Source organism: Diabrotica virgifera, chromosome 8 (genome assembly GCF_917563875.1).
Source record: "Diabrotica virgifera virgifera chromosome 8, PGI_DIABVI_V3a".
NCBI classification, from domain to species: Eukaryota; Metazoa; Arthropoda; class Insecta; order Coleoptera; family Chrysomelidae; genus Diabrotica; species Diabrotica virgifera.
In genome coordinates, this window is record NC_065450.1 from 116,417,949 (window position 1) to 116,490,037 (window position 72,089).

The 72,089-nt window shown below is 32.8% G+C and overlaps 2 protein-coding genes across 2 annotated transcripts; one reads left to right on the forward strand and one right to left on the reverse strand.

Moving 5' to 3' along the window:
- Window positions 1–12,053: 12,053 nt before the first annotated feature.
- On the forward strand, window positions 12,054–49,493 carry LOC126889707 (succinyl-CoA:3-ketoacid coenzyme A transferase 1, mitochondrial). The gene is made up of 8 exons (XM_050658240.1): window positions 12,054–12,333; window positions 12,389–12,494; window positions 12,808–13,034; window positions 22,716–22,972; window positions 30,620–30,909; window positions 41,652–41,868; window positions 44,331–44,406; window positions 47,204–49,493. Exons 1-8 carry the CDS (start codon window positions 12,253–12,255, stop codon window positions 47,519–47,521), a joined length of 1,572 nt encoding a protein of 523 aa, XP_050514197.1. The 5' UTR covers window positions 12,054–12,252; the 3' UTR covers window positions 47,522–49,493.
- Window positions 49,494–57,423: 7,930 nt separating this feature from the next.
- Window positions 57,424–68,851, reverse strand: LOC126889708 (mpv17-like protein 2). The gene is made up of 3 exons (XM_050658241.1): window positions 68,374–68,851; window positions 68,019–68,257; window positions 57,424–57,919 (listed from the first exon to the last, which is right to left on the reverse strand). Exons 1-3 carry the CDS (start codon window positions 68,639–68,641, stop codon window positions 57,698–57,700), a joined length of 729 nt encoding a protein of 242 aa, XP_050514198.1. The 5' UTR covers window positions 68,642–68,851; the 3' UTR covers window positions 57,424–57,697.
- Window positions 68,852–72,089: the final 3,238 nt, after the last annotated feature.

Sequence of the window (72,089 nt, forward strand, 5' to 3'; positions counted from 1 at the left end):
TATTTTAACAAAGATATGAAAATTTTATTACTAAGGCAATATAGTAATCGACATTGTGTATGTTTAGAACTTCTAACTAAAGCAGGGAAAATAATTATCGCGAACTTGTATTGTCAGTTCAGTGAAGACATAGACGATTACGTGGAACAGATGAGAGCTATATTCATAGCATACCGAAACGAACGAGTTGTGATTGTGGCGGATGCTAATACTAAATCAGTATTATGGAATTCAAATCAAACAAATCAGAAAGGTACATTAGTTGAAGAGGTGATAAATGAACTTCAACTAATAGTTCATAATAAACCAGGAAATCCACCAACTTTCCAGAATAGAGCAGGTGCATCTAGTAACATAGATATAACTCTATCGAATGTCACAGCAGCAAACCTAGTTCTAGACTGGAAAGTAGTTGAACATGCAACAACAAGTGATCACAATCTCATAACGTTCAATTTGAGTAACCTACAGCCACGTAATACGGAAATGTCTTCGTTGAGGTACAATATAAGAAAAGCGAATTTTGAACTACTTAGGTCTGAATTCCGTGCACCACGTCTGATACAAAGAGGGGATAATATAAATACTGCGACAAAAGAATTAACTAAAGCAATTAGAAAAGCAATGGATACAGCAATTTCAAAAATATCCAATAATAAAAAAGTAAAAAACTTTGCCTGGAAGGAAAACCTCACGAGAATGAGAAGCAGAGTAAGATATGCGCGAAAGCGATATCAACGAAGTAGTATCTTTCTCGAGAGGCAAATACTTCTAGGAGAGTATAGAAGATTAAAAAACGAATATAAAGAAGAAATAAATATAACGAAAGCGAGAAGTTGGGAAGCTTTTGTGTCAAGACATTTAGAATTAGATATGTGTAGTGTCCCATACAAAATTGTATCTAAAAAACTTAAATGTCCAACAATGCTTTCTACTTTACAAAAAGCAGATGGTTCATATACAAGAAGTTGGGAGGATTCAGCTGATACACTACTAGATGTATTACTACCTCCTGACGACTTAGAAAATGAAACAATAGAACAAAAAAATATTAGAACACTGATGATACAATAGTATGAGATACCAGAAGAAAGACAGTTCAGAAGAATTTACTGAAGAAGAAATATATGAATGTATGAAAAACATGAAAAGAAAAAAGGCTCCTGGGCCAGATAACATTCATGTAGAAATTCTTCAGGCACTTTCAGAGTACTTAATACCTATACTCACTTCTTTATATAATGAATGTCTAAGACAACAAAAGTTTCCCAACAACTTTAAACAAGCTGAAGTTATAATTATAAGTAAAGGAGAAGATAAAGATCCAACTTTACCTAAATCTTATAGACCAATATGCTTACTAAACACAATGGGGAAATTACATGAAAAATTACTTTGTAAAAGACTAAATCAAATAAGACACGAAACTGGACTTCATCCAAATCAATATGGCTTTAGGGAAGGAAAATCAACAGAAGATGCTATTAATAAAGTTTTTAATATAATTGGGGGGAGCACAAAGAAGTATGTTTTTATGATCTTTATAGATGTTTCTGGAGCTTTTGACAATTTATGGTGGCCGTCATTATTCGAAAGACTTCGACAGATGCATTGCCCCAGAAACTTGTACGGAAGTTTCAGAAACTATTGTCAAGACCGATATGCCAGCTTAAGTTGTCCAATGGATAAAAAGACGAGACATATAACTAAAGGTTGTCCACAAGGTTCAGTGTGTGGACCTATTTTTTGGGACATAATGTTAGAAGAACTGCTGGAACGGTTAGCTGTGGATCCTGAAGTTCTAGGGAGCATAGCGTATGCGGATGATTTGCTGCTTATCATAGATGCTAATTCAAGAAGAGAACTAGAAATAAAATCAAATGGAGTACTTGAAAATATAAATGAATGGATGAAAAAAGTTAAACTAACTATATCAGAAACAAAAACAACGTATAGCCTTATAAAGGAAAGACTTGAAAGAAATCCAAGTATACAAATAAGGGGGAAAGCAATAATAACAAGAAAAAAAAATAACTAGATATCTTGGTATCATAATCGATGAACCAAGACTCTTTACAAACCATATAAATAGCGTCTGTGAGAAGGCAGCGAAAGTCATGCATTGCATTGCAAGCCTAGCACAAAGGGAGTATAGAATTCCGTTCCAGCATATGCGCGTATACCTTAGTACGATATTTGAGCATGTACTAATCCGCATGAGTTAGGAACAATATTTTTTCTAAGGCCGTACGTTTGGAAAAAAGCCACAAAAAATACTCATATCAATTTTTATTTAGGAGTGAAAATACACAAATTAATTCTTTGACATGGTTGTCAAAACCAAACTTTCAATATAATGGGTTACCACGACGACGATATTGGTTTCCATAACGACGATTTAAAACCATTGTAATTGTATCCTGATTTGACTTTTAAATATTATGTAAAAATAATTTTATTTCATCGAATTATTGCGTTAATTTCATTAAAACATGAACACAATGATTAAGATACATTTGAAATCAATTAGTAAATAATATCTAAATATTAGTTTATTGCATGTTATAGTATATTATAATGCCATATTAAAGGTATTCTACTTTCCCGCACGCCGTGCGGGAAAATTTACTTTCACGCACGCCGTGCGGGAAAGTGCAACTTTCGGAAACGAAATGCGTGCTAGAAAGTAGCTGTTTAAGCACGGCCGTAGAAAAATAACTATTTTTAGATTCTTTATGACATTCTAAATAAAATAAGTTTCTTGTCATTTTTTTCAAAAGTTAATAGTTAAGTTATAAGCGATTTAAAATCCGAAAATGCGTATTTTTGCATTTTTTTAATTTTAAATCGCTTATAACTTTAAAACTATTAACTCTTGAGAAACATGACAAGAAACTTATTTTATTTAGAATGTCATAAAGAATCTAAAAAAAATATTTTTTGAAGGAAAATAGGAGATTGTTGAAATAGAGCGCGCCGCACCGGCAAAAAAAATCGGATGAACAGGGATAATTAACAATAGGGCTTTTCATCGATTGTCATTTGTTTCGAGCTTCTGTCATATGTTGTATAGTCTGTGTATAATAGTTATTAATATAAACGGATTATACGACATTTGACAGAAGCTCGAAACAAATGACTGAATGAAAAGCCCTATTAAATAACAACGGTGTAAATTGAAGTTAGACCCGATCACTCTTCAAAATCTTAAAAATGAATGTTCAAACTATAATTTAAGTACTTGGCAATCTCAAAAATGCTAATTTAAATATGAGTTTTTAAGCCTCTAAAATGCGTATTTCTGCATTTTTCAGATTTTAAATCGCCTATAACTCAAAAACTATCAATTTTTGAGAAAAATCACAAGATAACTTTCTTGTTTAGAATCACCCAAAAAACGAAAAAATATTTTTGGATCAAAAAAGGCGATCTTTCGTATTTATTTAAAAAAATAGTTTCATTAAAAAAAAACAATTTCTGCCCAAAAATTTCTGCCGGCACCCTTCAGATTTGTTTAAAGGGAACATTTTTGAATAGGAATCCGCAAAGAAACCGAATCAGAAATGTTTTCAGACGGGAGCGGCCTCATCACATGCACTATTATTCATTTTTGATTTACATGTTTACTCTGATTATAGTACGAAGGGAACCATTATTGTTGGAACTTTAGCGCGCTGAGCAGATGGGACGTGAATTATAAATTGTAAAATTCCCTCATCTTCCTTAATCTCAGCATTTGTTATGGCTTGCAAATTGTAGAAGCCTCGGAGGTGTTACCAGAGAAGGTTCCCATTGTTTTCAATCTGCTACAGGATGTAGAGTAACATTTTTGGATGTTGTTTTATGTGTTATTAGATCGAAAACTTAGTTTTTTTCTAACAATTGCCGCTGGGGCATCCCTGCCATTTCGTTCGTTGCAATCCGTGATTGCACGCCGGGGTTTGTCTAGTTGGGTCAGAGAGAGAGCAGCATATGTGCTTCCTGATGAGAGACTAATAAGTTTCTAAACCGGTAGAGGTGCTTGCTCCACGCTCTGATTGAACTGGAATAATGATGCGGCTATAGTTTCGGGTTGCAACGAAATTGGAAATGGTTATTCATTTTTGATTTAATGTTTACTCTGATTGGAGTACGAAGGGAACCATTCTCGTTGGAACTTTACCGCGCTGAGCAGATGGGACATGAATTATAAATTGTAAAATTCCCTCATATCTTCCTTAGTCTCAGCATCCGTTATGGCTTGCAAATTGTAGAAGCGTCGGAGGTGTTACCAGAGAAGGTTCCCATTGTTTTCAATCTGGTAGGATGTTAGAGTAACATTTTTGGATGTTGTTTTATATGCTATAGTTTATTTTTTAACCAGGAGGAGTAAACTAAAAAGACAGATTCACACTAAAAAAAGTCACTAGAATAATAACCAAATACATCTTCTTTTTTGGTTGATCTAGTCGACCCTCAACGGTAATCCATAAATATTATATTAAATTAATACGTCGCTGAAGAGTTCCAAAAACAACTGCCTTTTATAGAAAAGCAGACTAACAATCTACAAATTAAAGAAATAACACAGAAAACACAAAAATCGCCGATATAACTTAATTAACCTATGAAATGTCACTAGTCTCAAAATTTGATAAATGTCATTAGTGTCAAAATTTTATAACAGTGGAGTAAACTTGCCTGCGGTTGGACCAATTACAAACAAGCAATACAGCGCGGTAAATTTGAATCACTCCTCTTGGTTAAAAAACAAACAATAGTATTAGATTGACTATTTCACTCATCTTAAAATTTTCACATAATCTGACCAATCACAAATCAAAGACAGCTTGTGTTATCGCGAAAACACCAACTGTCTTTCAATTCTGATTGGTCTATCAGCTTCGTGTTTTCAACGACGTAACCATGGATACCGATCGCAAAGCAAAGCTTGACGTTTGCCTAAAAAAATTATTGTAGCTGTATACGTCAAAATGAGTCGTTTCGGTGGTACTTCAAACGAAAATTGTCAAATAAAATACGAAACGTCAGACCGCGTATTTTAAATTTAAGAAATATTTTCCAAAAATTTAATATTTCTAAACTAGACATTACGCTTTCGAGGTGTGAACAGTTTCTGTTTTGCAGCAGTTAAAGTTTGCCACTAGTTTAGGGTCTTAACCTAGCTAACAACCGCCGGTGTTGTTGCTTAAGTGTTTGCATATAGGTAAGTTGAGCATTTTTGCTTATATTTTTTTTTTTCAAGCGGCTTTCTTTTATGCTGTTTTGCTTGCTCTTTTTATTTCTTTTTGCTTTCTAGTTATTAATACTTCATTGACTGGTTTTTTCTTACAATGAGTGAGGAAAAGGGGGGCTCAGTCCCCCCTTATCCTGATACTTCTTCTCCGGCTAAAATTGCAATGACTAATAATTCCGAAAAAAATCAAAATCAGACTTCCGACAATAATTCTCAGGAAGAAAAAAAGGTTAATACATACTCCGAAAAAGATCATGGACCTTTTGTAGTATATCTTGAATCTACAAATATACCGAATATAAAAATTGGCACATTCAATACAATTAAAATAGCTCGAGATATATTCAACCTCAAACTTAATGACGTTAAAAAAATAGATAGTAAAGGGCTCAATAGAGTTTCAGTTGAATTTGCCAATTTTCACTCGGCTAACATGCTACTTAAGAACACTCAACTTCTAAATCAGGGATACAAGATATATATACCTTTTAACTTCGTAACCTGCAAAGGTATCGTCAGACAGATTGATACAGATATTGATGAAAAAGAACTTCTTCGGTGTTGCAATACAGTAAATGACATTGAAATTTTACATATAAAAAGATTAAATAGAAGAGTAATTAAAGATGGAGTAACTTCTTATGAACCCACAGGTACGACACTATTTACATTTCGAGGCGTTCTTATGCCCAAAACTGTGTTTTTTTATGGCATACCAAGACTAGTGGACACATATATTGCCCCAGTGACACAGTGCTATAACTGTCTTAGATTTGGCCACACAAAAACAAACTGTAAAGGGAAAGAAAGATGTTTTAATTGCGGGGAAAACAAACATGAAGACGTATGCATGACAAAATGTTTTTACTGCAAGGACTCTCACAAATCTATTAACAAGAGCTGCCCAGAATATACAAGACAAAAGAATATTAAAGAACTGATGGCGTATGAAAATTTGACATTTTTTGAGGCAAGTGAAGCTATTCCAAAATCATACATCTCAAATAATAAATTTATTTATAACCCGAGAGATTTTCCAAATTTTAAAAATAACAGCAGGCCATTAGAAAATACTCCAAGTACCAGTACAAATAATTCTAACACCATAGAACCATCGCAACGAAGAACAAACAATTTTAGATCATCTACAGTAAAACGTTCCTTTCAACAGGTGGTTCTGAATTCCGACAACAAACGGAGAGTCGTGCAAAAACGTCAAGATAAGCAACCAAATGAAAAAAGTATATATACACAGCAATTAAGACCAGAAAAGCCAACCTCTTCCCCCACTAGCTCATTTTCTCGTTCAGAACCTTTCAAATCAAGAACCTCAGCTAATTTATCACAAAACTCCAATCAAGCCTGGCAATCCAGTGCATCGCAAAACTTTCAAAATATTGATACCTTTTCTTCAAATGACTTTTTAAACTCATGCTTAAATTTTATTAGTAATACATCATCAGAAAACTTAAATTTACTTAAAAACCATTTATTTTCCCGATTAAACGTAGAGTCCTATATGGACCAAGAGGATAAATCTGATTCTGATTTTAATTAATTAAACATATATCAAATCACATAATCATGAATTCAAAAAAGAAATTAAAAATTATTCAGTGGAATATTAGAAGTATTAAATCAAACAGGGAAAACATAACGAACTTAATTTTCAAAGAAGACCCTGACATAATTGCTATTAATGAAACTTGGCTTAAACAAGATTTTAATTTTTCTTTGAAGTATTATAATGTTGTCAGACAGGACAGAGATGACGGATATGGTGGAGTAGCTACTTGTATCAAGAAATCTATTATTTTTTCTACAATTCAGAAATACAACTCAGACCAAATCCAATACATAACAACAAAAATTGGTAACTTATACATAATAAACATTTACTCCAATACAAATAATGCCATAACTCTTCCTTTCTTGAGCTCAACAATAGAAAACATACCTACAGAAAACTTAATTATACTAGGTGATCTAAACTCTCACCATCCCCTATGGGATAAATGTCCTACCAATAAGGGAGGAAAAAATATTTATGATTTTATTTTTGATAAAGAATTAATTATCCTAAATGATGGGTCAGCAACATTGTTTCAACCTCCTAATAATAATCTTAGCGCTGTAGATCTAGCCATAGCAAGTAATAATATGGCTCTATGTTCTACTTGGGGTGTCATACAAGATTGTGGAAATAGCAACCATTTCCCCACCTTTGTCATAATAAACAACTGTGAGTTTAACAAAAATGATAGCATCTATACACAAACATACAAAATGAGAAATATTAAAAGAGCAGACTGGTATACATTCCACACTGGGATGATAACAGGAATGCTTGATTTACCGGTAAACTCTAATTACAATGAGTTTTTGGAGGTAGTTAATCAAGTAGCAGATAACTCAATTCCCTATAAAAACTGTAGAACACAGGGTAAACCTTCAAATCCGTGGTGGGATGAAGAATGTTCACTTTGGATTAAAAGCCGCAAACAGGCAATTCAAAACTTTAAACAATCTGTTTCCTTAGAGAACTATATAAACGCTAAACGTATAATCGCCCAAACTAAACGAAACCTCAGAATTAAAAAAAGAAATAAATTCATAAACTTCTGTGAATCATTAAATAAGGAATCTAACACTACCTATGTCTGGAATAAAGTTAAAAAATTCTCAAATAACAAAAATTACGGCCAGACATTTCATAACCCAGCAGATAACATTAAAACAGAAATTCTACAGAACATGTCTGCAGTTTTTATTGATCCAAATTTTGAGCTTGACGATATAAACGAGCAAGTTTCCCCTTTTACAATCTGGGAACTTAACAATGCTGTAAATAATAAAAAAAATTCGGCACCAGGTATGGACGACATTCCTTACCTTATGATAAAACATCTACCACTACAAGCTAAACATTTTCTGTTGAATATCTACAATAATTGTCTAAATGGTGACAACCTTCCTGAAGATTGGAAAAACCATAATGTTATAAATATCTTAAAGCCACACAAAAATCCACTCTTGGCCAGTAGTTTCAGACCAATAGTTTTATCCTCATGTGTGCTTAAAACATTAGAAATATTAATCAAGAATCGCCTAGATTGGTCCTTAGAACATAACTGTTCATTCACCAACCATCAGACAGGTTTTAGAAAAGGAAGAGGCACTGCTGACAACTTGACCCTCCTTCATTCCACAATTGTGGAAGCCTTTGAATCCTCCCAATCGGTTTTGGCCATCTTTCTTGATATCAAAGCAGCATATGATAATGTCAATATATACAAACTTTATAGTAAACTAAAACTTCGAAATATTCCATCTGCAATAAATAATATTGTGTTCAAAATTTTACAGAACAGACTTTTATATTCAAGATCTAATGATGGTGACTTTTTGGGACCTTTCATGGCAACCAAGGGGCTACCTCAAGGTTCTCCCTTAAGTACCATTTTGTTTAATATTTATATAGCAGAATTGTTATGTATTAGCAATAATGAAGTTAAAATATGTGGATATGCAGACGACTTGGTTTTGTATATTAAGGGATTTGATATCCAAAGCATGGTAAGTAAAATAAACAAAGAATTGGAAAACACATTACACTGGCTTGCAGAACATGACTTGTCCTTATCCAAAGACAAATGTGAGCTGTATGGTTCACAAAGGGTAGGCGAAGAGATAATCTAACAGAAATCAAAATCAACAACACAGCCATTCCTCTAAAAAATGAAGTGAAATTTCTAGGCATAATTTTTCATAAGCATCTATCATGGGACTTACATGTTGACAATATTATACTCAAGGCAAAGAAAAATATTAACATCCTACGTGCAATATGTAGAGTCTGGTGGGGAGCTGACCCACGAACACTCCTAATGGTTTTTAATGCCTTGATCAGATCTCATCTCGATTATGGTTCCTTCCTATTCAACCCAATATCACAAAAATGCAACAACAAACTCAATGCAGTATTTTTTGAGGGACTTAAGATATGTTTGGGGTGCATGAAGTCTACACCAAATTTGGCAATCTTGGCAGAGTCTGCCCAAATGGACCTAGAACATAGAAGATTATTGTTAGCCTCTAAATTTTTAAGTAAAATCATCATTATTGAGAATCATCCCATAATATTACTCCTAATTGAAATACGTAAAAGACTTATAAACAAACCTAATTTTTATACAAGGCATAATGTACCATACTTGGTTTCGGCATTAGAATATTTTTTTCCATATTTTAAAAAAATATACAAAAGCCCAAATTTTCCATGCTATGAATTAGACTATGATACACTAATGAATCCACTTCCAATTCTAAATTGTAATATCAAAAAATATGACCCGATGATTAAAGAAAAATTCCTTATGACTACTGAACAATATGGAAAAGACCATACCTTTATATATACTGATGCCTCAAAAAACAAAGAAAGGGTAGGTTTTGGGATATGCATCCCGAGTATTGAATATAATTTCTCCTCAAGACTTCCTGGAGCTCTAAGCATAAGCAAAGCAGAGAGTATAGCAATACATCAAGCGGTGGAAGTCGCAACTACAAAACATCTAAAGAAAGCTATAATATTTTCTGATTCGCTCAATGCAATAACCAATATTAAAACATGTAACATATCTGCTTCAGCAGATATAAGGGCCCTAAAAACAAAGAAACTTATATCTTCAGCCAATGAGAATGGTACCAAAATTCTCCTTTCCTGGATACCTGGACACTCTAATATATTTGGTAACACCCAGGCTGACATACTGGCAAAAATAGGAAGAGACCTGAATGTACCCATGGAAGTACAACTGAATTCCCAGGATGCCCTATCAGTCATCAGAGGAAAAATTACAAAAGAGTACCAAGAAAAATGGAAATCTTTAGTCCAGAAGAAGACTTCGCAATACAAAACAATTCAAGACTTCTTTCCTACAAAACCTTGGTATTCAAATTTTCCATATAGAAATAGAAGACACACTACCACCATCATTAGAATGCGCACAGGCCATTGTTTAACAAAACAACATCTGTATAAAATGAATATAAAAGATAATCCTTTTTGTGAATGTGGTCGTCTCGAGGATCTAAACCACATCTTTTTTGAATGCCCGATTAATGTGATTCCTAATTTTGATATATACACAAAATTTATTTCCATGAACTTCAAAACACCGCTCTCTATATACAATATTCTAAGTTCCTTAACGGAAGAATCAGTCAATGTAATTATGCGTTTTCTTGCAATTAACCAAATAAGCTTATAAACTGCAATGCGTTTTCTAGCAATTAACAAAATAAGCTTACAAATTGCAAGGCTCAACTGTTTATATGTATCCGTGTTATATTATGTTGCTATTTGTCATTTAATTTATGTTTTAATTTTTAATCATACTTAACCTGACCCAATTAATCTCATTTAATTATAATCATCACACCTCATCAAAAGCTTCCTTACAAGAACATAGTCAGCGATTTTGGTATGGCTTAGAACCAGACTACGTCAAGATCGCTTATAAATCGTGCTGGTAATCGCCTTGCAGCGAAACCAAAAACAAAAAAGAAGAAGAAGTACTTCAAACGAAGTTATAAACCAAAACATTGAAGAAAATATACCGAGTAACACAAGAAAATCTAAATCTTATATATGGAGACAATTTATGATGTTCTGTGTGGATCGCAACTACAAATTAGATGCAGAAAATAACGACGAAAGACTAGCATTCATTCTAAAAGACTGGGCCTTCAACTATTTATTGTTATAGGTAAAAAATAATTATAACAAATTATTTATAGTTATAATAAATATTTAATGATTATGACTAATTGTGAATTATTCAAAAAATGGGTAGATTTGGGTTACCTAGATCAAATGTATTATTATTAAATTCCTTCCTCTCATTCTACTGAATTTTTGACCTATCACTTTGTTCGTGAAATAGTCTAATAAAATATCACTCGTGATTTAATTTATCTTATAAGTCTGTCTTTTATTTCTAAACTCAGTTTCGTTTAGAAATAAATCGACAGACTTATCGCGAAAATTGAATCACTAATGGTATTACTATTGAAAACTTAGTTTTTTTTAAATAAATTTAGCTTAAATAGTAGATGCTCGATTACCGAGCGTTGGCTATCAAATTGGCTATAGTAATTTTGTTAACGGCAGCTCGGAAAAGGGATGCAGAGGATCTGTTATACGTTATAAAATTCTCTCAGGTTTTTAAGCCATGACGTTCTTCTTCGACCTGGCCCTTTTCTTCCGTCTACCTTGTCTTGTATTATTAAATGGAGTACCTAAATGTATTGTAGCAAATTGCACTAGCTCTCTGGGTGTCGTATAACATGCCCAAAATATTCGAGTTTGTGATTTTAACTGTTCTGGCATATAAGACACCGAGTAAAAATTAACACATATAAAACAGTTTCTAGTTTACTGAATATTCATATAATAGACTAAATATTATTACATAGTACATAGTACAAGTACAATAGTACCTACCTAAGGAAACATTTTTATTTTTATTATCGTGGAAGTCCGTCTCTGTATATTTAAACTTGTAGTTATGAAATTACACTGACGTAGTTCTGGTTGCATATTTCTGAGTATTATTTCTGTGGCTATTATTTCGACACCCGGGTTAAAATTAATGTCAGCTTATACTTATGTTAATTTATAGTTACTTTTTTTAGAATTTGAACAATAATTTACAAATATTTATATACACAGTAGTTTCATGGATATATAGTTAACTAAAAGATATTTTCATCCCATTAATTTAAATTTATTCTACCTGCAGTTTGACAACTAGTCATACTTAAAAAAAAAGAACCCAAAAAACAACAATTTCCAGATAACCTTTAATGATCTGTAATTTTGAAAATGTGTTTTTAACTAGCTTTATCAAATATCAAATAATCGAGCTATATCTGTATTGTTTAAATTCGGCGATCGCATCTTGAGTTCTTATTTTTGTTTAGTTAGGTAGCATTTTAGTTTTAAATTCAAAATGTTCAAGTCTCCAGTTTTAGGAAAAGCAATAGGTTTAAAAATTTATAAAGGATCTTTAACATCACAAAATTTAACAAAGGTAAGAAAGTTGTTTTTCTATAAATCTTATTTTTTGGTAATAATTTTTTTTATAGGTTACTATATGTTGTTTTTCAACAAAAAGTCCCAACCGGAGAAAAATATTTTCTATAGACGAAGCAGTTAAAGATATAAAAAGTGGATCAAAATTATTAGTTGGTGGTAAGTTTTACAATTATAATTAAAGTATATGTATGGAATAAAAAGTTTACAGTCTTATAATTTAGAGAAGTTGTGTGCTACTGTTAAAAAAACCGAGTGTAACAGAAAAAATTGTATTCCTTACTTTTTACATAAAGTACTAAAAACTAGTAAATTGTGAATTAAATGTACTATTTTTCTAGTTTTGCAGTAATCTACACACAAAAATATTGTTCATATATACATATAATTAAACAATGGTATTTATTTTACATAATAAACATGTACTTCTCTCTATTTTGTTTATATTAAATGTAATTTATAAATTTTTGAGGTTTTGGACTTTGTGGTATTCCTGAGAATCTCATTGCTGCCTTACTACAACATGAAGCCAAAGATTTAACAGTTGTGTCAAATAATGCTGGGGTTGATAAATTTGGATTAGGACTCTTGTTAAAACAGAAAAAAGTCAAAAGGATGATATCCTCATATGTGGGAGAAAATGCTGAATTCGAAAGACAGTTTTTAAGAGGTGAATTGGAAGTAGAATTGACTCCACAGGTAAGTGATTAAAATAGTAACTTTTTGTTTACATGCTAATCCCCTTTTTATATTAACATACAAGGTCAAGGTTTGTGGCACTCAATATCAATCTGAATAAATACTATTATAATGTTCATTTATAAATAGTTACAATGCTATACCTACTGATAAGGAGAATCTTATCAATGTCATTATTTAAACCAGATTATAATTATATAGAAAGAAAACCATAAGTTGATACATCTACTTTTAATTTTTATTTATAAATTACATTTTTATTCTATTTTCACTTATGTTACATTCATAACTAAACTAGCAAATTAAATTTTATTTTAAGCGAAAGTTTGATTTTAACCTTTCCCGGCCGGTGTGGGATACATTTGTATCCCACAAAGCGAAATTTCATTGTAATTATATTCGGTCTCCATATGCTTTATCTTTTTTCAATGTCTCTTTTTGTATCTATTACTAGTCTCAATGATGTAAATTTTGTGATCCAAATTACCTAGTAATAAAAAATAAAAACCTTCTTGTGGGATACATTTTTGTATGTGGTTTAAGTTTCCTATTGCATATTTGTATTATATGTTTCGTATTACACGTATGCCCCAGAAAGAATGAAAAGAGGATAAGAACATGTCAAAATTTTACTAAACCAGTTTGTTTAAATCATAGCTTTGCCAGAATAACAATTGTATGTATTCTGTGTAAGGATGATACTAGGATGTAATATTTTTTTATTATTATTTTTTAATACTTAAATAGAGTTTGATAACAATGATTTTCTATTCATAACAGATCACTTTTAGAAGGTCACTAAAAATCTCTTAAAATCTGCATGTGACACACCACTTCGACTAAAGTGAAAGTTTAAGTTCTCATCAGCTGGGAAAGGTCAACAAAATTAAAATAATATTAAAAATAAAACTTTATTGGAATCAAGTTTTCTGGAACACCTTCGTGGTTTCTAAAATTTGCAAACCAACGAATACTGGAGCAAAGAAGGCTGAGAGAGATCTAAAAGTTGCATCCACTTCTCACCTGTCCAGCATGGGAAGATTCAAACGAAAAATGGTCCAGCATACTCAGTTAGGAGTAAAAGTCTTCTTCTTCTTCTTCTTTTTATGTAGACATGACTGTCTGTTTTTCAATGTGCCTCCAGGAAGTTGTCATTCCATCTTTTTCGTTGTCTTCCTACTGATCGTCTTCCTATTGGGGAACCGTCTCTCTCCACCCTTACTACTCTATTTGTTGTCATTCGGCTTATGTGGCCATTCCATTCTACTCTTCTGTTTTTCACCCAGTTATTAATGTTGTCCACCTTGCATCTCAGTCGTATATCTGCATTTCTAGCTCTATCCCACAGTGTCTTGCCATCGATTTTTCGCAGTGTTTTCATCTCTGCTGTTTCTAGCATTATTTTTGTCCTTTCTGTATCAGGTCGTGTTTCTGCCGAGTATGTCATTATTGGTCTGATGACTGTTTTGTAAATTCTGCCTTTCACTTCTTTTCCGATGTTTTTATTTCTCCATATTGTTTCATTCAGGCAACCTGCGGCTCTGTTTGCTTTATTCACCTGATCTTCCACTTCTGTTTCGTGCTTTCCGTAGCTAGATAGTGTGATGCCTAGATATTTAAACTCCATGACTTGTTCTATTATTTGACCCTCCTGCTCTAATTTACACCTTATTAGATCTGCTGTTATAACTATGCATTTAGTCTTTTTTGGGGAAATTAACATGTTAAATTTTCTAGCAGTTATATTAAATTCGTGCAGCATACGTATCTCACTTTGAGAGATTAGAAATGCGTCGTCTGCATAACAGATTATTTTAAGTTGTTTTTTCCCCATTTGGTATCCTTTTTTGTTCTTTCTTTTTTTATTATTTCGTCCATGATCAGGTTGAACAGTAGAGGACTCAGGGAATCTCCCTGTCTTATCCCATTGCCAGCTTCAATTGGCTCAGTTAGTTCTTCATCTACTTTTACTTTTATTGTGTTGTTCTGGTAGATATTTTCGATTGTTTTAATTATTCCTAAAGGTACCTCTCTTGCGTACTTACAATAGATGGATAACATCCTCTAATTTGACCCTGTCAAATGCTTTCTTAAGGTCCTCGAAACATTTACTCCAAACAGGAATAAAAGTAATAGAAATTGATAACCATTTCGTTGTAAAACAAAACAATATATAAGACGCCTCTTGTTTTGTTTTACAACGAAATGTTTATTTATTTATATAAATATTGTTTAGATACAGTGTGGAATAAATGGAATAAATTCATTATTTTGTAAACTGGCGACCTGGTTTTAAATTTTGATTTTTTGGCATATATGTCATACTAGTGGCGTCATCATCCATCTAGGCGTGATGACGTAATTGATGATTTTTTTGAGAATAGGAGTCGTGTGCTAGCACATTTGAAATGGTATTCAATTCTCTATTCAGTAATATAGACATTAACATAATTATTTATACAGGGTGTCCAAAAAATTTTTTTGAATTAAATTAATTAACACAATAAGAAGAATGTGTGTAATTTATTTAATTCAAAATACATTTTACTGCTCTCAGAAATCAGAAAAAAATGTTTATTTCACAACTAAACATTGCTTTTCGCATAAATTCAGTTTTCATACTGCCACCCACCTGCCTCTTGACAGTTTGAACATTTAATTTATGCGAAAAGCAATGTTTAATTGTGAAATACACATCTGATTCTGAGAGCAGTAAAATGTATTTTGAATTAAATAAACACACACATTCTTCTTTTTGTGTTAATTAATTTAATTAAAAAAAAAATTTTTTTGACACCCTTTATAAATAATGTTAATGTTTATATTACTGAATAGAGAAGTGAATAACCTTTTAAATGAACTAGCACACAACTCCTATTTTCATTTAAAAAAATCATTGAGTACATTATCACGCTGAGATGGATGACGTCACTAATATGATACAGTAGACTCCCTCTATAAAGAGAACTGAAATGGCAGACTAATTGCTTCGTTATAAGCCGATCTCGTTATATCAGCCAACAATAATATTGTGCATAAATATGAATATGTAGTTTTCTATAATATAAGATGTTATATATTGTTTGAATGGAGCTTTTGAAAAAGAGTCGGTGGACAAATAGGAAGAAGCTGACAGACGTGGAATTTATTAGATCACTGGCCTCGATAAACACACAGATTTTAGGAATTTCTGTATACAGGCAGCTGGGGTATTTATTTATAGACACCACCGCGCCAAAAACAGGTAAAGAAACATGTTCTGCGATCTCATTATTCCATGTTATAACCAAATATACCTCGTGATAGAGGTATAGTTCAATAGGAATTTCATGGGACACCTAATGTACCTCGTTATAAGCGAAATCTCATAATACCCGTGTTCATTATAGAGAGAGTATACTGTATATATGCCAAAAAATCATAATTTAAAAATAAAAATTAACCTGTTTCGGGATTTTTTCTCAAAATCGCTGGTTTACGAAATGATGAATTTATTCCATTTGGCTTTGCTACACTGTAGAATTTAAACAACAGGATCGTTTATATTGTCCAGAAATTGTTACTGTGGAGTCTTGATTTACCTATTTAAATATCTTTTGACAATAAACTATTAATTCTAAAATGAACTCTTTAATAAGGACATTTTGACTTCCGTGTTAGAAGCTCTCTTCAAATAAAAGTTTAAATTGAGTAAAATATTAATTTAAATGAGTTTAATTTGAAATTGTTAAAATTAAATGAGTTGAAGAAATAAAATTCAGACTTACAATCTGTTTTATTGAGTCAAAAGCACTACCGAGCCAGTTTTGGATACTACAATTTATTGTCCATCTTTAGTACCCTTTCAGACTAAGACACTGGTGTCTGACACCGGTGTCCGCCACCAGTGTCTTAGTCTGAAAGGGTACTTAGATCTTCAGTAAAAGGTCCACTCAAAACACTAAAAGATTACAAATTTATAACTCGTCAAAGAAAACGGGCGGCCCACAAAATTGGTCATTTTTGAAGTCTCGAATTTCTTAAACCTGTTGTCCAATTTAAGTAATTTTTTTAATATGTTATAGCCTTATTTTTTAATAATATCGCTGTTAAAATATTGCTGCTAAATAGGTAAATGTTCATTGTATACCGGGCAGGGCCGGTTTTAGGGTTTTGAGCGCCCCGGACAAAATAAAATTTGGCGCCCCTTCACACAAGAATATACAAATTTACTGCAACTATAAAACAAATAGCAAAAAAGCAAAATTTTACCATAAAGAACTATGCAAAAATATATTTATTTAAAAGATAGTACAATACTTATTATTACAACTTATCCAACATGGGGCATAGCATAACGAGCACATTTGAAGTTCAAGCGACGAAGGAGCGAGGTAAAAGATAAATGCACATTGTCAATAAGCAGAAAAAAATGTGTATAAACCTTCTACAATACCAAAAAAACATGTTGATTGTGCTCAAGATATAACTGCATCATCAATAACTAAATTGAGTGAGTGACACCTTTATTTTTTCTCTTAATGTTAGAGCTGTTGTAATATCCTTGGCCTTACAATCATCTATGTAAATTCAAATAAAATCATTCATTAATTTTTTTTATTATCTCATGGATAGGTCTATGGCTCGATACCTAGAACCAAGCTATGGTTCTAGATATCGAGTGACTAGGACAAACAGTAGACTGCATAGTAAAATTAAACCCGGTACTGTGGGATAAGAACATCAGTATAAAAACAACAAGAAGAATATATAACACCATGACAAGAAGTATTCTGAATAATCGGTGTGAAAATTGAATAAAGAATACGAAAACCAAATGCAAAATAAGAGCAACAGAGATGGAATACCTAAGGAGAAGCTGTAGAAGACATAGAATAAAAAAACAAAGAGATTAAGAAAATAATGGTAATGAATTCAAGAGATAATAGACTACATAGAACAAAAGGGCTTAACCTGGTACGGACATGGCAGAAGAGCAGACCAAAATCGTTAAACAGAATAACAGATTGGAGCCCGATAGGAAGAAGGAAGAGAGGCAGATCCCGAAGATCTTTCAGAGATAAAATGGACGAAGCAATAGAAAAGAAATCTGAAGGAAGGGGACTTGAAAAACAGAAAGAACTGAAGAGAACGGTTGAGTGAAATAGTACAGTGAAAACTATGGAAATCCTTATATATATATATATATATATATATATATATATATATATATATATATATATATATATATATATATATATATATATATATATATATATATATACACGGGGTGTTTCTAAATAAATGCGACAAACTTTAAAGGGTAATTCTATATGAAAAAATAATGGCAGTTTGCTCTATAAACGTATGTCCGCAAATACTTTCTCGTTTCATACTGTCTCGTTTCCGAGATATGGGGTGTTAAAATTTTTCTTACAAACTGACGATTTATTTATTGCTCTAAAACCGGTTGAGATATGCAAATGAAATTTAATGTGTTTTAAGATTTATTTCGCATTGTTTGACATAAAATTTAAAGAATTTTATATTTACTGTTGGCGCGAATACAGGTAATGGTCTGAATTTTTTTAAAGAAAAACATAGTACGCCACTGAGATATTTCAAATAAAAAATCATTTTGGAATTACTCGTTCAATTTGTGATACAAAAATCTATTCTTCCTTTTTTTTTCCATACGTCGCCGTCGGTCGTGCCGTTTTATGCAAAAAGTGAAACATCTTAACGCTTACAAAGTATTCGAAATAAATTTCTATTATATTCATATAAAAAAGAACTTGTCATTTCTAATTCATACATACCCAGTTTGTTTTTTTTTTGTTTCAAATTACACACCCACGGACACACGACAATGTTGATAATTTTACAGAACAGGAAGACAAAACTATTTAACCATTGAGGCTATAATGCCAAGCGCCAGTATAATAATATCACTGACTATTCATAAATTTGTTGATACTTCGTAAATCTGATCTTCGTGTATTTTAAGTACGTATGTATAACATTGTTACCGTAAAAGTGATAGGTATTACCTGACAAATGACCTTTAAAAGCCATAACAATTTTTAGGTTGCATTATTTTTATTAGAGAATTTTTGTGAGCTAGAAATAGTTTTCTTATTGTTACAATTATTCAATAATAATTGTCTTAGGAGTAATCTTAGCCCAAAGATAATCTATAAAGTCTAAAAAAATAATGAATATAAAAATATTATATTTATATATCGGCGTCTCTCAAAATTTGGCGCCCCCAAATTTTGGCGCCCCGGGCGGTGGCCCGGCTCGCCCGCCCCTTTATCCGGCACTGATACTGGGTAGGTAAACCAATCAAACTGTGTTTTTTTTTTCTCAAAGTTTGCAACACCCTGTGGAATATTCTAGCATTTATAAAATACTGAAATTAAAACCCAATTATTGCTTTACATTTTTAACATTCTGTTTTTTTATTCATCCGCTTATGTTGGATAATAAAAAAAGTTAGGTACTTTAACAACTAGCCATGTTCTTCATCAGTACAGCCAGGGCCGCTTTATCCATTAGGCAATATAGGCAGTTGCCTAGAGCGGCAAATTATGAGAGAGCGGCAAAAGCAAAAATACGTAAAAATGGTACATGTTTGAAGGGCGACTACTAGAGAATGCGGCCCTGAGTACAGGGTGTTTCTAAATAAGTGCGACAAACTTTAAGGGGTAATTCTGCATGAAAAAAATAATGACTGTTTGCTTTATAAACATATATGTCCGCAAATGTTCCATTTCCGAGATACGAGATGTTGAATTTTTTCTTACAAACTGACGATTTATTTATTGCTCTAAAACAGAAAAAACCATTGAGATATGCAAATAAAATTTGGTAGGTTTTTAGAGATAGTTATTGCGCATTTTTTGACATAAAATTAAGAATTTATATTCACCATTAATATTACAACTGGTCCTTAAAGGCAAAATAGAGGGTCGTAGAGGTGTAGGAAGAAAACAGGTTTCTTGATTAAAAAACATTCGTGAATGGACTCATATCAAATGCAGGACAATAATTATTCCATATTGCAAAAGATCGAGAAGCCTTCGCAATGGTGATTGCCAACGTCGGATAATTCTGATATGGTACGTGAAGAAGAAGATATTCACCATTGACGTACATACGGGTAATATGACCCGTATGCGTCATCATAAGTCCGTCATCATAAGTCCCATTCAAGTTACTAATTCATAATGTTAAACTCCAGAATGCTATTATATATACATAATTTTATTTTTTCTTTATACAGCACTTCTTCACAATAATTCTAATATATTAAATTAAATACTTACTTTAAATAGGTATTAAATATTGTGTTACTTATTTGGCCAATGAGTATTTACTTGCTCTCTTCTAATTTTCTTCTCTAATTTGGGGGTGGATATTTTTTTCACACATATTTTCAGAATTATTCTATAAGAACTCATATTGAACTCATATCTTTTGCACTTTTCCCAGTCAACCTGTTGCTGAATTCGATGTACAAAGGAGGGGAGGGAGAATGTAGAAGATGATTAGTGCTTTGGCTGGCCTGTGACTTGAGAGGTAAAAATATGACTGAAATGGTCAAAGTGCTAATTGCATATTAGGGCCATTACTGACCATGTGGATATTAATAATGAAACTTTGAGATTAGGGATGGGAAAACCTACCGGTTTTAACCTAAAACCGGTTTTTTACTTCGCAATAACCGGTTTTATCGGTTGTTTTTTTGTCCCGGTTATAACCAGTTTTTTCTTTTTAAAGTAAAAACCGGTTATTAGGTTTTTACGGTGATTAGGATTAGGTTAGGTATTATTTTGGATCCCACTCATAATTATTATTCTCAAGTAATTATTCCAAACAAAACCATAATTCAAATTTTATTTTATAAATACAGAAGCAAACTAAAAGTGCAAACTCATATCAGCCAGAAACAATTATGTTTTATTATAATATTTCGTTGAAAATGTATTTGTAATCATAATATTTACATAAGTAGTGATCTGGTTGAGGTAGACGCAAACATCATATATTTTTCACACTTGACTCTTGACATTGAAAGTGAGTGAATGACTTTTTCTGATTACATAATGTTCTGACTATGAATATCGAATTACCGATTACAAATACAAATCTCCAAGGATTTCCCTACGTTTTCAAAACGATACACCCATACAGGAAGTATTAAATGAGTTAAAATGTACCTATTATACAAATATACAAACGTGTTAAAAGTAATACAGACATGATAATTTTTTTTGATGGTAGTAAAAATAAAAGATAAATTGCATTATCCAATTTATTTTTAAGTAAAATATTTATGTTGATATTATTTTTTTTAAATCCCATTTGAAAGATGTATTTTGTAAATGTGACATTGTAACCTATTGGATTAAAAAACCGAAAACCGGTTTTTGGAAAAACCGGTTTTTTAGTCGGTTATAACCGCAAGCAAAAAAAACGGTATAACCGAAAACCGGTGTTTTGTCAAACACCGCCATCCCTATTTGAGATACATTTGCAAGTGGAACTAAACACGAGGAAAGTTTGTGCTAAGCTTGTTGCCCGGAGTTCTAATGGCAGAGCAGAAAATGCATTATAAAAACAGTAATTCTCATACCCTAGAATGCATCCAAAAGGACTCGGACTTTTTGTCAAGAGTCATGAATTGTAACGAAATATGGATTTTTCTTAGGGATGCGGAAGGAGAGTAAATTATAGGAGGGAAATGACAAATTAAAAAAAAATTCTAAATAAAGATGTTAACAGTTTCAACTCAATAATTATTGCCAAACATCACATATATTTAGATTCTTCAAGAAATGTTTCATTTAATAACACATTTTCCAATAATACTTTAATATAGTTTTTGTTAATCTCACCTAAGAAAATATGCTCTGTCTGTATAAGTTTGTTTAAAATTGCCCAGTTACTGATAAAATTATATATACATAACACCGGTTTATAGCATCCCGCGTCTTCCAGTTCCTATTTTCCAGCTATGTTGATCTGTCCAATCTCCTGGTCGTAGATCTCTCTCAGACATTGCTTTTTGGATTCCACTTATCTAGGTAGTTTTCGATCTGCCCCTTTTCCTTCTTTCCGAGGGTTGCCATTCCATTATCAGCTTTGGGAGTCAATGTTCCTCTGTTCTTTGAATATGGTCATACCAACAAAGTTGCTTTTCCTGGACTTCGTCAATTATGTTTGTTTTTCTATTCATAATATCTCGTACTCGTTCATTCATTACGTGTGAGACTCTGGAGATGCAGGCCGATCTTCATCAGAAGTCCATTTCCAGAGAGAACAATTCTGTTCTGTTTGCTTATTCAGTTGCCAGTTTTCACATCCATTCAGTACCACGCTTTTAAAGATGCTATTATATGGCTGTGTTTTCTTTTCTTTTGATATGGTGTTTGACCAAAGTAGTAAGTTCAAAGCTCCTATTACTTTCTTTCCTTTCGCAAATATTTTTCTCCATTTCGAATTCTGTCCTCCTTTGTTGGATTCTCGTTCCAACATATACATAATCAGAGCTTGATTCGATTACCATATCATCCTCTAGTTGTAACTCAGTTTTCTCTCCTCCTATACATATATATTGGGTTTTCTCTATATTGATTTATATTCCCATTTTTTGTATTCTTGAAACAGCTGATAAAATTATATTTTTTTAATTCACAGGGCACTTTAGCAGAAAGGATAAGGGCAGGTGGCGCAGGTATTCCAGCATTTTTTACTCCAACAGCATATGGAACTCTTGTACATGAAGGTGGGGCCCCCATTAAATATGGTAAGGAAGGCAAAATTGAAATAGCTAGCAAACCAAGAGAATCTCAAACATTTGGTGGTAGGTCTTACATTCTTGAAGAAGCCATCACTGGAGACTTTGCACTGATTAAAGCATGGAAGGCAGATCCTGCGGGCAATCTCTTATTCAGGTATTTTAAATATTTTAGTCAGTTAATAAATTATGTATTACAAAAAACATCTTTACAAGTTGAGTCCGCGAGTCTTTACCCGTGCGTCATTAATACCTGGCGAGATAAAACACATACTTTTTATCTAGCATCATTCTCTTCCACGCATGAAACTCATGACAAACCAGCTGCCGTTTGTTATTAAGTAAAAACACATGTTATTTTTATGAACCATCTAGACTCAGTGCATTGAAAAGAGATATGTACAAAAAAACGATTGGGTATGTTTTCATATTTTAAGCACAATTTGTTTGACTTTCTGCTTTGTTTACTTTTGTGGCTGTCAGTGAGTTGAATCTTTTGCGGGTTTTGTCGAATTTTTGCGTTTTGAAGTTTCTTTATATTACACAAACAGTTGTATTTACAACTAATTTTATATTGGGCTTTGAAATTTTAAGGTAAATAATTATATTTTGGCAATTAATATTTAAAACATACAAAGCTAACGTCATTCACACAGTAAAGAAATGATTGCGTTTAGATTTCCGTCAAAGTAAATAAAATAACAAAAATAAAATATGTTATTGAATTTTTTTATAAATTGTTTATTTATTTATTAATCAATAATAATAAAAGAATTTATTAAGCTACTTCAAATGTAGCTGTAATTCTGCACAAAAATTTTGAAGCAAGACTTACATTTGACATTTTATATATTTGATAACGTCAAATTTTATAATAAAACCCGTAATCGGAACAGTAGCCACTTTCTGTCAGTTGTTGTTGCGTGAAATAGATTTCCGACTTATTTCGTATGCTTTAAATGATGACGCACGTGTAAAGACTCGCGGACTCAACTGTAAATAAGTGCAGTATAGAATCACACGATAATTGATAGGATTATCATGAGGGTTATCATTTTAGGTGTTGTAGAACATTGAAATGCTCATACTTTAAAGAGCACTGTAAGAACATATAGCACCTTAGAAACTTTCAAAGTGTATTAACCCTTTAATTGCTGATGAAATATACCTAACGCGACCTGGGTGCTAACTCGATTTTTCGTTGCATTTACATTGGAGTGTTTTGGTCGAGATGGCCCTGGAATTGCTTCATCCATAATATGAATCTAAACTGACGTTATAAATACACTTCTAGCCTCGTACTTAATAGAAATACAACTTGTTTCAGTCAAAATCAAACTACTAACCTCTAAACGAATCTTGTGCATATTTATTTGCATATGACGCCTGAAGACGTGATGCACACTCGGCAGTAATAACGATATGACATTCTTATAGACATCATCGGCATTCAAAGGGTTAAGGAAATAACAACTTATAAATTCGAACAACAATAGGATGGTAGAAAGAAACAAATAAGACAATGTATAACATACATTTTTGTGATACAGAAAACTAAAAAGAGAATACAATTGGATATGGTAATTGAGTCAATACTCACAATCTTTAGTTTGTATTTTTATTAGTTGTTACATAATCGTGGGGCAACCGGTTTCGAGTCTTACAATATATGACTCATCATCAGGCCCAGTACAAAAAAGTCTTCTCAATAAAGTCATTATTATCAATTATTTTAATCTTCTTGTTACGGGGATAGGCACAAAATCTTGGTCCAATGCTTTTTAAATGCTTTAATTATTGTTTTCGAATCTTGAGAAAACTAATACGTATTTTTGAGAAAAATTTAAACACAGAATGAACTATTACATTATTACCGAGGGCCGAAAGTCCTTGAAAACTTCTATAATGTTTGTTTTAATAAGTTACAGAGGTGAAAAAAAAGAGAAAATTTAGTGTGATTTTTTAATTTCAAATATTTTATTCAAAAGAAAGTTTTTGTTTATTCTAAGGGACTTTCATTGCATTGGGGGTTAATCGCGTTGGGGTCTTCCTCGGCTTCACTTGCCTGCCTGTCCTCTCAAGCAATTTTTGAACTGAAAACTTCTTTAGGGACGTTGTGCACCTTTTGGATGGAGAAAAAGGATTGATTTGGCGACCGTCATCGCTTCGGCGAAATAAATTTTGTACGTATATATATTATGTGTATGTATATTAAATAATGTAGAAGGCAGCTTCTAGGCACTGAGTTAATTAAATTTACTGCTAAATTTTCATCTTCGGCCAAGTTTTCCCAGGTTTCTTCAATGATGGTCCACAAATGATCTCTGTTTTGGGGAATTACATTTAATTTTTATATTTTGTTGACCACAAGTCCCCAAACGTTCTCTATTGGATTAATATCTGGACTTTTAGAGGGCCATGGAAGAGTTTCAATGTTATTTTCCATAAGGTAATCCCGTACACGGTGAGCTGTGTGGATTTAACAGTTGTCATGCTGGAAAATAAAATTATTGTTGGGGAAAATTTCCCTAACTGATGGCAACATCACATCTAAAATATGTAAATAATTTCCAGCATTGAATCGTTCTTCAATCTTCAATTCTCCAACACATTCCTAAACCTTCTCTCTATACATCCAAGCCCGAACATTTATAGAGAACCGTCCGGACTTATCACTTAACGAAATATAGTTTTCGTTAAACCTATTTCGAGGCGGTCTGTAAACCCTAATACGGCCTTCATAACGAGACTAGAATACTTTTTCATCAGAAAAAATTACACGATCCCAAAAATTAACAGGATCATTTAAAACGTAATTTAAAGCAAATAATGGTTCTATTTTGTTTATGTTCCTCGCTAAACTTGTATTCTCGGGCAGCTGCACAATTTTTTAAACCTGTTGTTTTCTTCTTCGTTACGTGCCATCTCCGCGACGAAGGTTGGCAATCATCATTGCTATTCTCACTTTTGACACTACAGGCCGAAAGAGTTCAGTTGAGCTGCATCCAAACCATTCTCTGAGATTTCTCAGCCAGGACATTTTTCTCCTACCTATGCTGCGCCTTCCTTGAATCTTTCCCTGCATAATTAATTTTAGGAGTTCATATCTGTCACCACGTGTTATATGACCCAAATATTGAAGTTTTCTTATTTTCATGGATTCCAGTATCTCTCTGCTGTTCTGTATTCTCCTTAGTACTTCCTCATTCCTGTTGTTTTAATTATCCTTAATGCTGTAGTTATAGAAGCATTAAAGTTTGGATTCACTTTTGCTTGCCTTGTCGGATGGAAGGGATTCATTCTTAAATAATTAGATAATGTTTCATCTTGGTGGGCAGTAGTAATAACTGGTCTCCCGCTCCCTCTCCTTCTATTCAAAGTCTGCTCGTTTTCCCATCTTTTTTTAATGTTGAGAATTGTGGTTTTGCTTCTATTGAACTCTTCAGCCAGTTGCCGGACAGACCAACCATCTTCTATTTTCGAAAGTATTCTCGTTTTATCACACTTACTTAAGGGGATGGGTACAAACTTTCGTCTTCAATGCTATTTAAATGAGATTCATTTTTTTCGAATCCTGAGAAAACTAATAAGTATTTTTGAAAAATTTAAACGCACAATGAAAGATTATTATTACCGGGGGCCGAAAGTCCCTGAAAACTTCTATAATTTTTATTTTAATAAGTTACAGGGGTGAAAAACTAAGAGAAAATTTAGTGTGATTGGTAATTTCAAATATCTCATTCAAAAGAAACTTTTTATTCATTCTAAGGGACTTTCGGCCCTCGGTAATAAAGTATTCTTTCATTCTGCGTTTAAATTTATCAAAAATACTTATTAGTTTTCTCAGGATTCAAAAAAATTGATTACGTTTGAAATACATTAAAAATTTTGACAGGCGTCAAAATGTTCCTTTCCTCTTAATTGACGTGGCATCGTTAAAAATTTACTTTGACCAACTTGTCAAATTTGACTGGTCATTCAGGTCATCGAGGACTGGACCTAGTCGTTTTTATATAATGTGTTTTTAATTGTTTAATACTTGTCTAAAAACTTTATACATTTTTGAACGTTATTTTTTGTATTTAGATGTAGTGCAATTCTGCTATCAGTGATGGCAACAGCGCCGTGATTCACGACCCATTGTGTCTAGTCCGAACACAGGTTTACATTGGGAAGAAAAGTGTACCAGTTTTTTTATGACGCGAAGTGTACCTATTTTTGAATGGGGATATAGTTTTGATTTCGCGACCGTCATCGCTTCGGCGAAATAAATTTTGTACGTATATAGTATGGAGCAAATGTTTGGAAGAAATTCGTTATTTCGTAAGCTAGCGGCTTTAAGAAAAAATCCTGAAACAGGTCGATTTTTATTGAAGTGAAAACTTCTTTGGGGACGTTGTGCACTTTTTGGATAGGGAAAAAGTATTGAATTTGCGACCGTCATCGTGACCGTCATCGCTTCGGCGAAGTAAATTTTTTAAGTGAAAACTTCTTTAGTGACGTTTTGTACTTTTTGGATGGGGAAAAAGTATTGAATTGGCGACCGTCATCGCTTCGGCGAAATAAATTTTTGAAGTGAACACTTCTTTAGGGACGTTGTGCACTTTTTGGATGGGGAAAAAGCATTGAATTCGCGACCGTCATCGCTGCGGCGAAATAAATTTTTGAAATGAAAACTTCTTTAGCGATGTTGTGCACTTTTAGATGGGGACAAAGGATTGAATTCGCGACCGTCATCGCTACGGAAAGATATGAGTAATTTATATACTATAGGTTTAATTGTGTATAAGTTCCACCAAAGTTATAATGATTGGAGAGGGATAGAGTGTGTACCCGAGAGAGCTTGCGAATCAAGCGAATGAGAGGCCATACTATTCCTACTCCAATCATTATAACTGATTAGTTTTTAAAGTATTTTTGAAGTGAAAACTTCATTAGCAACCTTATGCACTTTTTGGATGGTCAAAAACCATTGAATTCGCGACCGTCATAGGTTGAAATGCAAGTGAGACTGTGAGACTCACTTGAGAAAGGCACTCTGTCGAAACAGCTGTAGTCACATAGTTATAATAAATATTGTGGAAGTATAGAAAACAAACGTTTTCAGTGTTTTATTGTGAGACTCACTTGAGAAAGGCACTCCGCCGAAACAGCTGTAGTCACTTTATTGCTAAAAATTAATTTTTTTATTGTTAAACAAAGCTATAAACACAAAGATAGAATTTGACTTGAACTTTCAAATACAGTAAGCAGAATTGCTATTTTATTTTTTAATCAAAAGTTATTCGGGTTCAAAAATTGTACTTTTTCGATTTTTTGAAAGTTCAACCGCGTTTATCTCGAAAACTATGCATCCTACGAAAAAACTTGTAAGACCATTTTTTGCTGAGAATCACCCAAGAAATACAAAAAATGTTTTGTTTTGCGAAAAATCGCTGTTATGTAATTCCTCAAGTTCTTTGTTTATAACAATCTTATCGACATCCGGATCAACTGTTACCCAAAAAATTCGTGTTATACGGGTTAAATACATAAAAAAAACTTGGGAAAGTCCATCTGAATTAAGGAGGCCGTTGTGCCCCCCTGGTGGCAGGACTATTACAAGAATTTCTTTATATTAGCATAACTAATGATTTCAACAATTTTTACTGGTTTAGAATGCATATTTTTGAAAAAAAAGACATAATTTAAAAAAACAGAACTTTTAAAATTATCGTAATTTTTATTTTCTTTTGATAATAACTTCAAAAATACTTAATATTCGTAAAAATGAAATAAAACCAAATTTTAGTTTTTTCTGTACTAAATATTTAAACTGTTTTACTGTTTCTGTAGGGTAAAAAATAACCGATATAGAAACGTTTAAAGCTTAAATTTTGCTGCGAAAACCATGTAACCGGGGCCATGTATTCTTTTATTTTTAAATAAGTAAGTGGGTTAAAAGATTAAATTTAATGTGGTTTAATAGCCCTTTATTAGAATTAACTTTCAAATGGTTTTTAGGCGAACCTGATATCGTAAAAACTAACGGAGTTGTTTAAAAAAGCAATTTGTAAGTACTTTGATAAATGTTTAACAAGTTTATGTTATAACATGCACCATTTTCCCGTTATTTAAGCTTGAATACTTAAATTTGAGTGCTCGCCGAAAAAAATATACATTAAATTACCTATAACTCATTTTTAGTTAAAAGTTTTTCTATTCAGAAGTTTATTTAGTTTTTATTAGCCATAAATTTGGTGATAATAACTTTTTTGTAAAAACTTATAGATTTTGAGTTATTTATGAAAAATCGGTTAAAAACATGTATTTTTAAAATGTTAACCCTCGTAAGGCAGTGCTTAGATTCTTACGTACACAACGGTGCGGGGTGCATTTGCACCCCATCCGTATATCCATTTTTTTATATGTGAACGTTGGGGAAATTGATTTGAAAGCTAATTAGGAGTTGTTTTTCATACTATGAAACATAATTTTACAAACAAATTACTCATTTCTTTTTAAAAACAATATTATCGCTGCAAGACAAACACATGGAATTTTTCACAGTGTGAGCAACACAAAGTTTTTACACACAATACAGTTATGCCGGGACTTTCGGTATTTTTTCTCTGACATTGTCCCATAGCTCTGTTAGTTCCAGATGGAACAGCAGAAATGTCTAATTCAGAATGAAATTTTCATCATTTGCACCTTATAGTCATTTTTCCAAAAAATAAAAACACGTGAACGCAAAGAGTTTTAAATGCTGTAATGGGTGGAATGCGTTTAGAATTGAATTTAATGCGAATAAAAAAATGGACAAAAATAAAAAAAATAATAAAAAATATAGGTGAGAAAAACGAGGTCTGGGGTGCAGCAGCACACCGCACCGCCTTACGAGGGTTAAAAACATCAAAATCTTTGATCTTTAATAATTCAAAAAGTTTTGATTGGTTTTAATAGCTTTATATAACAAACGTTGCTTAGAATTTGTTCGTCTATCGAATTATGAGATTATTTTTAATAAAATAACTTTCATCCCCCCGAAGGGGTGGCATCCAGCCCCAGGGTAAAAGCGCAAGTTGGCACTATGTCACCTTTGTTCCTTGAGATATCCTCTAACCACTCACCAATTTTCATGCAAATCGGTGGCGGTTCAACGAAATCGGAGGTAATAGCTCATATTCACCTTCGGTGACTGCACTAGTAGTTGTTATATCATAAATCTGGCTTCTCGTAAGGCGTCTGTTATGAGAATAATGTCATCGACACATCGGAGATGATTTAGTTCTTTCGGTTAGATAATACGGTTAACATCGATCTAAGGGTACGTCCAAGGTGCACGTTGGTTTTCGTAGTCAGTGCCGAGTCCGTGTGAGAATAACCCCTTATTAGTTTGTCATTTAGTTTGTATTTAGTTGCCATTGCACTTTGGACAGGCCCGTTTAAATACGAAGGATTATTCGCACACGAACTCGGTGCTGACTCCTAAAACCTTGGAAGTGCCCTATTTGTTTAAATGCGTATTCCATGACTGTTATAAATAGTTTTGGCGACAAAGTATCTCCCTGCCGCATCCATCTACCAATTTTGATCTTCGCAGTCATTGAACGAAAGTTTACAGTTGTTTTTGTATTTTCGTATATATTTCTAATAATATTCGCATACTTGTGGTCTATTCTGCATTCATAATCTTTACACGTGGTACTTCTTCATTTATAATCAAATTAAGAAATTTCCTCAAATTCAATATTGCAAGTATAGTAATAATTGTTGTTAGGTCTAACTAAATACAATTTTAAAATCGTGTTTTAAATTTTAGGAAAACTGCTAGGAATTTTAACCCTACAATGGCACAAGCAGCTAAAACAACAATAGTAGAAGTTGAAGAAATAGTTGAATTGGGTGAAATTAAACCTGACGATGTCCATCTACCTGGTATATTTGTCGATAGAATTATTTTAGGTGAAAAATACGAAAAAAGAATAGAAAAAGTTACTGTGCGTAAAACGCAAAGCAGCACAGAGTCTGTCATAAAGAAGAATCCCGCCGCCATCAATAGGGAAAGAATAGCCAGGAGGGCTGCTCTCGAATTCAAAAATGGAATGTATGGTATCCTTTTACAAGAAGTGAAATGTAATAACTAAGGTTTTGTCAATTTTATAACTATTCACCTTCTGCGCCCTAATCACCAATGTTCTCTATATTTCCAATATTTTTCGCCCAACTTATGGAAAAGATTATTTTCTTTATATTTCTCAAATCTTTTCCTGCGTTCGTTTTTTACTCTCAAGTCTGTTTTCAAAATTCTTTGAGTTTGTGATACGCGTATTAATCTTTTTAATTCTATCGGCCTAATAAAAAAATTAAAATTCGTTCTCCATATATCTTAAATACTTCTCGTAATGTATGTCTTTTCGAGGAGGTCGAAGATCTCATCTCGTCAATGAATTTCAAGTAACATTCAGTATATATCAAATAATAAAAATGACATAAAACCCAATACAGTTTTTTAATTACCGCATAGTATCGTCAATTTGACATGTTCCACCTCAGAAAGGAAATTTTTCTTTCCCATGTCATACCTACCTAACTTCCTGTTAGACAAAGTAACAGTGGCCTTCTAATATCTCATCGTCTTGTTCCACGACGGAGGTCGGCTATCATCATAGCTATTCGGACAGCTTCTCTGAACATTCATTTGATGTATATCCGTACCATTCTCTCAGGCTGCGCGGCCATGGTATCCTACATCTCACTATGCTTCTTTTTCCTTGAATCGTTCCCTGCATAATCAGTTGGAGCCTTATTTCAATTTTCTTGTTTTGGTTGTATTTAAGATTTCCACTTCGTTATTCATCTTTCACAGAACTTCTTTGTTTGTGAAGTGTTCTGTCGACGATATTTTCAGAATTATTCTATACACATACACCCACAACATTCCATAAGACAAAGTCTAGAAAACCGAGCCAACCTAACTCTTAGCTCCAAGTTCAAATCTATTGTGCAGAGCACTCTTCTCATTTTGTTAAAATTTTGTCTAACCTTTTCTATTCTGATTTTCATTTCTTGGAAGTAATTATTTGTGCCGTTGATCATTGTTCCAAGATATGCATATTGGTCTACTCGTTCGACATTGGTTCTGTTTATGAAAAGATTCTCGTTATTTCTTTGAGTTTTCCATATTCTCATAATTTTGTCTTCTTAACGTTCATTTTTCGACTATATTCCGCTCGTCTGGTCACCAGTCTCTAAATATCTTCTATATTTTTTATATCATTATCTCTAATGTTTTTAACACGTTGGCTACCGTGAGACATAATCTTATGTATCATTGTGTTTTCAATAACAGCTGCGTGACATATTGTAGTTGTCTTGTTTGCATAGAAACGGGAGCCTTGTGGCCGCAGGAACCCTTTTTTAACATTATGGCAGCCAACGTGTTACTGGGAACTCCATTTACCTGTATTTCAGCTGTTTCACCGTCAAGAGCGTTTTTAGGATTTCTTAGTAGACATTAAAAAGAAAACTTTAAAAGGGGTAAACCTTGTAGTTGGCTCTATACCTTCGATAAGACAACCTAGATGAAGTAAACAGTTCGGTTTTATTTGGGTATATGAATTTTCAAATTCATGTACCTAAATACAACCGAAGTGTTTACTGAATTTGAAAATTCATATACCTAAATACAACCGAACTGTTTACTTCAATCTACGTTGACATTAAAAAGAATTGGCGACAATACCCATCACCCCATATCTAATCTAAATTTCCTCTGACAGCTGTTTGTTAACACATACTTTTGCTTGCTGCTTATAATAGCTATATCTATTATCCTGAGGTCATTATTATATAGTATGTTCTCTTTGATTTCATTACATTCATTAATTGTTCATATCATACTTTATCGAATGCTTTCTTATAGTCAATAAAACCCGTATATGTCGCAATTGACGTCCAGTCATCTTTGTACTGGTATATTAAGTTATAAAGAATTCCACGCATTTCTAGGCCTGTGTAAAACCCAAACTTGTGTATCATTAGCCCCGGCGCAAATACAACCTGCACCGGCGAACTGCGTGGACAGTTTTGTGAAGAGTGAAGCACGCTTAGAAGCGAGACACCGCAAATTGAACCTAACTTGCGATCAGTGCTTGCGCTCGCAGGTCTCACTTAGGAACGTTTGTCATCGGCGTACAGTTTTCTTGGGTCGTGGAACGTGGCGACGCGTGACTCACTGCCAGATGTTTATTTTTACTTGTTTTTGTTTGCGAGATGGACGTCTCGAATCTAATTGGACTCGTTCGAGATATACCGATGGAAAGACGACGTTTCGTATAATACGAAATTAATAATCAAAATTATGACTTTACAATAACACATTATTAGAAAAATAAGGTTGCTTAAAATGAAATAATAGTAATCCCCTTTCTATAGGTATAAAAATTTTATATGTAATTCCTTAAATCTACAGATTATCAATGAAAAATGATTTGTTACTTAAAACCGTGATCGATAAAAATATCGTATTACCCTCAAATTCAACTTGTCGGCATATTACATTTTTGTTTATGCTTAAAAATTAAAAACGAAATATGCAGATAGTGTTATTTTTTATGACCAATCAGTAACGGGGGGATTATTAAATAACTCTGAGATTATTTTAAATGTACAGCTGGTTCCTAAAAAACTGATACGACTCTTAAAGCGTATTTTGTAGAAAATTGAGCAGTGTATTTTGAAGGATAAATGCTTATTATTTACATACTGTCACTGCCAAATCTTAAAATTTGTCAAATAACTTATTCTGTTTAACCTCAAAAAATGGCTCCACATGTTAGCAAAGAACTAAAGCAAGAATTGTAACGAAATTAGAAGATGGTTGGTCACTATCTGCCGTAAAGAATCATTTTAACGGAAGCAGAACAACAGTCTTTAATATTAATAAAAGATGGAGAGAACAAGAAATTCTCGAAAGAAAGCAAGGTTCTGGAAGACCAAAAATATCTACCGCTCATGAAGATAGTAGGCTTTTGGAGAGATTAGAAGAGAATCCTTTTGAAGATGCGAAAACTGCAAGAATTCAAAATAATATCAATATTTAGACCTTAATAATTATGACAATTATTTATGAATTAACATATGTAATCAGTTGTTTGTTTGTTTATTTTATTATTTGTCTGTAAACCTCCACGATGAAGATGTAAACCTCCGCGAGGTTGAATCGGGTTTACGTCTTAGCGTAGTAAAAATCAATTTATAAAAAATAATAAAAAAAAATAATAAAAAAAACAAATTAACAATACAAAAAGAATACAACAAAAACTACAAAAAAAAATAAAAATTTACAAAAAAAAATGAACAACCAAAACAGAGTATTATTTAGATAATAATTGTAGATAATAATGTTAGTTTGTTATGTATTTAGAGTTAGAAATACAGAAAAAATTCCTCTGATTGAAAAATCAAATTTGTTTGTTTTTAAAATAACAAAATGTCTGGCTAATTGGCTCGGCCAAGGCCATCAAATTCACACAAAAAAAATTATTTGTCTGTTATAATAAATATAATATAATGTCAAACCAATCAAATACACTGCTCAAAATGATCAAATCTTACTAAGAGCCGTATCAGTTTTTTTAGGAACCAGCTGTAGGTATTTGTGCAGAAATAAAATACTCAGTGTCAGATAATATATCTTTATGTACCCGCTTATGATCAAATTCGATGTTTTCGAAAGTAATGCCGCTACGACTGACTACTAGGGACGTGTAAGATATTTAAACACGTTACGAGTTACAAGTACGGAAATACCGATTTAAAGTTGCCTACTCAATTCAGTACAAGGATCAAATACATCAGTATTTGTACTCAGTACCACTGAGAACCGGTATCAAAAGTAACCGTTACACGTCCGCACTGATTTTGCCCGTCTCTATTTGCCACAACGGTTGGGTCAGGTTGGGTTCAATATGCGGTTCTCTTCTTCTTCTTCTTCTTCTTCTTCTTCTTCTTCTTCTTCTTCTTCTTCTTCTTCTTAAAGTGCCTATCCGTTCCGGATGTTGGCGATCATCATGGCTATCTTGACGTTGTTTACCGCAGCGCTGAACTGTTCAGTGGTAGTCGTGTTATACCACTTTCGTAAATTTTGAATCCAGGAAATGCGTCTTCTTCCCGGTCCTCTTTTACCATTTACCTTCCCTTGGAGAATCAGTTGAAGAAGGCCGTAACGTTCTTGATTTCTCATTACATGTCCTAGATATTCTGCGGAGCTCTAGAAAAATAAATGCACGGGTCACCCGTCCCGCCGACGCAGATTGTGTCATGGTTAGGTTCAATTTGCGCCGGGCCTTAATATCTGTATATGTCCAGTTTGTGATATATTTGGTTATGGATGACTTTCAGTAGCAACTTTAGCACATGGAACATCAAGCTAATGGTGCGGTATATAATTTTTATTAGTTCGATAGGAAGCATGTCAGGTCCAGGACTTTTCCCACTCTTCATGGTTTTTAATGGGTGTACTATTTCTTCTTGTGTAATATCTGGACCTATTTCTTCTGCAGTTAGTTCTATATTGTGTTCCAGGTCCCCTCTTTCGTGAATGTATTCTGCCCAGCATTTTACTTTCTCATCCGTCTGTGTTCTAGTAATCCTGTGTCTATCTAGAAGTGTACCAGTGAGATTTTATTTTCTTAGTTCTGCCATTTTTTGGACTTACTTGTGTAGATTAAATAGATCATATCTCTTTTGGAGGTCCTCGATCTCTGTGAATTTCTCTTCTCAGTGTTTTTTCCTTTGCCTGCTATATCATCTTCCTTATCTCCGTTGTCTATGTTCTTCTATCATATTGAGTATTTCGTCGTTCATCCATTCCTGTTTCCTCCTATCTCAAACTATATATTAATTTATCAAGATATTTTTCCTCCTAGTAGCAGGGCTAATTATAATTTTAGTTTAATGATTCTTCTTTCACAAATATTATCAGGAGTCTAAGTAATTTTATAGCAGTGCATATTTTGCGGGGTATGAACCGTGATCTGGAATTATTTCTCTCACACGTTTCGTCTGCGACTCTGGTTTTGCATTCCCTTTGACTCATCGGCTTTGATAATGTCAACCGTGGTCATAGACGAAACTTTAGGAAACAATTCCAGACCACAGACCGTATTCAAAATAATATTAATTAGACTGCCTCTATTACGTTTTTTTTTTTTTGGCATGGGCTGTTGCCACTCAGCCAGTCACAACAAGTATATTTCAAAATCTACATACATTTCAAAAATATAAAACAAAACAAAAATAAGAAAGATAAGGAAACGTTACCGTAAAGGTGGTTGTTAATATTACAATTATTATATTCAGGAGTTAAGGTAGGAATAAGACAGGGTCACTTGCTTCTTCTCGTCTAGGGGCCCTTCAAGACATTTCGTTTTGACATAACTAGACTGGGTCGCGGATAGGAGGTAAATACATATGGGATAAAACAAAGGTAAATAATCATTTGTGGATAATGCTTAAAGGTTGATTTTACTTTTACAAATAAATTCCATTAAACAGTCATATATTGTTTTCCTATTTAGAGAAAGTAGGTAACATAAATTATAAGGTGGAAATATATTATATTTTAATAAATTTTCAATTAGTTTGTTCAGTATACTTTGAGCACTCAAAAAATATATGATTTAAGTCTCCCTCTTTTTGACAGTCTAAACATAGATTTGAAGATAAAATGTTAATTTTCGCCAAATGATAAGGATAACAGGCGTGCCCAAATTTTATTCTAATAATGGAAGTAATATATCTGCGGGGAACGGAATAATTTTTAAACCAGTACTCAGTAGGCACTTTAGGTTGAATCATCGCGTATTGAGAGGAACTATGTTTGCTAGATTCGTTCCATGTACGTCTCCATTGTTGGTTAACTTCATTTTTAACAATTGCACATATATCTGGATTAGAAGGTTTATGTCCGGTTAACGATCCATGTGTGATGGCTTTTTTTGCTAATAAATCAACATGTTCATTACAGGTGATACCTATGTGTGCTTTAACCCATAGGAAATGCACTTCTCTTCGTTTTTTAATGATTTCATAAAGTATTTTTTTAATTTGGAAGATATAGTTGTTTAAATTATGACTTGGAAATATTATTGTCTGAATAGCTGTCAGTGCAGAAAGTGAGTCAGAAACAATAACTGTAGACTTATTTTCTGTATTCATAAAATGTAATAAAGCTTCATAAATTGCAATTGCTTCAGCGCTGAATATTGAGAAAGCATTATTTATTTTATACATTTTTTCTGTATTGTTTGATGGGACATAAAAGGCACATCCAGTGCCAAACGTTGACTTCGACGCATCTGTGTAGATAATTATAGACTCCGAAAAAACGTCCAAGATACTTCTTAAGATGTTATGACTGATAGCTGCATTTTCATGATAACTTGGCTTAATTACTTTTACCAAATGTAATAATGAAGGAAAATCTTCAAAGTCTAAGATTTCGTCTGGATTTGAAGTAACATCAAAGTTTGACATACTGCGAAAAGCTTCACAAAGTGGAGGTGAATTCTTGTGTTTCCAATATTTATTCGTCAGATCAGCTTCATTCAATTTGCTTATTTTTAAATGAAGGGAAGGATCTTTATGTTGTAATTTCATAATAAATTTTTTACTTAGATATTCTCTTCTATATTTCAGTGGCATCTCTAAAGCTTCGACATGTAACGCATTAATTGGAGTTGATTTCATAACACCTAAACAAATCCTCAGAACTGTATTTTGTGTTACGTCGATTCTGCTTAGGGCCCGATCAGATGCAGAGCCATAGAGTACACAACCATAATCTATGATTGATCGTATATAAGCTTTGTAGAAAAGTAATGATGTTTCAACATCTGCTCCCCACCACGTTTTTGAAATTGCTTTTAAAAAATTTATTCCTTGATTACATTTGTTTAGCATAAACTCAATATGTGATTTCCATGTTAGTTTTCGGTCAAGTATCATCCCCAAATATTTGATAGAAGTTTGGAAACTATACTCATGATTGCTTAATTTTAATTTATCAATATTTGGTAAGTTGTGTCGTGTGAAAATGCAAACACTAGATTTGTTTGTGGAAATTTCAAATCCATTTTGTTGGAACCAATTGTTTGACAAGTTGTGCATTTTATCTAATGTTTGTATACAATTATCATATCTTTTTGAAAACGAGTATACAAGAAAATCGTCAGCATATTGTATAATCTTCAAAGTGCAGTTTTCAATTTGGCTATTATGTAGATCAGCAGTGTACAAATTAAACAACAAAGGGCTCAATAATGATCCTTGGGGCAGCCCCAAGTTATTGTATCGTGGACCTATCAGACTACTGTTATGTGCTCTGAGATATATCTTTCTACATGAGTAAAAATTATATATTGTTCCTGCTAGTTGGGCTGGTATTTGGAAATTTTTGACTAATTTTTCAACTAAAATATCTAGACAGACTCTATCATATGCACCCTCTATGTCCATACATATTGCAGGTAAATAATTGTTGTCTGTAAATGTGTTTTGTATATCTACCACTAATGTTGAAAGGGCGTCTAAAGTACTTCTTCCTTTTCTGTACCCAAATTGAAGGTTGGGAAGTAATTTATTTTTTTCTAACCACCATTCCAGTCTCTGTTTTATCATTCGTTCGACTGTTTTAAGAAGGCATGACATAAGAGATATAGGTCTATATGATTGTGCCACGTTGAGATTTTTACCTGGTTTCAGTATTGGTATTATAATGACATCTTGAAATTGAGGAACTAAACTCCCATTTTTGACCATCTCATTGAATATTTCCAACAGCAAGAGTTTAGCTATTTTTGAAAGGTGTTGTATCATGGGATATTTAATATTATCCAAACCTGGACTTGTGTTATTCCGATTTTTAAGAGCATATTCTAATTCTGTAATGTTGAACGGTTCTAGCAAAAAATGGTTTTGTTCATTTGAAGCATAGCTGTAGCTTTTTAGTAATTGGACTGATGGAGGAGCAACTTGATCAAAAATTTCGACTAATCGTAATCGACTAATGTATCATTAAGACATGTTCGATTAGTAATTGATTTTCTATTGATTTTTCTAGCTTGATTCCATAATGCTGAGGAAGGAGTGTTTTTGTTTAAGTTTGAGACAAAGTTTTTCCAACTTTCTTTAGCTATTTCCTTTAATTTTTTTTTACTTTTAGCCATGCTCTCTTGGCATTTTAAGTAATTTTCAAAGTTACGGTTTTGCTTATAATTTGAAAGTGCTTCTTTTCTTTCCTTGATAATGTTATCACAATTTGTATTCCACCACGGCGGAGAATTTCTGATTTTGTTTTTATAAGCTTTATATTGTGGAATTGATAGTTGAGCTGCATAATTTATACAATCAATTAAAAAATTATATTTGTCCAACGTATTTTCCATTTGGTAATAGTTATTGAAAAATTGCTCTGCTGAAATTTCGTACATGGACCAATTAGCCTTTCTTGTATTCCATTTACTTTTAGGAATAATTTCTTCAGGTAAATGAATGTCGGTAATTTCCATATAGATCATAAAATGATTCGATCCCAAGGTGTCTGTATGTATAGACCAATTAATTTTATTGACTAGATCAGCTGTAACGAAAGTAACATCAATAGCTGATTTATTTTGATCTGGTTTAGTTAAAATGGTAGGTTCTCCATTATTAATTACTGTAAAATTTAAGTCATCTGCAGTTTTAATAAGTTGTATTCCAGTTGCATCATTATAATTAGATCCCCAAATCGTATTATGCGCATTGAAATCTCCACCTATAACTACTGAACCAGTGACCTGTGAAAATATATTTGCCCAATCACATACTGTACTTTTACATTTAGGAGGTTTGTATATAGATAATATATTGAGTTCAATATTTTTAAATTTTGTTTTGATGCCACAAACTTCAATATCAGAATTAAAGTTATAATTTAGTTTTAGTTCACTGAAGGTTACTGTGTTACGGATAAGAATCGCAACGCCACCAAACCGGTCTTCCTTCCTATCTCTTCTTATTAGGTTATAACCATTAAAACTGTAATGAGAATCTTTTTAAACCATGTTTCGCTAATTAGTAAAATATCAATTTGTTTATTGTTTACGTATTGCATTAAACTGTTTTTGTTTGACATAATAGATCTAGCATTCCATTGACCAATTTTTAAAATATCTTGTACAGCCATTAGAAGCTATTATTGTTTACAGTATTTAAAACCTGTTCTAATTCATTAATTATAGTCTTATCGTCTAACGTTTTTATATCTTCAATTGAACGAATATGTTCCAAGAGGTTCATTATAAAATTTGTTATAGTTTTTGTCAACTGATTTTTATTTTCAACTTTGTTATAATTGGGTTTATGTGGATTAGCCGGTAAAGGCTGGGCAGGTCCAAATGTAAAGGGAAAGATAGGTTTATGAATAGGAGATTGTATGATAGGAGAGTTTGGTTTCCTTTTCTTTCCTACAGATGCATGTGAATTATTGTTCAATTGAGAAGATATTAGAGGGCGCGCTTTATTTGTCTGTGGGCCTAGCTGAGTGGAGAAAGAATTTTTATTAATTTTTGGAAGCGAAGGAAATTCTTGTTCATTATTTTCAAGCAAAGAAAAGTAATTTTGACTCATAACACCAGAAAATGATTGTTCACACAAATGTTTTGCCTCTAAAAAAGTAGTCTTTTGTTCGATCATTATACTTTTAATCTTTTTTTGTTTTTCATAAAAGGGACACTTTTTTGATATTGTGACATGCTCATTACTTTTACAATGTATACAATACATAGCTTTATCGCAAGTATGATCAGTAGTCTTAGTTAGCCCACATTGAATACAACATTCCTGGGAACTTTTACATTGCTTTGACACATGACCAAATTTCAAACATCGATAGCATTGAACGACCCTACCAATAAATTGTTCTACCGGAAAATAAACTCTATTAAAACCTATATAGTTGGGTAGAATATTACCCTCAAAAGTGACAACTATAGTTTTTTTATCTACGTATTCAATTGTTTCCTCTTTTTGGATTCTACGCTTTGTTCTATAAATATTTAAAACTTTGGAAGTAGATTCAATGTTTTCCATGAGATAATTAATGTCAAATTGGGTGTCTACATCCCTTATAAGCCCTTTCACTTCCAACAAGTGATTTGGAATGTAAGCTCTTAAATTTTGAGCGTCTAATAATTTATTTTTGACAAGATTATTAGCTTCTAAACGTGATGACAGCAAAACTTTTATACGATTACGGCCAATGCTTTTTATCTCTTTAATATGTGTAAGTTTCAGGGTCTTAAATAGTAGGTGACCTATCGCCATAGGGTGCAATCTAGAAAGACCAGTTTCATTCCCAATTTTTTCAATATAAACCCAAATATTATCTAAATTGTACTTATCTGAGATCAAGTTGAAATATTTAATATCCTTTTGTTTTTCTATCGGCAAAGTAGCACTAGGTTCAAAACTATTATTTTCCATTAAACTATCTTCACTATTCACTATGTCTTTCGTCTGAGAGGACGTCCCTAATGAACTTTGTTCCCCCATAATGGGGGAACCAATTTAATTTGTTTATTTAAAAATTCACTGGACTATAAAATTATATCTTTATCGAGTATTAAATTTTTAACGAGTTTTTAATAATTCAACAAAAATTGATGAATCCGGTTTTCTTTGTAAAAGATAGCCTGCGATCGATTCGAAGGTACGAATAAGACTGCTCTATTACGTTGGTTTTGATAAGAAAAAAATTAATTTGTGTTGTCAAAAAGTTGTTCTACTTTCCTTAATACATGAAACAGTTAATCTAGGAATTGGTATGCCAATGTTGACCTCTAATTATATCCCAGAAAACATGGAAGTATATTTGCAATCAGAAAATGGAGTCCTAGGTCTCGGTCCTTTCCCAGATTCATGTGATGTGGATCCAGATCTCATAAATGCTGGAAAAGAAACTATTACCGTAATACCTGGTTCTTCATTCTTTAGCAGTGATATGAGTTTTACTATGATTAGAGGGTAAGTATATATAAAATTAGTTAGCTGTTTACAAAAACTTAACACGCTCAGTGCCCATCTTGAACACGCGCCACTTGGCTGGTACCTCGTACTTAATAGTTCATTTATTAACACAGTACTACTGCAGACACTCGTGCATCGTCGGTCGATACCCTCGATGAAACCGTCGTGACGACACCCGTGCGTCATGGGCACCGAACGTGTTAAATATGTCTATTGGCGCTACTGAAATGTTTCCCGAAAATAAAAGATCCTGACAGAACCTCAATAATTAGCTTTCGGGTCAGCTATTTTCAAAACTTTAATCTTTTTTGCACAATCTCAAGTAACTGACTCTTCATGCCGCGACTTCTTTTTGTTTAAGAGGGAGAAAGTAAAGTAACGATCAGATTAGAAGGTATTTATAATATATGACCAATGAAAGCTTTCAATTAATGGATCAATTTGAGGGTATTTTCCAGTGTTGCTAGTGAGCAAGATAATCGAAAAAAACCTTTAGATTCTAAAAATTTACTGAACCTCGATTTAAACTTTCGTCCCTTTCTTGGTGTCCCCAGAGAGAGGGAAAGAGAGAATAGAGGGAGTAGGCTAGAAATAGAAATAACAGACAAGTTATTGAAATTTCATACAAGTAACTACATGCAGTAAGTCTGCACGAGTTTAAAAATTTAGCAATTTTTATGTTATACTGTTATACTCATATAAAATACAAAAAAAAACTGTAACTATAATAATAGTTGAAAATACTTGGGTAGTCCGATAAGTACTTAGCCTCTCCGCTAGATGGCGCTACTGTCACAAGAGAAATCTACAATCGTGTAATACATTCTTGTAAACGGCCTCTATACGCTCTGAGCTTCGCTGATGTCGCCACTAGCGGATTACTAATGTAACATTCGCCGGTAATTTTTAAATTTATTATTTAATTGTTATCGCTTAATATTTACAACGCAAAAAAATACTTAAATTGTAATCGATTTTTTTAAGATTTTGCTAATCATTTTGACGTTCTATTGATGAAATATTAATTTCTTACTTCTGATACTTTCACAACTATCGTGTAGATGGCGCTAAGATTAATAGATTAATTTATAATTACATATTACGGTATATTAAAAAAACTTAAATTCAGTATTTAAAACGTAAGTATATTTAACGTAAAAATATATACCACAGCTTTGACCAACTAATATTTTTTCTAATTAATGTTTTTAATTTCAATTTTAAATTAATCACTTTGACATTTATGTCAAATTTCCAGGAAAGGTTCCCTGATTTGTCACTACTGGCGCTCACGAACTTTTAAATATCCCCTCTACGTACGAGCTCACAGCGTATAAAAATATTAGCCGAATCGGACTCGTAGTTTTGTTTTGACCGCGTGTTTAAGGAATTTGTTTTTAGAAGGAAAATCCCGCAGCGAAATCAAAAAGCGCTTGAATGCTGTAAACGGGAATCTTCTCCTTCGATGAAAACGTTCAAAACATGGTTTAACGAGTTTCAACGTGGTGGCGTCAGTTTTTGTTAAGTCACTCCCAGGTGCCCCGAAAATGGCTACCACTAAGGATAACGTGAAATAAATCCACGATATCTTATTGGTAAACCGCTGACTGAAGGAGCGTGAGATAACTGAGACAGTAGGCATCTCAAAAGATTCGTTGGTCATATCCTGCATGAAATGTTGGGCATAAAACAGCTGTCGGCGCGATGGCTGCCGCATTTTCTAACTTCGAACAATAAACACAACCATGAGACCACTTCAGAGCAGTGACTGATGCTGTTTAATCGTAATCTGAATGAGTTTCTACGTTGTTTCATAAACGTCGACGAAACATGGTTCCGATGGTATACACCAGAGTCCAAGGAACAGTCGATACAGTGAACGTCACCCCGCGAACGTGCTGCGAGAAGGGCGAAAACTGTCCAATCGGTCGGAAAAGCGATGACCACCATTTTCTGGGATTCACAAGGTGTGATCTATATCCACTTCCCGAAAAAAAAAAAGGAAAAACGATCGTAGGACTTTACTATGCCGCATTATTAGCCCGATTCGACGCCGAAATATTGGACCGTCCTAGTATATCTATATTACATATAAACAACAAAAAACAAATTTCTAAAATCACCATCTGATAATTACCGGTGGAACGTGGAACTGTTAAAAATAGAGATGGGAACGAATTATATGAATAGTTCCAAAATCCCAACAATTGAGGTAGTTCGAGGATCTTAACTTGAATAAGAATTTCGAGAAAACTAACATAGTTGTAGTTTTTTCGCCAAAAAGATCCCTAGATTGAAGTTGTTTTATAAATAATCGAAGTATTCTAGTAGTATGTGTAGAATTGAATTAAAATGGGATTTATTTTATCCAAATAGTTATTAAAGATTTTATTTACATTTAAAAAAAGTAAACGTAATTTATAGAAAAATAAATATATGACCCTTTTTTCCATTTTTAGGGGTCATATTGACTTAACTATTTTAGGCGCTATGGAAGTTTCACAATATGGAGACCTAGCAAATTGGATGATTCCTGTAAGTACTAAAAAAGTTTTCTTACTAACCTCCCGTTTCTTTTAATATCATTACGTATTTTTTTTCAAAATTGTGTGAAAAGTTATATAAATTGTTATAACTCAATTTTTAAATTCATAAAGTACATTCATTAGTATGGGTGGCCAAACTGCGGCTCGCGAGCCACATGCGGCTCTTTGAAGGATTACTTGTGGCTCTCGATTGTACCCGAATTATTTTTCAATTTTGTATTAGATATGATTTTAAAAAATTATTATCGTCCTATATGTTTCAAAATGTTTTTTAAATTACTGACAACAAACATGAAATACTTTGAAACAAATTCCATTTCCATACAAGATAAGAATGATATGACACATCGAAAACTACGCTAACGAACATTACATAAGAGTGGCGCAATGTAAAAGTCAGTAATCAACCGAATCCAGACCGATTTTTGTATAACTCTTGCTACGGGTATAATTTGTAATTTGGATTAGGTATACATTTTATATTTTAGTCATTTTACTCGACTTAAAAAAAAAATCTTACAATAATAAACTAGAAAAACTTCCGAGTAGGTATATAAAAAAGCCGGAAGGAATATTGACCAAACTCCAAAATAGATTTGAAGACTTAAAATATGTTAAATCGTGTCTTTATTTTTTTCTGAATTCATTTGAAATGAACATAGTTCATAAGGTGAATCTTTTATTATTACCAATATATGACCTAAACAACATCTGGAGAATTAAAATTAATAGAGACGCAACAAGATCAAGCTCGAAAATAAAACTATAAGTCGACGCCGAATACCGAATTTTAGAAATTTGTACCAGAATCCAAGTAGGTACCCTAAAAAAGGATGCTTGTCGAATTATTTCCAACAACCAACGTACTTGTGTGGGCCATTTTATTCCATTTTATAATTCGTGAAATCCTAACACCTATCAGTATTAACTAACCAGCATCTAAAAGAATTACTGAGAAGTACTGCCACATATTAATCAGCAAATTGTAAAGAATTATCAAAAGAAGGAAAACAAAAATGTAATTCTTCTTAACGTGTCCTTTCAAGTCTCCTTGACGTTGGCGATTAACATGGCGAAACTGTCTCTGTCTCGAGCTATTCTAAATAGGTGTTCTGCTTTCTTTATTCCTGTCCACTTCCGGATATTCTTCAACCAAGAGCTTTCTACCAATTCCTCTGCGTCGTTCGATTTTACCCATCATAATAAGTTGAACAAATATTACACCGGTCTCCCCTTACTACGTGTCCAAAATAGGCCATCTTTCTATATTTGATGTTATCAAGCAGCTCGCGGGCAGCATTTGCTCTCCATGGTGTTTAAAGTATACGTTTGTGCAGCCCCATTTCAAAGGCCTCCAAACGATTAATGGTGGATATTTTTAATGTCCATGCTTAGACACCATACAAGAGGACTAATCAAATGTAACATTTAATCATGCGCTTTCGAAGTTGACGTTGCAAGGTATCATTACAGTTGAATGACCTCATTTTTAAAAATGTAATTAAGTTTTAATATTTCTTAATTTTATTTCGGTTTTCAGTAAGTAAAAGTTCTGTTAAAAAAATTGTAAAAACCTTATGAAAAGTGGCTTTAACTTGTGAAAAGTGGCTCGGACTATTAAGGAGCTTGGCCACCCCTGCTATTTACTATACACATCGACGTACGTTTCACTTTATACTTTGATTTAATTTGTTTGAAAATGAATCATGACGCATAGGCAAAGTTAAAATGGTACTATACCATGTTAATAACTGAAAACCCAATAAAATCCATTTCCCTTTATCCCAAGAGATACCTATTCTCAAATCCATTTTCTGGTAAATATTTGATTTGGTGTTACTAACAATCGATTCGTTTAGTAACATTACCAACTACGCTAACAGTGAAATTGGTAAAAATTCATAGAATTTTTAACATTTCTAAAATAAATAATATGGTAAAATTTATTTAGAATTCCTCCAAATTATTATACTCATTTTGCTTATGAATTGTTACTTTTATCTATATGCTATTAAGCAACATTAGACCCAGCATGAAAAATATATTATACATTGTGCTTCGTATGTAACGAATAATTAAAATAATGAACAGAACAAATAAATTATCCTCTATAGTTCCATTTCAAATATCAATGAGGTTATTTTTTTATTTCTTTTTTCAAAGAAACCTTTTCAAATTGGTTAAGTGAATACTCCTTCTTTTTACCACTTACAGATCTCGCATTATATATTGTTTTTCATTTTGTCCCTTCCATGATCATATATTTGGTTTGGTCTTCATTTAGTTCCAATGCGAATTTCTGTACTTTGTCAATAATTTTGTTCAGAACTACTCTTTTTAATTATTTCGCTAGAATCGTTAAATCATCAACAAATATTATATATACCATGCTTATTTTTCATGATTGCTTTTCCCACCTTCATGTTACATTTTCTGATAACAGTTTCTAACACTAAGTTGAATAATGTTGAATAATGATCTTCTTGTCTCAAGCCTTTTGCAACCATAAATTGATCTGAAATGTGACTGTGCCAAGCAATTTCACAGGTAGAGTTAGTTAGTGTCATTTTTATTAGCCTAACCAGTTTTTTGGTATACCCAAATTGCTCCATACATTTTGGCTCTATCGACTCTATCATATGCTTGTCTGAAACCCACAAACAAAACATTCAGAGGAACTTTATCTTCATAACAAGTTGTCTGTATCTCCTTTGGAGAATATTTGGTCTATAGCAGACCTGTCCTTTCTGATCAAAACTGATTATTAATGAGCTTAATACTTTTAGGGAAAATTGGTGAAAGGTATGGGCGGTGCCATGGATCTGGTCTCAGCTCCTACGACGAAAGTGGTAGTATGTATGGAACACTCAGCGAAAGACGGCGGTCACAAAATATTAGAAAATTGTACTCTTCCCATAACCGGCAAAAATGTAGTGGATATGATAATCACAGAAAAAGCAGTATTTACAATAGATCCGGAAGCTGGACTTAAGCTTATTGAAGTTGCTGAGGGTGTAGGTGTAGAGGATATTCTCGCCTCGACTGGCTGCACCTTTGAAGTAGCAGAAGAATTAAAACCAATGGGACAAGTGGCTGTTAACTAGTTTTATTTAGGATAAGATTGTTTCGTTTAAGTACCGTTTATTTTATAAGTGTAACTATTATCTCTTTTATTATTATCATATTTCATAATGTAAATTATCAAATTTTCTTAATAGTGCAGTAACTGAAGGTGGATATGAACTATTACCTCCGATTTCGTTGAACCTCCATCGATTTGCATGAGAATTGGTGAATGGTAAGACGATATCTCAAGGAACAAAGGTGACATGGTGCCAACTTGCGCTTTTACCCTGGGGGTGGATGCCACCCTTTCTCGCGGGAGACAATTATTTTATTAAAAATAACACCACAATTCGATAGAGGGACTAACTCTAAGGAAAATTTCTTATATAAAGTTATTAAAATAAATCAAAACTTTTTGAGTTATTAAAGATCAAAGATTTTAATTTTTCTTGAGAAAATGCATGTTTTTAACCGATTTTTCATCAATAACTCAAAAACTATGTTTTTACAAAAAAGTTATTATTACTAAAATTGAAGCTAATAAAAAATGAAATAAATTTCTTACCAGAAAAACCTTTTAGTGTTAACTAAAACTGAGTTATAGGTAATTGAATGTATATTTTATTCGGCGAGTAACCAAATCTAAGTATTCAAACTTAAATAACGGGAAAATGATGCATTTGTTTAACACAAACCTGTCTAACATTTGTCAAAGTACTTAGAAATATCTATCAAATGAGCCCCCGAACATGTCGATATCATTAAAATTTATACACCAAAAATTTTTCAAAATTAATCTTTTAAAAATTTTTCCAAAAACTGTTTTTTTTTAATAACTCCAATAATTTTTACTATGTCAGATTCATCTAAAAACCATTTGAAAGTTAATTCCAACGGCTATTTAAATACGTTAAATTTAATCTTTTAAACCCCCTTATTTTTTTAAATAAAAGGTTAAATGGTCCCGGTTGCATGGTTCTCACAGCAAAATTTAAGATTTAAACGTTTCTATCTCGGTTATTTTTTACCCTATAGATATAGTAAAAGAGGTAAAATATTTGACATTGAAAAAATTTGGTTATATATTTTTACGTATATTGAGTATTTTTGGAGTTATTCTCAAAAGAATATAAAAATTACGATAAATTTAAAAATTCTGATTTTTTTTAAATTATATCTTTTTTTCAAAAATATGCCTTCTAAACCGGTCAAAATTATTGAAATCATTACTAATGCTAATGTAAAGAAATTCTTGTAAGGATTAGTATAAATTTTAATTTTTGTGGAAATGACATATGTTTAATTTTTCAATTTTTCCTAAAAAATTCGAAAGAGTTCTTTTATTTTCATCATAACTTGCTTAATTTTGATGCTATTAACTTGTACTGGAGCTCATTTGATAGGTATTATGAAGTACTTTGACAAATGTTTAGCAGGTATATTTTATAAATTGTATCGTTTTCCCGTTATTTAAGCTTGAATACTTAGATTTGAGTACTCGTCGAAAGAAATATACATTCAATTGCCAATAACTCACTTTGAACTAACATTAGTTTAGTTATTTAAGTGAGGAGTATATTCAATTTTTTATTATCTTCAATTTCGGTAATATTAACTTTTTTGAAAAAGCTTATAGTTTTTGAGTTATACGTGAAAACCATGCATTTTTCTTACAAAAAAATAAAATCTTTGATCTTGAATAACTCAAAAAGTATTGATTTATATTAATAACTTTATATAACGAATTTTGTTTATAATTTGTCCCTCTATCAATTTATGGTATTATTTTTATAAAAATAATTTTCACCCCCGAGAAGGGGTGGCATCCACCCCCAGGGTAAAAGCGCAAGTTGGCATCATGTCACCTTTGTTCTTTGAGGTATCCGCTAATTACTCACCAATTTTCATGAAAACGATGGAGGTTTAACGAAATCGGAGGTGAAATCCTTCAGTGACTGCACTATAAATCGTTAATGTCATTTTAAATATATACAAATTGTTTAAAAAAATATTTTTTTGATCCTATTGTTTTTACCCATTTTGGAAAAATCTGTCTGTCTGTCTGTCCGCCTCCGTTATTAAAACAAGTAAAATGACAAATGAGGTGTCGAATGAGAGCATATAATCGATAGGTGGTACTAGAGGTGAGAAATATGACTTCGGACTTCCGGTTTTAGAGTTGCAACCTGTACTGTTTTAAAGTCGCCGAAATAGTACGAGCGATGTATTACTCGACTCGTCTTAGCAAGATCAGAATATCATCATCATCAAGGCTTTTCATTCCGGATGGTACGTTTGCCGCTCTTACTTAGAGTTCTCTCATTCGCCTATTGCTGTTAATTACTCCGCATTCCGCTTGTTTGTTGTCAAAGTTTGTTGTATGACTTAGCTTTCGTTATAATTTTCTTCCACTCATTTAGTGCGGCAGATTCGTGCAAATATATGAATTGTGCATTTAATGATAAAAGCATATAATTTGGACCACATATACTACATATATAAAGGTTCAAATTTAGATGGGAGGCCATCTCAGATTTTGCCTTTTACAAAAATGGCGGGAATTCAAAATGGCGACTATACATATGTAACTAATAGCTCGATAACTTTTGAACGAGACTTCAGATTTCAACCAAATTGGGTATATAGGTTCTTTTTTTTTATGTATAAGATCGAGGTCTTGAACCGGAAGGATAGGTTTACCAGAAGTTGTGTTTTTCCTGGTTTTTATGTAAAAATATGTTGTTGTTTTTTCAATTCTTTCACCCTGTATGTATTAATTTTTCAAAAAGTTAATACGGCCATTAAAAAGAGTAAAAATATTTTTTAGCAAATATTTTGAACTTTTTAGTTATGTTAATTACCATTTAATAAATGCAAAACGTATCTTCACATGTACCTATATGCGGCAGATTCGTGCAAATATAAGAATTATTGTGCATTTAATGGTAGAAGCATATAATTTGGACCACATATACTACACATATAGAAGTTCAAATTTAGATACTAGGCCATCCTAGTTTTTGTTCCTTTTACAAAAATGGCGGGCATTCAAAATGGCCACTATACATATGTGACCAATAGCACGATAACTTTTGAACGAGATAACTTTTAAACGATGAATAATATCGAGGTGTTGAACAGGAAGAATCGGCATACCAGAATTTGTGTTTTTACTGTTTTTTTTTATGTAAAAATGTTGTTTCTCTTTCAATTCTTTCACCCTGTGTATGCTAATTTTTCAAAAAGGTAATACCGGCGATGAAAAAAACGTAAAAATATTTTTTAGGAAATATTTTAAACTCTTTAGTTATATTAATTACCATTTAATAAATGCATAACGTATCTTCACATGTAGGTACCTATGTGCGGCAGATTCGTGCAAATAATAATATAAGAATTATTGTGCATTTAATGGTAGAAGCATACAATTTGGACCCCACATACTACACATACAAAGATTCAAATTTAGATATGAGGCCATCTCAGATTTAATCTTTTACAAAAATGGCGGGCATTCAAAATGAATCTGCCGCCCATAGGTACATGTGAACATACGTTATGCATTTATTAAATGGTAATTAACACAACTGAAAAGTTAAAAATATTTCCTAAAAAAAATATATTTACACTATTTTCAATGGCGGTATTACCTTTTTGAAAAATTTATATATACCTACAGGGTGAAAGAATTGAAAAAGAAACAACATATTTTTATATAAAAAAACAGTAAAAACAAATTCTTTTAAACCGATTCTTCCGGTTTAAGACCTCGATATTATTCATCAAAAATAAAACCTACATACCAAATTTAGTTCAAATCTGACGTCTCGTTCAAAAGTTATCGTGCTATTAGTCACATATCTAAAGTCGCCATTTTGAATGCCTGCCATTTTTGTAAGAAGAACAAAAACTGAGATGGCCTATATCTAAATTTGAACCTTTATATGTGTAGTATATGTGGTCCAAATTATATGCTTCTACCATTAAATGCACAATAATTCTTATATTTGCACGAATCTGCCGCATATAGGTACATGTGAAGATACGTTTTGCATTTATTAAATGGTAATTAACATAACTAAAAAGTTAAAAAAATTTCCTAAAAAATATTTTTACACTCTTTTCAATGGCGGTATTAACTTTTTGTAAAATTAATACATACAGGGTGAAAAAATTGATAAAGAAACAGCACATTTTTACATAAAAACCAGGAAAAACACAACTTCTGGTAAACCAATTCTTGTGATTCAAGACCTCGATCTTATACATCACAAAGAGAACATATATACCAAATTTGGTTGAAATCTGAAGTCTCGTTCAAAAGTTATCGTGCTATTAGTCACATATGTATAGTCGCCATTTTGAATCCCCGCCATTTTTGTAAAAGGCAAAATCTGAGATGGCCTCCTATCTAAATTTGAACCTTTATCTGTGCAGTATATGTGGTCCAAATTATATACTTCTATCATTAAATGCACAATTGTTTCACATATCGGCTGCACTAATTTCGATATGTGCATAGTTCCCTGCAGTTTCTCACTTTCAGAATGTTGCTATCTCTCATGACCTGGTCCTTCCATCTCACTCTTGGTCTTTCAGTTTCTGGTTTTCATCTGGTGATCTTCTAAATCAGTAGGTTGTATTTCCTTGGTTGTGTTTCCTTCTCTTTATGTGTCCCAGTCATCTCAGTCTCTGCGCGTTAAATAAATCTAAATATATCTTCTCCCTTCATTATGTCTCTTAGTTCATGGTTCATTCCTCTTCTCATTTCTCCGTTGTCCAGTCTTATCGGGCCCATAATCCGTCTGAGGATTTTCCTTTCGAATATTTTTCGTCATCTTTTTCTGTTAGGCACATTGACTCAGCTGCGTACGTAACTACTGGTCTGATTGCAACTCCTGGTTTTGTATTTCTCGATAAGTTCTTGTCCTTGTTTTGTTGCCTACTAATATTCGCTCCGTTACTTCTTCACATCTCTTATTTTGGCCATTCACTATTACTCCCAAATATTTAAATTGTTAAACTCTTTTAAAAGTGTAGTTTTCTGTCTTAATTTCTCTCGTTCTGTTATCTTCTCTTCTTGAACAGAGTGGGTATTTTGTTTTTCCTTCGTTAATTTCTAGATCTCTTCTCCGTGCTCAGAGATCAGAATATACTTCCGGTTAAAAAGGTGTAACCGGAAGTACAAAAATCGCAGAAATAGTAGAAGCGATAGTAATCATCGCCTATTGAGAAGTTTAGGGCGAATACTTAGTTCTGGTTTTGATATCGTTTGGCCACAATTACTCAAAATTAGTGAAATCGTATATCAACCATAGATATATATATATATATATTAACAATAGATCAGGCTAGTTATATGCCACTCAATGCATCGGGGTGTAACGCCAATATCAAGTACGGTGGTCTAGGTCTAGATATCTTTGTCTGTCGTACGAGTGTGAGCGTATCTACCAAGAGGTGGGAGTAATGGAACGGGACAGAGGCAGCGGCAGCGGCCATCATATGCTAGAGATAGAACGCTAAGCGCCGGTAGAGAGAGATTAGAGATAGATAGACCACCGACCCGAACTGCTCCGCGTTACGCTATTTTTCGGACCTTGCCTAATCTACGTGTTACTATGTAATATATGATATCAAGCGACGTAAAGTTATATGAAGAGTTTAAATATCGACTTCCGGTCACGTTGGGTAAAAACCTTTTCTTCCATATGATAATCTGACGCGCTCGAGTAACTGCAAAATTCCCGATTGGGCTCCCCTACCATTAGTAAACATACATATTTGAGCGTTGTATGGGTAAAGAAATTCACACGAATTGAAATCCCTTGGTTTAACAAAGTACCTCTACCTAACTTGTTCTAGTGTAGCTTTTTAAAGATGCGTTTGATACCAGGTTAAGCAACTTTGGTTATATGATATCTATTCGCGGTGTGCAAGTACTTCTTAATCTTGCAACTTTCTTAAATAATTCATATTGTCAATTGAAATTGTCAAATTGACGTATATTTCATACCTACTGTCATTGAAGAAGAAAAATTATATGTTGTTCACAATATATTGATATGATATGCAATTATTTTATAAAAGTATATTTAATTAATTGTATTTTGCTTGCAGTACTGCATTTTAATAGTTAATTTTATTTACTACATACAATTGTTTACCTTTTAATAACATAACCTAAATCTTACTTTTTCTTTTTGTAATTTTTTGGGCTACGGCCTTGACAATTATCCAGCAACAAGGACCAATATGATTGGCCAATATAATTAAAAGTGCGAAAAAAAAGTTGCCGAGCTATGAAAACAGGTGTCGCTTTTTTGAACTTGCACGGTCTCAATATAATATCTGATTCTCAGTTTAATATGCTGTTTTTTTTTTAATTTTTTATATAGAAGTGATTTGCAATAATAAACCAACAGTTTTAGTTAACGAAATGAAAAGTCCCAGACCTGTAAAACTGAAAACCACTCGTGGAACCAATTTCTGGGTGCACCTTAATCTCTGCCTTTTGCAATTTATAAGGCAAGCAGACGACGAATAAAGGAGACGAAAGGGACTCTACAATATACAGTCACATTCCGTCCAGTCGTCTAGGAAAAAAATTTCAACGAAAATTGGTTCCGTTTACTCACAATATGAGTAAACTCATAAAATGAAAGACAGCTTATGTTGCATTTCGGTTCAGAGATGATCAATAGGGATGTTCACAAAAAATTAAAAAGTCATTTCAAACATGTAAAACGATTAAGAAACACCCTAGGAATAATTGTCCAAAATTTCAACAAAATTGAAAAAGCCTTTCTATAAAAAATCTTTATTAGAAATCTAGCATTATTTTAAATTTCAAGAACGCTTCTCTATTGGCCTGACGTCACTAGTTGCATACCCCAAGCGCGCGCCATTCTCATAGTGTTACTGTTTACCTGTTTGACGTTTCAGGTCATTTTATTTTGTTCTCTTCTTGTTTTATCAGGGTTAAAGTGGAGTTTTATAGTGAATTTGTTTAGTTTAAAGTGGATAGACTGTTTGTAAGGACATATTTTGGGTTTTACAAAAATAATCAAATAAAATGGAAGAAGGTTTTCAGAAAGCCGATTCGTATAAACTACCGACTGTAGTGTAGATGTAACAATGGTGTATAATTTATTGGCATCTTGTAAAAAAATAAATCTACCACAGCTTTACTGAGTGTATATTCCATATAATTTTCCATGTCTTCTTTAAGCTAAAAAAATAAATGCTTAATACTCCACAAAAAAATTAGAGAAAGTTGTATGCATGCATTGTACGCATGCACATTGTATACATACATTGGCTGGTTATTACTTTACCTTGGTTAGGTGTATTAAAAATATTTTTATTCTTCTTCATGTGCCTTGTCCGTTGTGGACGTTGGCTATCATCATGGCAATTTTAATTTCATTTGAGGCGTTTCTGAATAACTCCAGGGCCGGCGATAACGGGCCTGCAAGGGATGCACTGCAGGCGGGCGCCCCTGTTTGGGGGGCGCCGAAATGAGTTTTTTTCTGCTGTTGCTATACAAAATATTAATTTAATAGAAACCGAAGGGCGACTATACTAGTCTTGCAGGCGGGCGCTTTATACGCTAGCGCCGGTACTGAATAACTCGATCGATTTTTGTCCAAATCATTGGCGTAAGTTTTTAAGTCATGAGTGTCTTTTCTTCCGGGTCCGCGTTTGCTCTCTATTTTACCTTGCGTTATCAGTTGGAGTATACGATATTTATCATGCCTCATAGTATGACCGAAATATTTAAGATTTCGTTTCTTAATTGTAAAAGAGATTTCTTTTTGTTTTCCCATTCGACGCAATACCTGTACGTTGGTGTGGGTCGCCCAGGATATTTTGAGGATACGTGGGTACACCCACATCTCGAATGCCTCTAGCTTTTTCATTAATGTTTCCATTATTGTCCAGGCCTCTGCGCCATATAGCAAGACCGGAAATAATAACATTTTAGCAGCCGCATTTTTAGTGGGAGAGATATTATGTCGCAATGGGTGAAAATATTTCTCATGCATGTTGTTAAATGTTGCTATGTCCTTTTCAACTCCAGATCTCATTTCGGTTGTTTCGTATTTCGAGTTGACAACTGTTCCAAGGTAAAAAATATTTTTGAACTTGGGTATTATACATTTTCATTTCAACCAATCTTTTCACTAAATTATTAATGATTTTAATATAATATAAAGTCATACCTACATCCACATGTAGTTATTTCAAGGTTTACTTTTACTGTATGTATTATTAGAATCCCGTTTTTAGGAATATCCCAGTTTAAGGAATACAAATTTGAGGTCCCGAAACTTTTTCATTTACTCTTTAAGGGGTAGGTGCAAAATCTTGGTCCAATGCTATTTAAATTCATTCATTTTTTCGAATCCTGAGAAAACTAATAAGTATTTTTGAAAAATGTAAATGCAGAAAGAACAATTACATTATTACCAAGGGCCGAAAGTCTCTGGAAAACTTCTATAATGTTTATTTTATTAAGTTAGTTCTTTAAGTTAGTTATGTTAAGTTCTAGCTGCAACAAACCATTTCTTTTTCTGTTTTAAATTGGCTGGAACGGTAATAAAAATCTTGTCAGAACTGTTTTTTGATGTATTTACACACCCAGGAACAAAACACCACTTATTTGGCTTTATTTTTAATAATTAAATACGTAATAAACTGCGCACATTCAAATACACTGAGTAAATAAGTATACAAAACTAGTCGTCGATCAAAGACGTTATGACTGCTGACGTCACAGACCGTAGCCTCGCTGCAGGGTACCGTTTTTCTAGCCTCCAAGAAAATCAACATTATGAACTCATTTATCTTAAAAAATATACATTTTTAAACAGTTTTATGATTTTTACGTTTTTATATACCTTGTAATCTATTGAATTTAACTATATTTAAAAATTAGTGAACATCCCTATTATTCCCTTACGTACGTTTCAGTCTCCCCATACCTCATCAGAGGGGCTACATGATCAGCTTTGAATCGACCAAACTGTCTATTTAAGCAGAATTATAGAAATAATTCGCGTTTTGTACGCTATAGCGACATCTATTAACGAAATGAGAAGACCAAGATCCATAAACCCGAAAAACTCCGGTGAAACCAATTTTTGGATACATCCAAGATACAAGCAGACGATGAAGAAAGGAGACGAAGTTTTAGTTAACCTTGTAGAAATAAATATTCATATAATTGTCTTCTTCTTCCTTCTTGTATGTAGGCTTTAAAGCCTGTTTCTTCCTTAACATTAACCTCCTAAATTGTTTAAATTATCGCACTATCTTTTTCTTGGTCTGCCAATACTTCTTCGTCCATTTCCATTTGGAGACTTATCTCGTGGTATTCGTACTATCCTATCCTCTGCCATTCCACTAATGTGTTCGTTCCACTCCCGTTTCCGTTTTGTCACCCATCCATTTATATCTTCTACCTACATTGCATGCTCTTCTTATGTTTTCGCTTCTCTTCCTATCCAACAGACTTTTTCCTGATATTCGTTGAAGTATTTTCATCTCTGTTGTTTCTAGTAGTCGTCTCGATTTAGATGTGCCAGGTCTTGTCTCCGCCGTGTATGTCAATATAGGTCTAATTGCTGCTTTATAGATTCTTGCTTTTGTGTGTTGTCTTAGGTGTTTGTTCTTCCAGATTGTGTCATTAAGAGATCCCGCCGCTTTACTTGCTTTTAAGCTTTGTTGTCGTATTTCTTCTTCAACATCTCCGTAACTAGTTTCTTGTTTCCGTAACTAGTAAATTTATTCCATAATTTTGCATCATACTGTATGATTTTTTATGACAGACATTAGTCATTCAGCCGGTTGCAATAGATTCTACAGTCACACACGTACACAATCCTATCTCTAAACACTGTATTACATATTCACAGTCCACATTAAAAAATATACGTCATTTGTAGAAATTTTTATTCAACATTTGATAATCTATATAATTACAATATCACAAATTTTATTCAATATTTACAAATAATATAATACATATTTTAATTTATTTGTAGCTTGCTGTTTTCGACCATTATAAATTGTGAATTGTAATTAAAAAATAATACTTTTAATTTTAATAATAATTATAAAATAAATAAAAAAATTATCTATGTCTTTCATACAATTAATTTAGTTATGTCTAGTTAGTTCTATTTCAATTTTGAAATAAAACTCTGTAACTAACTACTTATTGAAGATTTGTTATTTTCAGGTGTTGTAAGTACATTATCAGGTACAGAAAGTTTGTGTTCAGATTTTACTTCTTCTCCATGTACATGCTTTATATACGACAGAAATACATTATATAACATCGTTATAGCATTGATATAAAGCACTTGATATTTGACATTAACATAATAAAAATTTACCCATTGTGTAGGGGGCCATATCAGCCAATCAGCCTAAAACAAAAAATAAATTAAGAAATATATAGCACACATAAGTTACATTAGGAAGTTTCTATTCGTATTAATTCTATTCAGCGTCATATTTATAAATCACCGAAAATTTTATTTATTTTCAACCCTTGAAATACACTGGGGTGCAAAATTAACGGACACCTTAAAAATGGGTCATTTCTAATATCTCGAATTTCCTAAACCTGTTGTACGATTTAAGTGATGTTTTAATATGTTATAGTCTTATTCTTCAACAATATCGCTGTAATAATATTGTTGCTAAACACGGGAATTGTCATTGTATACCCGGTGTACCAATCAAACTGTGTTTTTTTTTCTCAAAGTTCTCATCACCCTTTGGAATATTCTAGCATTTATAAAATACTGAAATTAAAATTAAACTCTAGCCTTGTGTTTTCTCAACATTTTGTTTTTTGGTTCATCATTCGCTTACTTTAGACCATAAAAAGGTTAGGTACTTTAACAATTAGCCATGTTTTTCATCAATACAGAGTGTTTTTAAATAAGTATGGCAAACTTTAGGGGGTAATTCTGCATGAAAAATAATGACAGTTTGCTATATAAACAGTATGTCCGCAAATGCTTGGTTTGCCGAGATATAGGGTGTTTGAAATTTCTCTTACAGACTGACGATTTATTTATCGCTTTAAAACCGGTTAAGATATGCAAATGAAATTTGGTGGGTTTTAAGGCGTAGTTATTGCACATTTTTTGACATACAACTAAAAATTTAATATTCACCATTGGAGCGCATACGGGTAATATGAGCCGTATGCTGGCTAGGGCTGGATGGGTGAAGTGGAAAGAAGCGAGTGGTGTGTTGTGTGACAGAAAAATTCCAATGAAGCTGAAGGGAAAATTCTATAAAACAGCCATAAGACCGGCTATGATGTACGGAACTGAATGTTGGGTAGTGAAGAAGAAAGAGGAACAACGAATGCATGTGGCGGAAATAAGAATGCTTAGATGGATGAGTGGAGTGACAAAGAAGGATAAAATTAGAAATGAGTATATTAGGGGAAGTCTAGGTGTGGCACCAATTGATGCCAAAATGAGATAGCATAGGTTAAGATGGTCTGGTCATGTTCAACGTCGAGACGTTAATCACCCAATACGAAGAATAGCTGAAGTGCAGATTCCTGGAAGGAGTACGAGAGGAAGACCAAAGAAGACCTGGGGGGGAGACGATAAGGCAGGACATGTTGGTAAAGGGGATTGACATTGATATGACCCAAGATAGAATTGTGTGGAGAAATGCAATTAGGGAAGCCGACCCCGCATAGGGATAAGGCAAAGAGAATGATGACGGGTAATATAAGCCGTCATACCCGTATGCGCGCCAATGGTGAATATTAAATTTATACTTGTATATCAAAAAATGTACAATAATTACGCCTTAAAACCCACCAAATTTCATGTGCATATCTCAACCGGTTTTAAAGCAATAAATAAATCGTCACTTTGAAAGAAAAATTTCAACACTGTCTACCTCAGAAACGAAGCATTTGCGAACATAGGTTTATAAAGCGAACTGTCAATATTTTTTCATGTAGAATTACCTCTTGAAATTTGCCATATTTACTTTAAAACGCTCCGTATTGATGAAAAACATGGCTAATTGTTAAAGTACCTAACTTTTTTATAGTCCAACATAAGCGAATTAATAAAAAAAAAAGAATGTTGAGAAATCATGAGGCTATAGTTCGGTTTTAATTTGAGTATTTTATAAATTCTAGAATATTCCACAGGGTGATGCGAAGTTTGAGAGAAAAACACATAGGTCTGGATCCCGCGTATGAAAAAAAAGTTGATTAATAGCAAGCTGAAAATTTGCTAGACACCTTTAAGCTATTAACAAATTTTCAGCTTGCTATTAATCAACTTTTTTTTCATACGCGGGATTCAGACCTAACAGTTTCGTTGGTACGCCCGGTATACAATGAAAATTTACCTGTTTGGCAACAATATTATTACAGCGATATTGTTAAAGAATAAGGCTATAACATACTAAAAAATCACTTAAACCGGACAACAGGTTTAGGAAATTCGAGACATCAAAAATTACCCATTTTTAAGGTGTCCGGTTAATTTTGCACCCCGGTGTATGTTTAAACTTAAACAAAAATTGTCCTTGCATAGTTTAGGCTACAGTAAACTTTGTTGTAATATATTTCAAAAAATCCCTACAATAAAAAAGTTATTAACACTGGACAAATTTGCTGACTTCGTTAATAAGGCTGTGTTTTATCGTTTCACTGCATTATTCAATTGAATAATGTTTATTATAAACTATATTCATAAATAAATCTCAAAAATGTAATGTAATTTTCAATCGTCATTAGATGTTTTATTTTGCTGATCTATAAATAGGACACTGCTACTTAAAGTTATCAAAATGTGCAGTATTTCAGTATTCAGTTGAATGTGAATCTGTGCACAATCCATTGCATTTTTTTTTAATGTTACATTGGTTGTTTATTGGGATTTGTATAAAAAGTTTTATATTTTATCATATTTGGGAGAAATTATTCCGCAGTATGAAATTATTCTTCTTGTTTGGTTGTGAGACATGCACGTTAAAAATCACAATGCTAAATAAATTAAAAGCATTCGAATTGTGGTGCTATCAACGAATCCTAAATAGAGTGGGCTTCGCAACACTTCCAATGAAGATGTTCTCCAAATGATGAATTCAGAGCGTCTGCTCATAAACATCATCATAAAGAGGAGAAAAACAGAATACTTCGGCCACATAATTAGACGACCTAAATATCATCTACTTCGCCTTATACCGGAAAAGTGGAGGGAAAGAGATGGATTGGTCGAAAGAAACTTTCATGGTCAATCATGGTTGCATAATATTAGACAATGGTGTGGTTCCACAGTAGAAGAATTATTTCGCGCAGCAACTGATAGAGAAAAGTTTCAGGAAGTAAACATAATGACGGCCAATATCTGAATTTGGACATGGCACCTAAAGAAGAACATTCTGCAGTAACTAATGTTTTAAAGAATATTCTTCTTTTGTCATCATAACTTTGGATGGGTCTTTACTTGTCTGGCTGTCCTTTCACTCTTGTGCCCTTCCCCTCCATTGTTTTATATTCATGGTTTTCAAGTCGTCTTTCATGCCAACCAACCGTCTTGTTCTGGGCAATTTTTCGTCTTCCATTGTAATATTGTTTTGCATCTTCTTGTCTAGTAACAAATAGACTTCCGAACGGTAAGGTTGTATCCGAGACGTTCTTATCAACGAGTAGTTAAATTAGTATATTATTAAGGATATTATTTATCGTGAGTGATGTCCGACGATCCAATTAAATGGTCGTTATGTTATCACGAAACCAGAAACCAAAAGTCGATTAATAAGTAAGTTTTTACTTTTATTTTTATTAAAAATAAAGGAACAATTATTATTTTAAAATGTTTCCTAATCAGACGCCAACTGAGGCAATATTAGTCCAGGAAAAGAACGTTTTATTTTCAGAAAATGCACAACGTTCGAAAAATGAACAAGCATTATATAATGCATGGGTTCAATCAGAAAATAATGTTCAAAAACTTAATATACATAATCAGCGCCTAAATCAAATAATTATCACAATGGAGCAAAGATTAGCAAAGCTTGAGAATACCCAACAAGATATAGAGTCAACAGCAAGCGCCGATAAAACAAAAACCAAAACAGACAAATCTGAATATTTTACCGATGAAGAAGATTTAGCCAACGAAACGGAGTGGATAAGACAAGAGAACAGGAGGACCAAAAAACGCAAAATGGATATTTCATTATCTCCTCCCTCTCCAGAGAAAGCAACAGCTGTAAAGCAAATTCAAAAGCCAAAACTGCCACCTCCGGTTGTAGTAGAAGGTTTCGAAGATGCTGCCAACTTAAGTAAGACTCTAGTCGATGCTAGTATTAAATTCACCATGAAAATAATGAACAGTGAAGTCATAAAAATCAATACACCCGACAGTAATGAGTATAGAAAACTAATAAACAGTTTAAACACGAGTAAACTTTCCTATCACACATATGAAAATAAACAAGAAAGACCAATCAGAGTAATGGTTAAGAAACTACATCATTCCTATCAGCCTAATGACATAGTAAAGGAGCTACAAAGAAGAGGATATAAAGCTATACAAGCTGATAAGAAATTGAAGTGGAGAACTAAAAAACCTCTTGATATGTTCATCCTGACGTTCAGACAAGATGAAGATATAAACAAAATCTTTGGAATAACTGACATTTTGAGCATGAGAGTAGAAATTGAACCACTAAGGAGCTTGAAGCTGGTACCACAGTGCAAAAGATGCCAGGCCTATGGTCATACCTGGAAATATTGTAATAAGGAACCAAGATGTGTTAAATGCATCGGTAAGCACCTTACCAAAGATTGTCAGAAACCACTAAAAGAGGAACCAAAGTGTATCCATTGTGGTGAAAATCATCCTGCAAGCTACCGAGGATGTTATGTAGCCAAAAAAATACAAAAGCTGAGAAATCAGAGAACAAATAAGGCCAGTCTACCAAAACCACCACAAAGGGTCAATGAGAAGGAAAAGCCAAAAGCACAAAACGTCACTGCAAATAGAAAATACAGTGATGTAGTTAATAATGTAAAACAAACGGACCAAGAATTGGAAACCGAGAATACATTGAAAATAATATTAGAAAAACTTATCAATATAGATGACAAAATAACACAAATAGATATACGCGTTACTAGGTTGGAACATAGCGCTAAAGGAGCTATACCGAAAATTCGAAATGGCTAAGCAACTACGAATCATGGAATGGAATGCCAATGGGCTTCTACAACATAAAAATGAACTGCAAACTATCCTAGATACAGAAGAAGTTGATTTATGTCTCATAGCTGAAACACATTTCACGAAACAATCTTTTATAAAGCTTAGAGGATACAGGGTATACCACACTATACATCCTGACAATGCAGCCAAAGGAGGCAGCGCACTAATAATAAAAGATAACATTGAACATTATGAGGAGCTAAAATATGAAACAGAACACATACAAGCAACTACGGTATGTGTCAAACTCTAAACTAATTGCGAAGTTAATGTAAGCTCAATTTATAGCCCCCCTAGGCATTCCATTAAAAAAGAACAGTATGTAAAATACTTGAAAAGTTTGCGAAAAAGATATATCATTGGAGGTGACTTTAATGCAAAGCACACCCAATGGGGATCAAGATTAATAACAACTAAAGGAAAAGAGTTACTGGCAGCCATAAAAGAACAGAAATGTGAAGTAATATCAACAGGTAGACCGACTTATTGGCCAACAGATACAAACAAAATACCGGACTTAATTGATTTCTTTGTTATTAAAAATATTTCATCCAACTATGTAGATATTAATGAAGGTTGGGATATGAGTTCAGATCATTCACCCATAATACTCACTGTGAGTGACACGATTATCAGAAAGGATTGTAACCCAATACTAACAAATAAACTAACAGACTGGGAAAGTTTTAGATCAATCCTTGAAGATAGAGTTGAACTAGCAGTACCATTAAAAAAACCTGAACAACTAGATGAGGAAGTTGAGTTGCTTGTACAAAATATACAAAAATCAGCATAGGAAAGTACTCCTACTATAAGATCAAACGTCAAAGGAAACAACTATCCGAAAGAAATTAAAAAGTTAATTAAAGAGAAAAGAAAACTTGGAAGGAAGTGGCAACAAACCAGAGCACCCCAAGATAAAACAAATTTAAACAATGCTAGTCAAAAACTTAAAAGAGAGATTCAAAATATAAAAAATGAGTCAATCAGTTATTACCTGAGAGAGTTGACGGATAATAGTAGCACAGAGTACTCTCTATGGAAAGCTACAAAAAGGCTAAAAAGACCAGTAACCCATTCTCCACCCATTAAACTAGAAGATGGTAGCTGGGCTAGAAGTAATGAGCAAAAGGCAGAGAGATTTGCCACATATTTAGAAAATACATTTAAACCGCATGATGACCAAAATAATGATCAAATATCGATAGAGCCTAATCAGACAGAGGAGAGAATCAGACCAACATCCCCGAAGGAAGTAGCTGATGAAATAAAAGACAATATAAATCCTAAGAAGGCACCAGGATATGATCTAATTACTGGAGAATTACTAAAAAACCTGCCTCGTACAGCCATAGTCGAATTGACCAACATCATCAATGCTGCATTTAGATTGAGATATGTTCCAAATTTATGGAAAATAGCTGAGGTTATAATGATACCAAAACCAGGAAAATCACCAAATGAAGTGTCTTCATATAGACCATTATCACTTTTACCAGTGATGTCAAAGCTTTTTGAGAAACTTCTGCTAAAAAGAATAAAACCAATAATAGAAGAGAAAAAAATGATTCCAAACCACCAATTTGGCTTCAGAAATAAACATTCTACGATTAATCAGGTACACAGAATGACTAACATAATTGAGAAATCATTAGAAGAAAAGAAAGTCTGTTCTTTTTAGACGTAGCTAAGGCCTTCGACAAAGTTTGGCATGAAGGTTTAGTCTACAAACTCAAAATTCTTATGCCTAAACAATATTCAGAAATTTTACAATCATATATATCTGACAGATATTTCAGAATTAAGCAAGAAGACGTGTACACTGATCTAAAAGAAATCAGAGCAGGAGTCCCTCAAGGAAGCGTATTAGGTCCTGTTCTCTACCTGTTATACACATACGATATACCTGAAATGGAAAATGATACTATAGCCACATTTGCAGATGACACCGCTATCTTAGCAGTAGGTGATACCAGCGAAGAAGCAGCAGAAAAATTACAGTTGGCAATCAATAAAATACACAACTGGACTAAAAAATGGAAAATCAAATTAAATGAATCTAAATCTATTCATGTCAATTTTACAAATAAAAAAATCGAAAACATTCCAATTAGAATAAATGATGCCCAAATACCATATGCATCTTCTGCAAAATATTTAGGTATCACACTTGATGCAAGGCTTCGCTGGAAAGTCCACATTAAAAAGAAAAGGGAAGAATTAGGTATCCGTTACAAAAAAATGTATTGGCTGATGGGAAGAAACTCTGCATTGTCCACATATAACAAAATACTTTTATACAAACAAATACTTAGACCAGTATGGATGTATGGTTGCCAACTCTGGGGCTGTGCCAATTCAAGTAATATTCAGATTATCCAGAGATTCCAGAATAAAGTATTACGGAACATCGTTGATGCTCCTTGGTATATCCGAAATGTCGACCTCCACAAGGATCTTGAGATGGAAGATGTAGACAAAGTTATCAAGAAGATGGCAGGTAGTCACGAACAACGGCTCCATAGTCATGTAAACATCGAGGCCATCCAGCTCCTCGATAATACTGGGCTAGAAAGAAGACTCAAACGAAGAAAACCATTTGAGTTAGTGTAAAGTGTTAGTGTAAAAGCAGAGCATAGTGTTATATTGTGTGTTAGTTTTAGTATTCAAATTTCATACTTGTTAAAAAAAATAAGAGGACACCATAGGGTTAAGATCTTAGATTATGTATCATTTAGTAATATAAGTTAAAGAAGAACTGATAATTGGTCAACTGATGACCAGATTTCAGTAGTCTAAACACAGCTTGTGTTTAAAAAAAAAAAAAAATCTTCTTGTCTCTGGACATGTCCCAGATGTCTTTGACATTTCACAAATCTTACAATATCCTTCATTAACCTCATCGTTTCTCCTGATTCTCCATGTGCCGTCTTCCTTTTCTTAGTATAGTATCTTTCTCTCGAATGTCTGAGTTCATCTTTTTTTGCTATTACCTAGGTCTCACAACAATAGGTTAAATACTAACTACGGTCTAATTAATGTTATAGGCCATTTTGTTTCTTGTCTAATAATTTCGATACCATGAATATTTTATTAGCATAGTATGTACGATTCCCACTGGAAACATGTGCATTAATTTTACTGCTTATAGAATTCTTTTGATTGATTTCTGCACCAAATATGTGAAGGCATCCACACATTCAATGGTATAGTTGTCTATAAGATCAATATTTTCATTGTCAGGTGTTCTTTTGAGAGTTATGTACTTCGTTTTTGTTTTGTTTATTTTAAGCCCTCTTACTTGCTCCTACTAATGATTAGGGATGGCAACGATGTATCGATAAATTAAATATATCGATACATTTTAAAATTTTATCGATATTTTTATATCGATGTTTAACTTTCGATATATTGGAAAATATATCGATATTTGAGATTCAATGTATCGCCCACACAGGATTAATATACCACATTGGCATATGATAAAATCTTATAATATAAATTAAATCCTTACTTTTTTGAGACGCTTAGTATACTATAGGTCATAGGTACTAAAAAAGTATTCAATATTCTACTACTCTAAAGAAATATCATAATCAGGATTTTCGACCAGTATTATTTAATTTGAATCTCGTATACCCTTAACTTGTTTTCCAAGTTTCAGGTAGTACCATAATAATATAATAGTTTTTAACTTTTAACAATGTTTCTCAAGAGGACACGCTATGTAAACCCTAATAACACGATTTCAAATTTAACATTTGTCACGTTCACGTAGTAGGTTCTATAAAGTTTTATAATAATTGTATTGTATTTACTAAAACCCTAAAACTCAAGATGTCAATGTTACTGGTGTTGGAATTCAACATTTCGTTTTTACCATCTACCATCGAGAATTCGTCCTAGTAGGTAGGTAGCTATTATTGAATTCATGTGTAGTTAATAATAATAAAACGAGAAACAATAATGGCTCCACCCAACAGCAATGTTTGGTTGCATTTTAAGAAAATTAATAAAAAACAATCTCGCTGCAATTTTTGCTCCAAAGTTTTAAGAACATCTGGAAATATGTACCTCCAATTTATACGCCCACTTCAAACAAAATTATAATTTACTTTTTTAGTAGTTTATTTTAGTAATTCTTTTATATTATTTAATTATATAAGAATATATCGCATATATCGATATATTTTCTCTGATATATATAGTATATCGATATCTTCATTCGATGTATCATATGATACGATATATCAATGTGTAATTTTTTTTGCCATCCCTACTAATGATAACTACATAATCTTCCCTATGCAGTAATTTGTACTGTTTTGGTATTTATATGGTTGGTTACATTGGTTTTGCTGATTACTGCCTCAAGAACTAGGTTGATAGTGTGTCTCACTCCCACATTTATGCCAAATGGGGGAGTCAGTTCTCCATCTACTCTAACTACAGCTTTTGAACCCTGCAACGTCATTTTTACGAGATTGATATATTTTTTAGGTATACGGTATACCTGGATTACAAAGAGCTTGTCTTTAAGATTTTGTCCCTTTTCACACTATCAAAAGCTTGTTTACTTCTAACATGTGTATAGACTTGTAAGTCTATACACATATTATTATATAGTTCTATGTGGTATTCATAAGCTTTTTCTCGTATATAACGAATATTATTTTGAATAATAAATATACAAATAAAGTAACCAAAATGATTGTTAAATAATAATGAACTAACAAATTGAAGCAATTTATACATGGAAAGCTTATTCAATTCAGCTACAAATTTTGAGATTTTATAAGTAACAGATGTTTACACATCCAAAGTTAACAGAACTAAGTAAAAGAAAAGTAACTTAGCTGCACACTTGCAAAAATACAAAGATCAACAGGTAGTAACTCAATGAGATTTATGTTTTAAAAGAAATGGTAGTGCTAAATTTAAATGGAAGTAAAATAAATAAAATGTATATGATTATTCTAACTACTACTTTAGTCTCAATGAGAAAAAAATAGATCTTAATATTTTCCACCTCTAGCTTTCACAGAATCTTGAAAAATGATGTTAATATTAGGTTTATTCGTGGAGCACATCCTGAACTTACCCAGAGGGAGAACACCTGCGCAATACAAAATTGGGCATTCAATAAGGTCAAATTTTCCCCTCTGAACAGGCGTTCTCCCTCTGGGTAAGCTCAGGATACATTCGGTGCATGCTACATGAATACGGCTATTATAAACAATGAAGCATTTAAATAAGTACATACTGTGTAGACTGCATAAAACTTTTGTTTAAATTCATTAACAGCTTCTTTGAATGGTCTCATTTCAAGGGCATTTAGCCCAAAAAAGAAACAAGCAATACAAATTGGAGACATTATAAATTGGTCCAGTGCAATTTTCCATAAAATAATTTTCGTTGTCCTTTCTGGCCATTTCTTTGCAATGCCAATATAATAATAATGATGTATGGGGCCCAAGGCTAGACCTACTATAAACATCCGTGCTAAAAATAATTTAAAAATTAAACTGTGATTAGATAAATCTCTTGAAGAAATTGTGAAATTGTACATTTAATAACAATAACATTTAATGTTTTTGAAAATAACTACACACACTTACTTAATCTTGCATAATCATAACGCTTGTCTAAAAGGTTTTGTCTGTATTCTAATTCTTGTTGGCACAAATCCCCAACAAACATCAACAGCCCTGATGAAATAGTATTTGAAGCTAGTAAATACTTTTTGCTAAATAACACACTAACAGTCAAGCCTGCAGGACTAAGTTTTGAATTATTTTTCGAAACATGTCGTTTAACTAGATGAGAATCATTGAAACATTTAATATTTTTGTAATTTCTTAATAAACATGATGTAATTTTATACATGTTAAGTTTCTAGGTTATATTTTTGCATTGGCTTCACACTATCTACACATAACATGTAGTACTTAGTAACGTTAACGTTAACGATGCATTTTATGTAGATCACAAAATAAATAAGATATCACAGTGTAATTTTCTTTAATTTGTCGTCATACTCAAAAAATAAAATATATATGAGATTCATAGAAAAAAGTGTTGTGTGATTTGGTAGAATGCGATCTTACTCTTTAAAAAACATGTCACGTATTTCAGCGCCATCTCAGCACCTGGTTAAATGGAAGGATACTACAAATCTGGCCTCCTCATAAGTGGTCTGTAGCTTCGACATGATAGGTGTGAAATTTTAAACGCTCTTGTTGTTGATTGGATAGGAAGGGTGCCATAATCTAGCCTCCATGCTAGGTACGTAGCCTCCATACGGTACTTCCAATATTTAATATTTTATTCAATTGGACAATAAAGGTAAAACACAAACAACTTTTGTTTCTTACTTATTTATTTATAAAATAATGTGACATTTTACATAGAAATATGAGTATTTAATTTGGATTAAATAAATGTTTACTTGTTGAACTTTTCCACCGTCTGCACACAACTGCTGAACGGAGCCATTAGACCTAACAACAAAACGCGAAATAAAGTGGGTATTTTAAAACTGTTGGATAAACAGTACCTACAATCAGAAAAACTTACCTTTAAAAAGATACACGATTACAAAATAACAAAAATATCAAAAAACGACTGAATATCAGCTTTTTATGGTGACACAAAAACACATCACATAACCGACCATATAAAATAACTGAACGACAACGAACGAACGAACACGAACACAGATTACAGATTCACAGATAGCGCAGGATTTGTCAAAAGTCATGTTCCACCAATTACAATGCCGACATCAGCGCCTCTGACTAAACGGAAGGAAAATAAATACGATTACATGTTTTTTATTAGAGTTAGCGGGGCATGATGAGATTTATGATTCATAATCAAGGATTTCCCACAAATCACAGCTGACTGACAGCATGACGCTTGACGCTGTTGACATTTTTGACATAATATAACATCTTTGCTAATCAGTGACTAATATTCCGTATATCGTACATCTATTAGTATTATTGACTATTAATTGACTATTGACTATTCTTATCGTTCGGTATGGAATTTTGGCGGGTATAAAGTCGTATTGGGCGTCATTAAAAAAATTGAGGTATTGAGCTAGAGGTTAGCTTGCAGTATATCATTAATTAATATCATAAAAGCAATCAAAGCACTTAGGCCCGGCGTAAATTGAACCTAAGCGAGACACAAGCTGCGCCGGCGGGAAGGGTGACCCGTACAGTTATTTTTCTAGTGCACCGCATATTGAACACAAGCCAACCCGACCGTTGGCTGTCGCCGTAACGAATAGAGACGGGCAAAATCAGTGCAGACGTGTAAAGACCGCGTCTCACCATCAAATATTTTGATCAAACAGTTTGAGCAAACTGCGGAAGTACGTCAAAGTGACGTCACAATTGCAGTTTTTTTGAAATTCTAAAAATCTGTGCTCTCACTATCAGTCTAGTTTGATCAAATTTTTTGTATTGTGTTGTCTAACTTGTTTGTACTTTATTTAAAATTAAAATTTTTCATTATTATCCACAATGAACACTCAGGATGTGACGTCACTAACTGTCACTTTGTGTCACTAACTGTCAAGTTTGATCAAATTATTTGATGGTGGGACGCGGCCTTAACGGTTACTTTTGATACCCGTTCTCAGTGTTACTGGTACAAATACTGATTACAAAATACTGATGTATCTGGGCCTAGATTCCGTGCACTGTAGATATCTACAGTCGCTTTCTGTCGATGGCAATTGTCATGAAAATATTTGAATTTTTAGTTTTAATTCAAATATTTTCTTAGTGTCACTTCAGCATCAATTAGAGTATAACCTAGCAAAACTAGAAAATAATTCAATTAAAGCAAAAAATTCAAATATCGTGGGTATACTGCAAAAACTGACCAAGTCAATTTTTATCGATTTTTAGTTTATGTGACCAAACCACTGGAAAGAAGTAACCGAATACCTGAAAAAATGCCCAAGGCAAAATTATAAGGTTTGATCCCGCAACACACATAACATACAAATGTCTATGTCTGGGTATGCGTCATGTATGCGTATCAAGGAAGAAATGAACATGTTGACTTGGTCACTTTTGCATGAAATATGATTGAGATTTATTCATGTCAACATTGAACTGCGACAATTGGATATTATGACTTGGTCACTTTTTGATGTTTTAGTTCTACGTATACGTTGTATGTTTATTTGTTGAACGATCACGTGTTGGAAAAATAGATATTAATATCTTTCATTTTATCGTATAAAACAGCAATTTAAGTATTGTGCAGCATGATTTATTTTTAATCTGGGCATTCTTACATGGAAGTAGATTACATGCACACTGCCATAAAAAATGCTAAAAATAATGTTCCAGTACTATGCATGATCGGTGGTTGGTTACACATTTTTAGACGGGCCGAAACAAAAAAAGTGATTTCATATAATGTACAAGAATTAAGGTATAATGATTTTCTTGATATATGTAAATACCCTAGCTGCTAATATTCTTAAAAATAGAACCATTGACGAAAACTGAAATCGTGTTAATTGGTTAAAAATTAAATGTATGCGATATGAAGCAGATACACCACATTATATATTATTTAAGTACAACTATAGTGATCCAGAATTTCTTATATTCATTGTAGTTGGACATACTAAACGAGTTATAAATGTTATAAAAGATTTAACTACTATTATACTCCAAAGAAATTCCTATTTCTAAACTTAAAAAGCAGGATCTTCTAAAATTGTGTAAGACAGGAATTCCCTCTGAATTCTATCCTTGGGTACCAGTCAATACCATCAAAGAGTGGAAATATGTTGCTCCAGAGCCATCAGTATTGTCCGATTCGGATTAAGATTAGTTCAACTTCTCCTATTCGGATTCAGATTAATTCTAGTAGAGAGACTTTTACATTTTTGTTAATATTTTCCAATTTAAAAAATAAAGTAAATGTTTTTATTTGAAACTTCAGCCTTACACTGTAAATAAATAAAATTAGAAGTATTTTCTTTGCGTTTTACTATTGATCAATAACCATCCTTTTGTGACCACGATTTAAATTTGAGCAAATTTCTGCATTAAAAAGTGACCAAGTCAATTTTTTTTTCTAAAAACGAAAAGGTTATTGCGATTTTTAGAGCTATTTAGAATCACTAACCTCAACCATTTAATACTTGGAAAGAAAAAATACATATTCTTTTAAAATGATTAAAAAAAAATTCAAAAAAAAATTACAGAATATTCAACATCGATTATCTCGAAACCATGATATTTGACTTGGTCAGTTTTTGCAGTATGCCCACGATATTTTCATGACAATTGACATCGAT

Bases quoted from the DNA above. Each gene is read 5' to 3' on its own strand.
- LOC126889707 (XM_050658240.1), top strand. From the start codon at position 12,253: ATGTTCAAGTCTCCAGTTTTAGGAAAAGCAATAGGTTTAAAAATTTAT. The intron at 12,495-12,807 runs GTAAGTTTTACA...TAAATTTTTGAG, and splicing joins ATCAAAATTATTAGTTGGTG to GTTTTGGACTTTGTGGTATT. The intron at 41,869-44,330 runs GTAAGTATATAT...TTCCATTTTTAG, and splicing joins AGTTTTACTATGATTAGAGG to GGGTCATATTGACTTAACTA.
- LOC126889708 (XM_050658241.1), bottom strand. From the start codon at position 68,641: ATGTATAAAATTACATCATGTTTATTAAGAAATTACAAAAATATTAAA. The intron at 68,258-68,373 runs GTAAGTGTGTGT...AATTATTTTTAG, and splicing joins TTATGATTATGCAAGATTAA to CACGGATGTTTATAGTAGGT. The intron at 57,920-68,018 runs GTATGTACTTAT...TTTTTGTTTTAG, and splicing joins AGTTTTATGCAGTCTACACA to GCTGATTGGCTGATATGGCC.